The 72,089-nt window shown below is 42.5% G+C and overlaps 1 protein-coding gene across 1 annotated transcript; it reads left to right on the top strand.

Moving 5' to 3' along the window:
* The first annotated feature begins 44,497 nt into the window (after positions 1 to 44,497).
* On the top strand, positions 44,498 to 65,247 carry ADRA1A (adrenoceptor alpha 1A). The gene is made up of 3 exons (XM_071454802.1): positions 44,498 to 44,802; positions 45,969 to 47,604; positions 59,162 to 65,247. The coding sequence occupies exons 2-3, from the start codon at positions 46,722 to 46,724 to the stop codon at positions 59,671 to 59,673; spliced, it is 1,395 nt and encodes a 464-aa protein (XP_071310903.1). The 5' UTR covers positions 44,498 to 44,802; positions 45,969 to 46,721; the 3' UTR covers positions 59,674 to 65,247.
* The last annotated feature ends 6,842 nt before the right edge of the window (positions 65,248 to 72,089 follow it).

Genomic DNA, 72,089 nt, shown 5'->3' with positions numbered 1-72,089 from the left:
ATGATGGATCTTTTATGGCATTCATCTGCCTTTTGAAAAATATCAAAAGCTACTTGGGAGAGTTTATCTAACTCCAGTCTTCCGTGATCAGGGATGCCAAGGGGATTAAGGAGTGAATTTGATGCAGTCAGCAGTGTTACATTTTGGGAAGATAAACTAGACATCAAACCCAGTGGTTTAAAGTCATTAGAGAGAATGAGGGCAACCTTAAAGCAAGAAGCAAAAGCAATGGCTTCTTCCAGGGTCAGAGCACACAGAGAAGTTTGGGGTAGATAAGAAAAATCTCCTTGGCTGAGGTGACAGCTGAGGATTCCCCTGAACCTCCTCCAGACACACTGTTTGTCCCTGCATGATGCAGTACGATGGAACCTCCATCCTGTTTGTAAAAGATCATTTATCAAAACTTCTTATTGTATGTGCTTTCAAATGTGCCTCTGAAACTGTGACGATTCCCACTTAAAGACATAAAGTTTTGTCTGTCCAGGCTGTCTGCCCTGTTTGCCCCTTGTGGATATTCTCAGTTCAGTCAAAGAAAGAACAGAGACAATTTCTCCCAGGCTGAGCCTAGGAATCTTAGAGGAAAAAAATTAAAACAATTATTATCCCTCTTTCTGTAACCATTGTTTATAGTTATTGTTCTCTGCAGTGTGCTATTCATAATATGCCAATAGTGTGAGATGTTTCTACTTTGAGACCAATCAAGTATCTCCTTAGCGAGTCACATTATAAGAAGACCACCTACTTTCATTAAAGGGAGCCTTCTGATCCACCTGAAGACTGGAGTCTTTCTTTCTGTCCCTGACTCAACAACATCAGCCCCTCAATCACCTCCTCATGTCCTCCTCACTTGTACCGCCTTCAATTCCCCAAATATGATGTACAAATCTGATGCCTTTCAGTAATGTCTATAATTACAACACACCTCAACTCCAAAAGAAACAGTGATTCCCTCCAACTACTCATCAAGCCAAGGGGATTCAAAAAATGCCAGAGAAAACCGTGTGCTGGTTTGATGTGGGTTTTTACAACAAAAGCAAATAGTCAAAAGTCTTCAATTTTAATCTCCTTATAGGTAGGGGACACAATACAACCAGCACTCAACCTGTGAATATTTCCACATTTGAATATTTGCAACTCCAGTATTTCCTGGGCATGGACTTGTCAGCATGAATTGGGGAATAATATTGAATTTTGGGGTATAATATTGATTTGGGAACAGAAATTCCCTGAAGCTGCAAAGCCACAGGGGAAAACCCTCACATTGTCCAACTCGGGCACCAGAGAGCAGGAAGGGAAAACAAACAGAAACCAGGAAGAGGAATTAATGATGCATTTAATGAAGACAAGTCAAAACTCATTTGTTGTTTTGGGAGGAGAAGGCCGTTTTGAGAACCGTGGCAATAGAAACTGAGCAACATCAAATTGATGTCTTGCCTGTCAGAGCGAGAGCAATAAATTATTACTCTCCGTGAGTTAATTTTCCCTTTTAAAGCAAATACTTAATTCTGCTCAGCTTTAAAGGGTGAACCACATAATTTAAAATATGTTAAAAATATCCACTTAATGAGCTATAACACAGACATTTATAGAATGCAACATGGGGCTGTGATTCAGCTTCTTTGCAAGGAGCAACATTTGTTACTAGGAGGTGTTTTCCTGAGCAATTAGGCACAGGAGCCTAATTAAAATTAACTCAGTGCTCAAATAAGCATAAGAGAATAATATCTGTAGTCTGCAGACACACAGGAACAACTGGAATGTTGTTTCTTTTACACCTTCCTTGAAGAATGATGGGAGTTTCAGGAGCACATCCCAGTGACTCCATTTCCAAGGTCATCTTTGTGCAGTCTAAATATTTAAAATGGATTGGCTGAATGTTAAATGCTGTTACAGGTGGAATTTTTCAGATTTAATAATTCTGAGTGATGATTCAGATCTCATTGTGATGAGCATAGAACTAAAATTGTTATAAAAACTGTGATTACACAATTAATTAATGCTACAGGGTGCATATTTTTCAACATGACACTGAGATTTATGACCTTTCTGGCAGGTTAATTGTGAGTCAATAAACACAGAGTTAATTACTAAAAGTGTTGTGTTTCCTTTCAGTACAATTCATTTGCATTTGGACAAATCCTCACAAGCTATCAAAAAAAAGTGCCATCAGTTATGTGATGCATTGACACAAAAGTCAATAATTCTTTGTCCTTTAGATAAAACTGGAAGAACACAAATTTTCTGAACCTTCTGTCCCAGCAGAGGAGTAACACACTTAGAACAGCATCTCATTGTCTTTTGCACAATAATATCTTTAAAATAAGATTTTTAAAGCAGTGTCAGTGAATTGTTTATGGTGACTCAACATAGCTGGTAACTTCTTGAGTGTTTTGTATTTATGAATCTCTAATGTTGGGTTTTATTGCCCCTTATTCCTCCTTCTCAACAAAATAATGACAGTTTTTAGGCTGCCTGGTCACCTGCTCTCTGCCTTTGCATCTGACATCTCCATTGTCAAGTGCCTGGAGATTGTAATTAGCTTTGAAAGAAATATTGTTCATTTATAAAACCTTGGGACAGTAAAACATCCTCCAATTAACTCAGGGAGTAGAGGGGGCCAAGTGGACTAGATATTTCCCTTATTTTTAGAGCAGAATGCCTTTTTTTGGGGGACTTTTAAAATTGGAATGGGAAGAGGAAAAACATGGAGCAAATCAGCCAATTCATAGTTTTGGGGGAAAGGGGGGAGATATCCCAGTTATGGATCTCTGGGAGTAAGTGCTGTACAATTTAATAGAGGGTGTAGTGAGTGAGTAACACAATTACAGCAGGACAGCAACATGATGGTAAACATCTCCTTCGTAGAAGACTTCTTCCATCCTATAGAGCAAAGGGATGTTTTAGAAGAAAAATCTGGCTGCTGTTTATTGACTCTTTATATAGCAGAGTGAACTTAAAGAAACAACGATAAGGTAAAAAACATGTGGGTATGTGCCGGCAGGAGGGAAATTCCGTGCTTTTATGTGGCAGAGCTCTGTTGCTGCTCCCCCAAATCTGCCCAGTTTGCAATATTTAATCCCAGTTCTAAAGTGATGGGGAATTAAACTGTTCAGACAGAGGTCTGGGAATCAGCAGGAAAAGCTGCAAAGCAGCAAAGCAGGGAGAGCCAGCAGAGGGAGCCCAGGTATCACCGACTCAGCCATCCTCATAAACGACACATTTTCTTGAAAAAGTGCCTAATTTTCCGCCAAAAAGGGGACAACCAGACAACCAGAAAGGGGACAACCAGACAACCAGAAAGGCCGAGTCTAAGTGCAACAGTAAGATTGTCTTACACCCACAGAACTCCTTGGGAGAGATTTCCATTCCTGTAAGAATTAATATAAAAGTTTTGGTTTATCAGAGATCTACTTTGGGTTTAGGTGTGTCTGTGGGTCAAAAGACAAGAAGATGATTTAGGTTTCAGTTTGGCATCAGATTTCCTTTGGTCACTTTTAGATTTTCAGTTATCCTGGGACCACCCGAATGTTTGCGTCACCAGGATTTCCTTTTAGGCTTGAGTTCGGAGAATTTTAATTTATTTTTTTTAATATTTCAATAGAAAACAATTCTTACCTCCAAAAATTGAGTCATTTCAGTGATATTATTCCTGACCCAGTCATCTGCAGTTCAAATAAGAATCCAATTGATCCCTAACCTTAATACTTTTAATTTAATCTAATTCTCTGCAGCTTGTATTTTTTGTACTTTATGGAAAAAGGGCTTTTCTAAAAATCTAATTCTTACCATTTGTGAGGTAATATGGGTAAGAAAGTCTTGAAGCACTTCAAAGTCCTCCTGAATTTTGACATTATTATAGTGAAAAACACCAGATGACTGTTTTGTTGCTGTCACTGTTGCAGCAACAGCAACAGCGTCCCCAGGCTTTGATTTATCCCCATCCAGCCCTCAGGAGAGTAATTGGTGGTGCTTTCAGAATAATTAATGGCATCTTCAAGTCAAATCAGATGAGAAGCTCCTCAGCATTACTTCAGACTTGTAACAAACAGAGTTTATGCAGTTAAGAGGAGGAATAGAAAGTCCTGGACTGATGAATGAGCAGATTTTTTCTCCACTGATGCTTCAGAGTGGGCATCTCTGCAGCTTAAGCAGGAGAAACTGAATTTTCAACCCAAGAATCTTTAAATTTCATTATTAGATATGTCTAGAAGCCCTCTTGACCATCTTGTAAGCTGGATGTGAGAGAGAGAGGGGAGAACAAAGAGAGGGAATTTGGATCAGCAATGGCTGAGGAGAAACCCAAGCTCTGAGCTGGGCAGACAGGAAAGGTTTCCCATCCTCAGCTGCACAGATTCATGAACACAAAATTAGAACCAGCCCAATTCACACTCACCCAACCACTGCCTGCAATATGTTGCTGACAAAAATCCACAGATTTTTATACAAACCATGTTTTTTAAAGCAGCTCACCAGGACCTGAGGTATTTCACAGAAATAAGATTCGTTTTTCATTTATTTTCTCTCCCAGTTACATAGTTCATTTCTTGTAACTCTTCACCTGACATGACTGCAATAAACGAGTTTTCCTCTGTTAACTTAAAGCAAATCAAACCACATCATTCTTTCAGGGAAAGCCTCTCTGATGGGGAGATCAGAATGTAATGACTGATGCCACCCCCTGGGAAGTCATTAAAGGAGCACAGGGAGGCTCCCTCCATGACAGCAGGGATTTGGGATGGATTTATCCACTATAAAGTAAACAAGAAATATCCCATACACAGTCCTCAGGAAAGGATGCTTTCATGGAAGGAATTTTTCCCCAGTTGCTTCGAGCACACTCTCCAGTTTCTTGTCTGGCTTCTACCCTGCCACTTGACAATGAAATATTGTAAAAGAAAGGGGTGGGTTTTGTGCATTAATGCAGAATATGGTCAGAATTTCTCAGAGAATCACTAAATTATGAAGTGATTGCAGGTGAAAGGGACCTTAATGCCCATCCAGTGCCATGGGCAGGGACACCTCCCATTAGACCAGGGTGCTCCAAGCCCTGTCATGGTGGTTCAAAAACTGATCAAGGCTTGGATGCTCCAAACCATATGCAACAAAAACTGGGAGCCAAGGTCACTTAATTAAAAATGAAATGGACTACAGCCAGTAAGTAACCACAGGGCACATCCTGCATTGAAATATGGTTTAAATCCAAACCTACTTTCCCCAATTATTTGATCACAAATCCTCTCACACATTCAAGTCAAAGACTCATGGACGAGCCTTAACTTTGATGAATCCAGAAATCTCAGTTTAGCCCTGTGCTTTTCCAGATCTCAAACTGTCTGATTTTACTTCCAACTGCCATAGAAGTCTCAGTTTCTTAAGCAAAACTGTAAATTATCAGCTGTCAGGAGTTGAATTATTGAGGTAACTCAGTGAAACAAACTTTCTCTAAAAATGTGACAGGACACCATGAGATATGAGATGTGTTGAAAATCAAGAACTCCTTTAACCAGAAATAAAGTTGTATTAGACCAAAATACAACTGGCAAACCTGAGCCAAATATATCTGGGAAATTGTTAGTAGCAAAAAAAGAAAAAGTAGCAAGAAAAACTGTTCAAAATATGGTATAAAATGTCTTCTCTGCATGGGAAACAAAAATAGAGGGACAAACTACAAATTCCCATATTTTGGCCAGAGTGAACTGGTATGAAGGGAGGTAGGAAGAGGTGGACATACACCAGGGCTGCATCATGCACTGAATGCTAAAATAAATTGGAAAATATCTGTGTTCCCACTTCAGTCTCTCCAGCTTGACCCTAAATTCAAGGAGTCTTGTCAGCCCTCAAGAACTTTCAAAAATAACATCAAAGCATCGAGCTTGCACAATAAATTTGCTGTGCATGTAGACAAGCACAGAGCACAGGACATCACCAAGACTCCTAAAATGAGTTTTCCATCGAATTTAAGTAGTACATAAAGCCTTGGGCTGGCTGGGGGTTGAATTCCAAGACAGAAAAAAATTATCCAGGGGAAATTCAGCTCAGCAGGGGCTACATAACCACTCTGGGACACAATGTGCTCTTTCTTTATGTGAGCCAGAGCAACATTTTTTGCTCTTGCATTAATTCTGACCATTTTTGTAGGTCACAGAGCTGTGACTTCAGTCTCTGGAGTTGCACCTTTTTGCAGCAGGACAGATCTGCTTTGCTGGGCAGAAGTTGTTTTTCTTCTGGAGAACATTCCCTGTTCAGCTTCTCAAGAATCTTTGTGGGAAAATAAGATCTCAATGCAAATGGCTTGATTTTATTAACATTGTTATTATTTATATTAAAACATGTTTAGTTAAAAAGCAGAAATTTTCACCAAAAAGTCACTGTAATACATTAAGAGAGAAATTCACATAAAAAATTCAGGGATTCTTATGAGCTGTTTAAATTTTATTCCTCTCCCTTTCCCTTGACTGGATCTAGAGCAGTGCTCGCTTTGCGCATGCACTCAAAGAAAAGAACTCAGCTCTAACTCTCAGCTTGTTCACCAATGTGGGTTTGTAACATTGCTCCAGAACTGTGCCTGTGATTTGAAAACTTCTGGTTTCTGCTTTCCCTTAGACATTAAAATAACATGGCATTAAAATCACAACAAATATTGGGTAACTTATCCAGCTCCCACCTAATGTGTGGAGAATTTTCATTGTGAAAACAGAATGATGTCAAAAAATTACTTGGAGAATCATCTTTCATTGCACCAGGTACTTGCTTCACAATAACATGGCAAAACAATGAATTTATTTTGCAGTACATTGGTGTTTGGGTTTTTAAAAAGAAGAAAAATATATCTTCCTTCTGCCATCTGTGTGCTCTTAAAAATTTTTTTTAACTCCACTTACTTGGGGGTTGTGCTTGTCTTTAGACAGGGTTCACCATTTTCAGCTTGCATTTCCCATGGTTATCAAACTTTTCCGCCATTCACAGATAAATCCTCTCTGGTGCATGCACAGAAATGTCCTCAAAGGAAGGAAAGGATACTGGGGAGGAAAAGAGCCTCATTTTATCATTTGACCTCCCATGACTTGTAGGAATGGTTGGACTCCAGGGACGAGTCTGCTGAAAGCTGCCTGGGTGACCTCAGCCCAGATCTGTGACATTTCTGCTCCTCACACCTCAGTCAGCACAAGGGACCTGATAGGGCAGTTCTCCTCCCTCCCTGTACTTGCCCTCGTAAAGTTTTTTTGGTAGTGGGAGGGTCTTTGCCATGTATTTGCTCACTAGTGGGACTCCAGTCCTGCCTGGAAGTGCCACCACACACTCAGTACAGAGATTGCTGGGGCAGAACAGCGCTGATCTCTCTAAAATGGATAAATCAATTTTATTTCTTGTCTGCAGAATCCTTACAATCTCAGAATGATTTGGGTAGGAAGGACCTTAGAGCCCATCCAGTCCCACCCTTGCCCCACCTTCCACCATCCCAGGTTGCTTCAAGCCCCATCCAACCTGGACACTTCCAGGGATGGGGCATGTCAATACTGAACTATTCTTGACGTGTCCCAAGGATCAAGCCACATAAAATGAGACCAAATGTCCCCATTTGTCCCATGTTTTCATTCCCACACTAAAGAAAGCTCAGCCTATTTCCTGGTGCACTTTTTGCTTCTTCTCAGTGTGACTGAGAATTAAAGTCTCTTCACCCCACAAGAATGTGATCTGGTTACAGTATTGGCTTATGTTTACTTTAGCAGGCAAATCACAGCCACTCTCTAATCCTTCAGTGCTTCCACCAACATTTCTCATGTCAGGGAAAAAATGAATCTACAGCCTTTTGAAATGGGTAAATATAAATATATAGTGCACAACATGTCCTGTTCCAGCTGGGTGAGAGCCCTAGAACTGATTGATAACACGGCTCCTTTCCTGCTCCACTTCTGCACTAGGAAAGCTAAATAAAGGTTTGAAGAAGTATTTCTATTTTTAGTACAGGAGTGTGTAGTCACCCTATTCTTTGTTAAAATTCTGCCTGTACCTAAGTTGGCTTTGTCTAGCAAAGTACTTGCACTTATTTTTGTCTGAGAATTTCAAATGCTTCCAGTCTACTTCACACCTGAATATTTGCCAGAACTGCAGCCCAGATGGAGAGGTCTGTGGTGATCATCAGGCTGATCAGAAGGAGACAGTTCTCCTTTTGGATTTGCAGATGACAGCTTGGGAAAGTGGGTATCTTTTCCCTACAAAAATATTGAGCATTAAGAAAAGAACCCAGGTCAAAATCAGAACAAAACGAGATGTGAATAGGGAAATACAGATAAATAGGGAGATAGAATACACATCAATCAAACAATGTTTATATTTTCAATGTATTTAACTCCATTTACAATACAACTCTAAAACAAATGCCACTCTGATATTTGTTTTTCATTTCCTAATAAAATAGTGAGGCAATCTAGGCAAATTTTTCTGTCTGACAAAGAAATGTAACAAGAGCTGCTGTCATTTGGGCAGACTTTTGTATGTGTAATACATAATTTTGTCATTCTCAGAACCTTGTTCTGAGAATTTACAGACAATGCTTTTGTTTTGCAAATACAGAGGAAGGCATTTGCTCTGAACTGATGGGAATTTCTGCCTTTTTTTTCATTTTCTCCCTGCAGTGGGGGTGTCTGCTGGGGAAGAACAAACTCCAGCATGATTTTGCTATAATGAACACTGACAATGAGAAAACAAAGAATGTTCCAGGACACTCAAGAGTCAGTGCAAGCTATAAAACAAACTGCTTCCAATAAAGTCAGTAGTTGTGCCACAAGAATCTATTTGAAATTTATCCCCCTTATTTTAAATATTTCCTTCATAAAGAATTTTTACTTCCAAACGTTCTCTTCCTTCTGTGCTTTTTGTCATTTGGAATGAGCCAAAGACACCTACAGTCCTCAAATCCTTATCTTTCCTCATAGCCATCAAATGAGATTAAACCTGGGACCAGGGGAAGAAAGTTGGCAGGAATTGTCAGTAAAAAAAATAAAACCTTTTCCATGTTGTGTTTGCAGAGGTTTCTTCATATCTGTATCCATTGAGAGAGAGCTTTATAATAAATGTATTTTTAGATTAAATTTGAAATTTGAGTTGAAATTAAATTCTAAGTTTAATTTAAAAATTAATTTTACATCACATTTTAGATTTAAATCTATCAGGCAGCCATTGGTGGCCATGGAGGGACATCACTCTAGCACCCCAGAAAAAGGTAGAAATGTCTCTCTATATTAAATTTTATATAAGCCATGGCTACAGGAGTGAGCTGGGCTAGAAGAGCTTGTGAAGTTGTGTTGATATTTGTGTGATTGGTGCTGGACCTGGGCCCATGGGAGGCCTACTGGTTGTAGTTAGAGAAATGACTAGCTTGGAGATTTTCTCATAGAACGAGTTTCCATTGGAAAATGTCAGATTCTCAGAACCCAAACTCTTTGTGGGAACAAACATAGCATATCAAAGAGAAAAGGTATTCCTGAGAGAAAGGGAAAACAGAGAAAACAAAGAAAAGAGGGGGGAAATCTTTCAGTATCCCAGAAAGAGGCATGAGTGCTTATGATGTTTACATGAGATGCTTAAGTCCTGCTCCAGTAATTATTTCAATGGAAAAAAGAATAACTGGAATGATGCTGTGGTGCATTTAGAGTATATAAAAAAATAGTATATAGCAAAACATATTTTGGATATTTACCAGAAGTCTCTAGTTCTTGATCTAAGTAGAAAAATAAGTTTTCTGTTGGTTATATTCATGTTTCTGTATTATGTTCTCCTTGCTGCACATTTATTTTACAATATATTAAATTGCTCTCTTCAATTCTTTCTCCGTAGGTTTAGTCAGGCATGAAGCTAATAGTAGAGCTGGTAAGTACTTTTCAAGCTTAATTAATGGTCAGAAGAAATGTCAAAATTCTTGACAAGATTATTTTAGTGCATGTAAATATTATAGTCTTGCTCAGAGTAGAGGTGAAGCCCTGGGGAAATTTGCTAGAGGAAAATTATGACATTGCCTATTAATAATAAAGTCATTGCAGATGTTTTACCAGATAATGTGATTGTGGAGGTGGAACATGAGACAAATGAACACTTCGGCAGTGATTTTGAAGACTAAGGAATTTAGATTTCAGAGTAGAAAACTCTCCACTCAGCCTTCCAGCTTATCCACTTTTAATAGAAATCATCTCCCCTATTTATTTAGGAGCAGGGAGAAAAATTAACATGTTAGAGACAGAGGAAGAAAAATTACTGAATAAAAGATGTTTTCACCTTCAACTTCCTTCTAACATCCTATCTTTTGAGTCTGTATATGTTTTGGTCAACTTTAAATTAAATATGACAAAACCCCACTTCGCAGTTTTCAAATAACCTCAAGCTGTGAAGTTGTTTATTTAATTCCAGGAATTAACTGGAGGTTTAAAATCCAGGCTCACAAAGGGATGTAGAAACTGCACTCATATCAAGGTGTTTAACTCCCGAAATTTGTGAGTTTGCATCTTTAAATACTTAGAATCATGGAACAGTTTGGGTTAGAAAGGGGCTGGACGATCATCTCATTCCATGGGCAGGAATATTTTCCACCATCCCAGGTTGCTCAAAGAGCCATCCAACCTGGCCTTGGACTCTTCCAGGGCTGGGACACCACATTCTGAATTATTCCTAATGTATCCCAAGGTCAGGACGGGGAAAACAAGGCCAAATATCCCCATCACGTCCAAGCTCCATCTAACCTGGCAGATTCACAGGATTTGCCTTAACTTTCTTAGTATTGATTGATCCCTACCTAAAAAATGAGAAGCCAGGCCGAGCAGTTACAGAAGGGTATTCACAAAATTGCTAGAGGTTGTGTAAGGCCCAAACCAAACTGTTCAAAGGAAGACTCATAGCTCAAAAAAAAAAAGCCCATCTGGTGGCAGAGCTCCCCAGGGGTTTAAAAATACCAGTGCCTGGCCTGCAGATATGGCTCCTCATGCATTCACATGCTGATTAACCATCCGATTTGTCCTCCATTTAACTCTGACAATTGCTTTGCAAAACCCCAGTGTGCATTAAGCCCTCATAAAAACACTTGTGGGCCATCGTTGTCAGCAGCACCCTGGATGTGCCAAGCAAAAAATTAACATAACTTGACTGCTATTATCTCCAAGTAAAAAGTATTATTAGCATGACTGGAACACCTCCAATTCTCTCCCCACTCATGTTCAGTTCCCACTGCTAATAGGATCTTGCTCATTTTAGACTCCAGGAGCAGGACATGTCACCATGACGAGCACATACGCACCAGGGCAAGTGCTGAGAGATAACTGAGCTGTAGAAATGCCAAATATCAAATCCCCACCATCGCAGCAGGATTTGTTAGGAAGTCTTCATCATTCCTGGGCAGATAGAACAGACTAAATGCAGTATCCAAGATTATCTTGATGAAGTGGTCCTTTCAATATGCATTTTTGTAAGTCTCAGAGCACTATTAGCAAGATTTAATCAATTAATCAACATCCTTTTCCTCTTGGATACTAGTGAGGATCTGATGATGCATGAAGCACTCACAAGGTTTTGCAGCTGAAGAATCAGCCTCTAAAAGCCTTTCTTTTCAAAGACAGCGAGGTCAGAGCACGGTTTATTGCAATCTTCCCCATAGAGAGGTCAAAAATTAATACTGGGAGTAATTAACACCCTTGCTTGCTTTGCACTCAGAAGTGATAAGTATCTTGTAAAGTCTGGGGCCACACCAGATTGCTCATTGCTTTCGCTGCCTTGAACTGTCACAAACTGGTAGTAAATGTTCCAGGCAGATGTATTAATGGCATAAACATTTGCAGAGGGAGCCTGAGCAAGTTATGTGTAGGAATTCAGAGGGAGAGGATCAATACCACTTTTAAGAAATAGCTTTTTTTATAGTATCACTCTGCTTCCCTTTCTCTTTTCTGCTGCCTGTCTCAGCATGTTTGTGTATAATTTGTGCTGGACAGTGAACTGTGCTGAAGCGTGAGATGAAGTTTTTATTATATGGCACAGCAACAACACCATGAGCAAGGCAAAATAAAGGCAAAATAAAGACAGAAAATTATATCAATGATGTCCACACCAATATCCTGCCTTTGTTTATAGTTCTTTACAGCTCCAAAGAGGGTCCATGATTTTCTTCATCAGCAGCCTCTAAATTTGATTTCTTATCCCCTTGTATATTGCTTTCCCCCCTGAGAGGATGTGAAATTTTGTCCTGTCACAGGGTCCTCTTCCTTCCTTTGTCATGATCCAGAGGTGAACAAGTCATAGCATCAAATTTACTTTGGAACATTCTTTAGGCAAAATATTAATTAATATTGCATTGTTCCTGAAAGTCAGTTAAAATATCAGTAAGAACATTTGTGATTATGTAAAAGGAATGCCAGGAGCATTTTGAAGCTGTTAGTCTTGGATATCTTGGGCTGTCTGATTTTTCCCTGATCTAATCCCACAATATAAAATCAGATGTCAATCACCAGACAACAGAGTTGGCAGCTCCCTGCTGGTGCAGTTACAACACACGGGGAGGGTATCAAAACATGTTCAATAAAATATAATTCAGACACAAGCATGAATATAATTCAAAAGGCAAAATTCTCCAATCTGGCTGGTATTTAAAAAGAGCCAAACTGTAGGACTATGTTCCAGTTATCCCTCAGAGCCTAGGACTATGTTCCAATTATCCCTCAGAGCCAATGAAATGGGAAGTAAATGGGGCTTCATTTGAGCAATGCAGAGCAACAGCATTATCAATCCCAAATTGCTACTACAAAAATGGGCCAGACACTGAATGGTCACAGCTTGAAGCAGGAGCCTGGCAGGGAAGGAAACCAGGATTTGGGGAAAGAGCAGGCAGAGGAAATCCTGGCCATTCCCCTCTCACTGCTACATATGTACAGGATGGTTTGGATCTCATTCTCTCAGGCAGAGTTGAGTTGAGGTGAGGCACAGAGGTGAGGTGCTCTGATTTATCCAGGATCAATGAAACAACAGCATTATGTTCATGTTAGGGAGCACAGATCACACAGTATATGCTTAACGAGCTACTCCTAAATAGACTTCCAAGCTGTGATGGGTTGAGCACTGGCCAAAAGCCAGTGCACTCGCTAAAATTATTTACTAATTTTCTGCTGTGAGATAAGGATTAGGAGAAGGACAAAAGCAAGCTCAAAACTTTAAGGGGTTTGAAGAAAATTTTATTGGCAGAACTAAAAGGAGAATAATAAGAACTAAATAAACTTTCAGAGTATTTCTCCTCCCCCCCATCTCCTCTTTCTTTTCCCACTGACAACATAAAGTGACAAAATCTGGGATTTTCAGCTAGTTTACCACCTCTAAAATGATCTCTTTTCAGTTCACTTAGGGAGAGGAGTCTCTCTTACCATGCCATGGAGACTTTTCCACAAGAAACAGTTTTCTCGTGGCTTCAATGTCACAGCGAATCAGCCATCCAGGAGATGGAAATCATCCATGTGAAAGTCCTTCCCCTTAACTAATAACTTTTCCCATAATTGTTTTGGGGGCTCAATCTTTGGCTAGTGGAGTACAAGTTTAAGGATGATCTGTTCAGAAGCAAAGATTCTCTTCATCTATCTCTGAGATTATCTTCATTTCTGGGGGCAAAGAGTCTTCATCACTCCTATCTCTCTGTGTTCAAGCTTCTCATTGGATCACAGCTACTTCAACATTTGCTTGCTTCAGCACGGGTACCTTTGTTTATGCCTACAGTTTGAACGCACCATCCTCCCATGCTTTTCAGCCCAAGGCTAAAGCATCTCCTCACTCTCCTCCCATCTAGGATTTGACTCCTTCAACTGACCTCAGTGTCTCCATGTTATTTTCTTTACGTGTCTTCACCCTTTCCTTTTCTCTTACTTGAGAGAGGATTAATGTCTGTGCACTAAGAGTTAATATCTCGCCTGGGTCTTTGGATAGTCATGTTATCTCTGCCGGGCAGCAGCCAGGCTGGCTGCATGGCTGTTTTCTGGCCCCTGCCACATTCAATTCCAGCCGCAGGGTTGCTTTTCAGGGTGTGGCTGCAGAGCCACGTCTGTTCTTAGCCACACGACTTCTCGCGGCACCAGGACAGTCCCAGCAGGATGGCTGAGCGGCCTGCGGCTGGAGCGGGGGCCAGGGGGCCTGGGCCGGCCGAAGCTCCAGCAGAGCCGGCTCGGCCCGCCAGCTGCGCTGGGGATGAATCTCAGCCAAGCTGCGCCGTGGGCCGAGCTGGCCCGGCCACAGGGGTCAGGGCCCTGCCTGGCCCTGCCAGGCCCTGCGAGCTGTGCGGTGGGCCGCTCGAGCTCCCAGTTGCCTGTTCAACAGCCAGAAGCAAGAGAGCTTTTCCCAGACTTTGTTTGTCTTTAAATGTTATTTTACAGAGGCATGTTCAGCTTTCTTAAGTGGTTTAACAGGGTGTCAGTATTCAAAACTAGCTAACTGATTGGTTCTGTTTGGTCTGGTGGAACTGTTAGCAGCTCATGTAAGAGAATCACCTCTGCGGTTGATGGATTTCTCCTTAACTAAAAAACCAAGTCATCTTAAACCACAGCACAAGCCTAGAAATCGTTTGTATTATTAAGAAGTCTTGTAATAATTTATGTTTTCCACCTGTGGTTAGTAGTGCCAGTGACTAACCCTTAGCATCCTGTTGAAAAAAAATGAACCCAAAAACTTCCTTAAAATAGCCAGAAGTTTTCCCCTCTTCCATCACTTCAATTCCATTACTCAGGTTTGTTTTCTCTTTTACTTTGTTCTTTCTCTAGGCTGCAAGTTAAAGCACTCACAGAATTTCAATCAGAATCCAAGGCAGGAGGGATTTGCAAATTCACTTCTCAAGGCCGCAGGTGCTTGTAGCTGAAGGTCGGCACAAAATGTAACAGAAGTGTTTCCTCATCAGGTACTTGCACAAAGCTGCCACAGGGCAAAAGTTCCCACCTTCACTGACTCTCCAGAGTGAAACTTCATCCTACAGAAATGGATGGAATTTTGCCATGGACTTCTGTGTAGTCACATTCTTTGTCCATGGCACTCTGGTGCTTAATCATGAGTCGTCTTCTGGATAAAGAAGGCTGTAGAGAGCTAATGGATTGCCCCCCCCCATCTACAGCCTTTTTATTTAATAGAGCAAATGCAGCCATGTATTTATGAGAAATTTGCAGTGGTAATTGCATGGACTGCTCCTCTGGGACTTTGGAGGAGTCTGCCAAAATATCATTATTGTTAATTAATCAGATCTATTCTGAGCCAGCTGCTGCTCCTACTGAAATCAATTGCATACATTTCAATAAACCCAGGTTCCTTAGAATCTGGCCTCTTTTTTTCCCTGATAAATTCTGTATTTCTTTTGTTTCCTTAAGCAAGGCTGCCTTTCCAGCAATTCTGAAAAATCCTGATTTATTTTAGCAAATTTCATGATATTCACTCAGTCTGAGACTCAGCCCAGTAAGAATCAGGTTTATGTGTCACATTCAAACGAGCTTCCACAACACACCAGACAGAAAAGGGTTTCTTTCACTCGTTTTGAACTTGAGACATGCAGACATTAAAAAGCAGGATATGTCTCACACTCAGGCCCTCACTAAAAGAATCAATAATAAAGAAAAAAGAATCCTTTCCTGTTTGCATAGCTTTGGAGTAAATACTCATGTTTGGCTCCTTGGAGGTCTCAGAGCTGTGACTGACTTGTTTGGTGAAATGCTCTCAGTGTCACCATCACAGGGTTTTATTTAAGACCTGTGAATTCCACACTGTGCCTCATCTTCAGGTACTCAGAGCCTTTGCAGCCTCCAAACTCTGCCAACATTCCCTCACACCTACTAGAACAGTACAAAGAGAAAGAGAGATATATAAGAAAATTGTGGATTTATTTATCCTAACCCCCAGTTTAGGATACTGTTTTTAAGAGGATCCTAGAAAATGTGTTTTCTGGCATGAAGTGGCACATGGGCAGTCCATGAACAAACTCTCACAGCTCTTGATGGAAAATCAGGATGTTTTCTTTCAAAACCAAGAATTTGAAGCCTCTATGATCAAAGCAGGAGATTTGAGGACTAGAAGATACCAATAAATGCAAAGGATGTTGATACAAAAAGTTACTTCATGATGATGGAAGAAATGGGCTGTGGTTTAGGGAACTGACACTGATTTATTCTTTCTCTCATTTAATTGACATGTGTATAAGTACCCTAATTGCCCTTGGAGGCAGAGGAGAGATTTCTCACTGTCAGGGCTGAACAGATTGGCTCAATCATGGTCACTGGAATTGCTCTGTTAATATAAAGATGTGAACATTTTCTACTAATGCTAAGTCAACTTAGGACCAGGAGCAGGTTACCCTCTAGTGATTCTGTTATCCTCCAGTGACTGAAATCTTTGAGATGCTGTAGAATGTCTTTATTGTAGACATAAAACCTTGTTCTTCATATTAAGAGGTTCAATATTAAATTCCTGCTACAAAAAAATCTGCTGCACAGAGACAAGGACATTTGTACACTCATTCAAGGAATCCCAGAACTCTTCCATCATAAGTAAATAGATTGGTGGTCAGGTGCCCTGTATTCACAATTGCTGGATTATGCTCTTTTCTGACCTAGAGATGGGGCAACTGAGAGGTATTTTAAAAACTTTTATTCTATTTTCAGCCTCATGAGAAGGGTGAGACAATACAGATGTTACAATTCACACCATCACAATCAGAAGCCAAATATTTCCTAATTACAATACATTATAAGTGTTTATTAGCCTATCAGCTTTTGCTGCACTATGCTGTAATTGCTTTAAAGCCAATCATATAAAATTACCCCACGTGGGTCCTACTGCAATCTATCTTTCATTTCTCTAAAGTATCTAGTCTTATTTGCAAGGTCATCTTTTGAAACTTGTTTCTAGTTCCATTTCTCTCTCAACAGTGTCTGTCCATTCCATGGCATTTCTAAGTCAGCATTTGTTATCTCAAAGTTTGCATACAGTTGCAGACTACGTAAGCCTTCCATCAGGCTTTGAGAATTCTCTACAAATCCATTTCCCACACTTCTCCCTCTCTCTTGAACGGAAAAAACTTCTTTGATGGTCTTGTTCATCGTTTGTCGTACACAGTGAAGTACACAAGGTACTATCACTAACATTGTCGCTATAGCAATCAATGCATAGAAACCTATTTTGTAAAGCCCCTTTAGTCAAGGTAAATGTCCTAGGGTGACATTATGATGCTTGTATCCCCAGTCATAAACAGAACAGTTGTTCTGTTTATGCTGGATATTATGTTCTGTGCCTTCAAGACTGGCTTTGAGCAGCGAAGTTTTGTTTTGTTTTGTTATCAGCCACTCCCCCACAGCTGGCGCGACACAGAGACAGGGCAGTACATGGGTGCTGCTTTTGCTTTTTGCTTTGCTTTTCACTTTGCTCTTGCTTCTGCTTTGCTCCTGCTATTGCTTCTGCTTCTTAGTTAGTTCAGCTAAGCAGTCTGATTTTTTCCTTGGACTATTCTCCTTTCCCTTTCTTGGAATCACTCAAACTTGCTCCAGACTGGGACCTGGGAAACACCGAGAGTTTGCACCTTGTGGCCTGCAGCAACTATTCCCAGCACCGGAGGGACTGATAACAGAGCGACCACTCCCAGGAGAGACTTTCTGAATTTTTCATCTTTTTCAGAGTGGTGAAAGAGTGGTGTCATCTGGTATTGTTCATTTTGTGTGCTGGGGGGTGCTTTGCCTGTTAAATAAACAGATTCTTTCCACTTGTCTCAAAGGAATCCTTCCCGACCCGGCTGGGGGGAGGGCTGTGTGGGTTTGCTTTCTGGAGGGGCCCCCTTTTGGAGGTTTTCTCCCAAATTTGCCCTAAACCAGGACAGTGAAAAATTCTAATCTTCAAACAAGTTGTCTAATGATGATCTATCATCTGTTTTAATTTGATTTGTTAAATCTCTCAGTTTTTGAAGTTGCTTGTGGATGGACTCTGAATGGTTAGACAAATTCTTATCTCAAAGTTTGCATACAAATGCATACTATATGAGCCTTCTGTCAAGCTTTGAGAATTGTCTACAAATCCATTTCCCACATGAATTCCCTAAGGGATTCAAGAGTCTTATTGCTCAAATTACCTGGAATTGAACAGGGAAATCTATCACAGGGAAAAAAATTATGCCTAGTGAGATGGATACCTGTTATGAATGGATGTGAGGTTTAGATAAGGCCTGCCTTTTGCCCAGGCCTCTGGCAGTAGGCAATAGCTTTTTTGAGGTGGTCAGCCCACCAAAACCCACTCTCATTCATGAGTTCTTTAATAATGCCTGATTTGGTTTATTATAGACTAAATTATTTATTTAATAGACAGGAAATTAACTGACATAAGACTTAAAACAAACTAATGCTACACAGGAAAAAGGACAAAAGAAGGTACCTGTTAATGTTATAGCACGAGGTTAAAGGTACCTGTTTATGTTACAGCTAGTGAAGAAATAATATAACTAGGATTCAATGTATCTTACCATCCAATTGTTGGTGGGGCACACATCAAGATCCTTTCCCTCAATCCGCACGGAAGTAACCATGGAATCTGCATCCAGACTCCAGGGAGAGATCTCCCACACATTCAGGGTGTGTGTGTAGAAGGCTTCTGCCTCTGTGATAACTCATGTGTCATTCATAGTTTGCAAAACAGTGTCTCTTAGTCAATAAAATTTCCTTTATCTCTTCCCACATCTGCTCTCCAGACTAAGATCTTGATTCTCAGCTGAGGCCTGAGCCCTTTTGGCACCAGAGATGAGCCCTTGCTGGACCTCTTACCCCAGAGGGTAATCTCTTTATGCATCTGGGGGGGAGGGTGGGGGAAGTAGGTTGTAGACATCCTGCCACAGCAAGGTTTAACTTGTTCTTGCTATGTTTCTGTCAGTCCTCTGCTGACAAAACAGATAAATCCTTCTGTCTTCATGTTCTTCCTTTGTCCAGCTGCATAATGTGGAAAAGGCCCTTGGAGCACTGGGTGAGCTGCTTGTAGGTCCATGCAGCTCCCTCAGCTCTTTTCAAAGGATTCAGTATGGACTTGGATTTTTAAGAATTGCACCTACTTTGAATTTCTATGTTCAGACCCCATCCTTGAATAAGTCATCCCTGGCTGTTCACAACCTATTAACTGAACTATTTATTACTATTTCTTCCTTTTAAGATTTACTGTTCCTATCCCATATTCAGCTCTGAGATCTGCCTGGGTTGTTCCTGTTACCTGGATGACCCATGTCCTCAAGGATATCAACACCATGTAGAAATACTTTCTGTATTTAACACTCTCTCTTCTTCCTCTTTGCTGTCTTCCTTGGCAAAACACTTTTCTGCAAAGATGTTTGGAAAGCAAACCAAAGCTGCTTCCAGTGCCATCCAACACATTGGCATTTTGCTCTGACAGTTGTTCCTAATGTGTTAATATTAATGGATTCATTTTCTTCAGCATTCATGGGGCACACACTACAAACCTTTTAAAAGTAGCATACAGCAAGCTGACACAGTTTGAGACACAGGTGATGGAAACACACAGGAAAAATCAGGGAGAAAAAGTAATTAAAATCACTAAAACTAATCAGGTAAATAGAGCAGGAGATATATTTGGAACCTGGGGATGAAAAAAATAGAAGAGTTAATAGAATGGTTTTGTCAGGAAAATCCACAAAGCCAGAGGTTTATGTCCAAAAAAAGAAGACAGAGGAGTCTTTCAACTTCATTTGAAAAAAGGGAGAGTCCACCGGGCACACGTCCACAGGGTTTTCTCTTTCGGGGTTTTGTGGGGCACAGCCTCCCTTTCATCCTAAACTCCTGACCGCATGTAGCCCTCTTCCTTTCCCCACTAGCTGAGGTACTGGGAAGGTGGAGCCTTTCCGAACCGCCTACCCCTTATCCCCTTTTGAACCTACTGTTTTACCCCAAAGCTGAGGCTTGTGCAGACCCTTGACTGTTTCAGGAGCCAAGCTGTCCGGGCTCTGCAATGAACCTGTTGCCCAAAGTCAGTAGAACCATTAAGACCCATTTCAAAGACGTTAACACCCATACCTTCACCCATCACATTATTTTTAAAGACATTAGAACACATCTTTACTCTCAGTTCCATACCTTATACAGGAATTTGGCACCTTTTATGCAAAGGTGCTCTTCCAAATCCCTGCTCTGTATCTTTAAGTCTTCATCTCTTTGTTGCCACTGAAGTGTCTAAACATAAACCAGACTTTAGGTATCTGGTTGTTCCCCCTGTGCTGTTTTTGCCCCTGCTTGGTATGGACATCCTGCTTCCACCTAATATCTCCTGCCTGTCATCCCTTCCCCTTGGACAGAAAATGCTTTCCCCACAGCAGGATAACTCCAGATTTGCTGCATCTACCACAAAATCAGGGAATGGTTTGGGTTGGAGGGAACTTTAAGCCCATTGAATTCCATCTCCTGGGCAGGGTCAGGTTACCTTCCCCTATCCCAGGTTGCTCCAAGTCCCATCCAACCTGGCCTTGGACATTTCCAGGGATCCAGGGGCAGCCCCAGCTGCTCTGGGAATTCTATCCCAGCCCCTCACCACCCTCACAGGGAGGAATTTCTTCCCAATATCCCCTCTAATCCTGGCCTCTCACTGTAAAAAATCATTCCCCCTTGCCCCATCATCACTCCACACCCTTGACCAAACTCTGCCATGAAGCAGATATAAATATTTCAGCCAGACCTGTTCCCAGGTCACATTTAAATCTTGGCCAAACAATCAGATGGATCAACACAACTGAAAGATGTCATGGAAATGGCAACAATTGTGAAATCAGGAATAGGATGCCTTGGTAACAGTTTATATTCCGTGTTCATTTTTTTGTTGTTTGTTTTGTGTTCGGAATGGTCACTGTCTCCCCTGGCTCCACGAGTATCATGATGGGTGAGGGACAGTCCAGGACCCTGCGAGGTTTGGAGGCCAGGAGCTGCTGCTTCCTTCCAGTGGGTGATCGAGTCAAGAGCCATGCAGAGAGGGAGTCTGCCATAAATACTGTTGTCCTGTGGATTTTGCCTGTGTCTTCCTTTTCTTTTACCATTGGCAGTGTGACTGGTGTTATAAAATTGACTCAAAACGAGTAATTTCCAATCAAAGAATTTATTAATTATTGAAGCAGTTATACTACGTAAGCAAAGGCTCAGCGCTGGGCGACAGGGGAGTCTCTGCTCCACCTACTGCCACGCCAACTAGTTTCTGATTCAGTCCTTTTATCCTCTCCATCCTTCAGGAGTCCATGTTATCTCGGAGTTCTCTGCGCCTGCGCTGGTTGTTGCTAGGGGGTCATCCTTCTGTCTCCTGGTGGTCGGTGATAAAAGGCTGCGGAGTCTTCCTCAGCTGCGTCTTCTTCACCCTATGTCCTTATTTGGTGACTTCTCCGTGGAAAATTACCAAAATCTTATGATTAACGCAATATGTGCCCTATCAAGCTTAAGCAAGCAAATGTCCTGCCTTGCAAACTGTGCCCTATCAAGCTTAAGCAAGCAAATATCCTGCCTTGCAGACTGTTTATCTGCCCCTGCCCCTTCCCCAGCTTTTCCCTGGTCGTTATCTCTGTGAGTTATCTGCTTGTACCATTTGTCAGCGGGAAAGGTTTCCCTGCTGGGTGTTAATTTGCCCCTGCCCTTTCCCCAGCCTTTCCCTGGTCGTTATTTCTGTGAGTTATGTGTTTGTACCATTTGCTGGGTGGGACTATGTGTGGGCTCCTGCAACCCCTTCCCTGGTATCCTTGTGGCTCATATCTCATGAAGTAGTACAGAAATAGTCAGCAGACAACTCTTGTAACACACTGGTCTCTTTTTCGTGACGAACAAAATGTAGTCCCTCATCTCAACTGGGGCTGGCCAGCTTGCTTCCGTGCTGCTCTGCTGCTCAGGAGCCCAGGGCTGGCACGTGCTGCACCTGGAGTGCTCCCCTCCGCGCAGGGCCTGCCCTGGGAACACCCATTGGCCATTTGGTGGGCGGTCCAAAGGAGCCATATCCCGCCCAGCCCCACTATTTTCTGCTGCTGCTTCAGAGCTTTATGTTACACTTTCACTCCACACCCCCTATCTGCCCAAGTCCCAGTGGCTCCTGTCACCACTCTGGTGAGTAGTCCTTGCTACACTTAGTTTGCTGTCCTGGGTGTGCCGGCCTGTGAAAAATGCATATTTTATGATTGGCTTTTTGCAAATATTACAATGAATATTATATCTGTTATGTTAGAAAGTTATGCTGTATTAATTTTCTTAAGTAGTGTGTTAAATATAGTTTTAGGTTATAACATAATGTTAAAATAGAAACTATGTTATGTAAAATACTTCTTTTAAGAGAGGACTCGCAGTGAGATAGCAGTCACAGGACACCTAAATCTTTCAGAAAAAGAGAATTTAATTGCTCCATTATCAGAAGAAACTAACTTCTTCTTGCCTCGCTCAGCCTTGAAGACGCCGTCAGGATTGAGAGGAAGAAGCTGACACTGACCAGACAGAATCCTGTATTTGAATGGAATTTATGCATCATGTATGAGGTGTATGAATATGCAACAGGCTGTTGTTTTTAAGGGTTAATCCTCTGTCCTTTTTCGGGCTTATTTTGCCCAGAAAAAGGTACCCCGACATCCGTAACTCTTTGTTTCTATTGTCTCATATTGTCCTAATCCAAATTGTCCAAATTATTATTACTCCAATTATATTACTCTTTTTATAACCATTTTATTACTATTAAACTTTAAATTTTAAAAACAAGTGATTGGCGTTTTTAACACTGCCTCTGCTGTTCTAGCTGCTGCTCTGACGTTCCTGCGGCAGCCCATCTCACCATCCAGAGGGGTACCGGGACCAGCTGCCAGGGTGGGTTTGTAAAGGAAGCCCCTGCTCCATCTCCCCCGCCGTCTCGCCCACCACCACCCACGCGCAGAGAGGCGGCTGCGCCACAGCGCCCCCTGCACCCGCGGGGGAATCATGGCAGCCACCATACCAGGCCGGGAGCCACCAGCGCCTCTGGCGGCTTTGCCTGGAACTGCACCAAAGGGGAAAGTGCCTGCAGCCGGGAGTGGGCTGTGCTCTGTGTGTGCTCTGTTTGGTGTTAATGAACAGAATGAACATAATGAACACAGCTGGTACTGGGTGTGTGTTCTGTTTGGTGTTAATGCTGCAGTTGTTGGCTTTTTGCCTTGTTATACATATGTGTATTAGTACAGAACACTTATTCCTTTTCCTATGTCTTTGCCTGAAAGCCCCTTAATTTCAGAGTTATAATAATTTGGAGGGAAGGAGGTCACATTTTCCATTCCAGGGAGGTTCCCACCTTCCTTGGCAGACAACTGTCTTTCAAACAAGGCACAGGAGAATCTGAAAATATATTTCCCACAGAAGGAAAAGAAACGTGCATCTAGGGCCCTCCAGCCTGAGAGGTGCCTTGCACTCATCACATGGAAATCTTTGGAAATAAATGTCCTTTTATGTTTACAAAGCATCTCTCATCCACAGAACAGAAAGTGCAAGGAATTACTATTAAATTTTATATTGCCAATGCCAAGACATTCTGAGATTGTAGCAAATAAAATTCACATTTCAATAATTTATTGGAGAAGGTAATTCTTGAGAACTTTACTGTCAGACAGTCAGGAGGGCTGCTAATTTATCTGTGGTTCCCTTGATGCCAGAACAGCCATGGGAAGGGGGATGTGACATGTGCTTTTCCTCTTGTTTTATGGTAAATAATGGAGCTCACATTGTAAGCACTTGGATCTGCCTGAGCCATGTCAGGTTCCAGAAAACAGACAAGGAAAGTCTGACTAGAAAAAAAACCAAAGCCTTGCTCCATCAGAACAAGGAGCATGAAATTGTTTAAAAAAAAAAAAAAAAAAAAACAACAACAACAAAAAAACCTAGAGATCACAGAAATAGAAATGGTGAAGTTTGCCCATAGTCTCTTGGCTCCAATGAGTGTCCCAGTATGCCAAAGACTTGTCATCAGAGCCACCAATGGAACGTGGGAAGAGCACGCCGCTCCCCTGCTCCTGCTGCTGCCCAGGCTCCCGCTGTTTGTGTCACTAACTCCTCCTGGGAATTTCTATGGATCAGAAATATCTTCTTGCTGCTGACACGGGGTTCAGGGAAGTAAAATAAAATACCTGCTGGTGACATAAAGAGTAGATTTTTTCCTCCACGAGAAATTACATGCCAGTGTGTTCTCTTTAAATCACAGCTGAACATAAATACTTCAAAATGAGTAAATATTTTTGGCTCTCTGTCATTCATGGAATCACAGGACCAGTGCCTGCAACTGCTGGAACAACTGTTAGAGAGTTTATTTTCTTTGTTCCCTTCATGCTTTGCTTTTTGTGAGAATGTTTGCACAATCCCTGGCTGAAGTGGACTTTGAAGTCAAAGTTTATTTTTTCAGTTTCATCACTGATGCCTTGACTTACTTCTTATTCTACAACAGCATCATTATCCTAACTCCACTGCAGTCCATGAATTTCCATCAGTGCAGCAGAACTGCAAGCTGGGCTGGGTTTGAAGAATCTCACGGAGCACTTACTGAAGTCAAAGGGAAAAGATTTCAACTTGGGCTTGTTTCAGGTCAGACTGCAAAAAACCAAATTAGGCTTCCCTAGAAGAGGTTGGAGGTGGGTTGGAGGCCAGAGGAGGAACACGCTGCAGGTCTAAGAGCAAAATGGGAAACTGGATCGGAATGGGTGAGTGACCTTTGTTTGGTGGAGTAGGGAGAAAAAAGAATTGTCTCATTTTTCTCCCTGTTTGAACATATTCAGTCTCTCCCTGTAGCTCTTCCACATTTTCTATACACTGGCAGCATTAAAGAATCATAAAGTGCATTTATGTTTACTTAAACCTCTTCCCGCTAAAAAGACATCAGTGTGCTGTAAAATATCTGTTGAAGAGCTCTTTCTTTGCTCTCTCAAGTGAAGTCCAGCCCATCTTTCATCTCTCCCAATCCCCACAGCAGAGCCTTGATCCACTGCATTCACAGCACCTCTACTTAGCCACTTCAGGGAAACACAGTGAGGTGGACTTTGGGAGCATTTCACCACCCAGATATATCAACAGGTTGTGCTGTGGTGGAGATTTTGAAATGAGAGATACAAAAATAGCTCCTGTAATTACCTTCTGTGATGCCTTGAAGTTATTTTGCCATAAGCACATCCCTCCTCAAACACTATTTGAAAGGATTACTGTCTGCTCTCCCTCCCCACCTCAAAAGTTTGTTTGGTTTTTTTTGGCCAGGATTTGCTTCCAGTTTTTTTCTTTGCAACTTGAAGGATTCCTCCACACTGTCCAATTTGAGTCTGCAGATAAATAATTCCATTTTCAACTTCAGTCTTCCTCCAATTAAGCCATGACTCTTAAACAATGTCAGAAATTTTTTAGCTTCATACCAAAGTGCAGAGGTAAAAGTGGAACAACAAACTAGTTTTGAATCCTTTAATGGATTTTTTTTCATATTCATCTTGTCAACAATTTGATCTAAGTAACAAGGAAAATCTCCCTGCCAATTTTCTGTATGAAGCACTGAATTTTCTGGACACTGCAGTTCTCAAAGATCCACAAGTGTAAGCTGCAAATTAATTGGTTCTATTACTGTTCTCAAAATGGGCTTCCTCCATCTCTCTGGACTAGGACAAGCTCTAAGGGGCTTCAGAGAAGATAATTAAAGCACCTTCATATGTTTACATTCAGACTTGCCAAATAATTTGTAGAAAGGGAGAAACATTGCACCATCCCTGGGAGCGATGGAAAAGTTGAATTGCATATCCTTGAGGAGCTGTACAGAGATGCACATGGAAGTAACTTAGTTAAATCAATGTTTTTTCTCACTCTAACAAATAATATGAACAAAATATAGAATAAAAGAGGGTGCAGCTCCTCCTATTGCAAAGCATCTGGAGACTGGGGTGAGAATAATACAAAATAATTATAAAAATATAGCAATAAAATAAAAATAATGTGAATCTGCATTAACATCTGGCTTCTCCTTTAGGTTTCAGTCTTGCCAGAACAAGGAGTTCTTATCACATATTGCTAAAATATCTAATGCAGAGGCAGTCCATCTCAAATAATTGTAAATTCTGAATTTCTGGCTCCCTGCAGAGTCACTCTGGGCTTCACCTTTGCAGGATGCCCAGAGGCAGGGTGAACCCTGCTTATTTCAGAACTTAGTGCTTGTGGGACCCCTGTGAAAACTACAGAATGAAGTGCTGAGCCTTGGAAGAGGCTTTGAATATTGTAAAGAGAACAGCACACACTGCAATCAGCGACAGGCAGCCTGGGCACAATATGTCCCATCTGTGTCCCACTCTACTGACAGCAGGTGTCCTTTGTCTCTGAAAAAACCCTTTTGTTGGTGCAGGGCTCTGTGAGTGACAGTGTTTGTTCTGTAGCAGCTCAGAGGACATGAATCATTTGGGCTCTGCTGGTTTATCAGGCACCAGCCCCTGCAGGTCTAGCACAGACAGCTGTTCCCAGTGTGGTGGGGGCTGATCAGCACCCAGGGACATGGGAGAGGTGTAGCCATTCAGTGCTTGGAAGCTTCTGCTGGTCCCACAGGAGCTCTGGGGAAAGCCCTTCCTATAAAGGACAAGCATTGCTCATCTCATTATTGTCAGCAGTGAAAGGAATCAACGTCTCCAGCTGGGCTCTGGCATCTTCTCATATCACCAGGAGAGGTCCCAGAGGATCCTGAGGAACAGCACACTGTGGAAATCAGAATGCGGCACTGGGGATGAAGTTTACTTTCCTTCCTGCTTTGCTGCAGAAGAATTGAGGCTGTACCTAGGTTTCTCCATCTTCAGGAAAGAACCTGTTCCACAACCCAGCCATCCAGTGAGAACTACTGGAACTAGTGGCTGCCCCATCCCTGGAAGTGTCTAAGGCTGGGTTGGATGAGGCTTGGAGCAACCTGGGACAGTGGAAGGTGTCCCTGACTTTGGCAGGGGGTGGCACTGGATGGGCTTTAAGATCCCTTCACACCCCAGCCTTTCTGGGATTCCCAGATTTCTGTTATTAAAGGCTGATAATGCCTTCTGATTCTGGCAGCTTCACAAACATCTGGCATTTTGCAGTGTTTCCTGGTCTATAGCAAGTCAGTGGTGGATGGATTACTGATGGATTATGAGGTTGTAAGAGGATTTAATTGCAGGATCAAGTCATCCATAGTTCTAAATAAGATTAAGATGTCATGTTTAGATCAACCTTTTCCAACCAAGGAAATCAAAGAGTTATCTTAATTTACATTATGCATTAATAGGTTTGCCTATGGCTTGCCATTAAGTAAATTATCAATAGAAGAAGAGGGTTTTTTACATTTACAATTGATAATAACCACTAAAACAGAATTGGTTATAGTTGCCTCACTGATATGCTTTAACCTCAAAGGACAAGTCTCCACACACACACACACACACACACACACACACACACAGGAGGACAATTATTCAACTGCCATCATCAGGACTAAGAATTAACCAAAAGTTCATCTGTGTGCAAGTAGCAATTAAATAGAAGAGAATAGAATTGAAGAACTTTTTTGAAAGGTTAATTCATTGTCTAAAGACCTCTTATCTGAGGTGGACACTACCAATGGGACGTCATTACCCAGGCTTTGTCTTGTGCCATGGTCCTGTGACAAACCTGAGAAATGTGATCTGAAGCAGAGGGTTGCACTACAAACCACCAGTGGTCCTTTCCAACCTCATCCATTCGGGATGGATGGGAAAACATGGAAGTACCTGCCAGTTGTGTCTTCAGCTGGAATGTGGCTGCAGGAATTGCATCCCCTGCTGCCTCAAAGAATATTGAGGTCTGAAAAGGCATAGAAAAACCCCACTGGCTCTTTCCGGCAGCACCTCTGGTTTTCCTGCTAAAGAATCACAACCAATTGAATGTCAGTTGTTAACGAGTTCTAAACTTTTTTATCTGATGCTTTAGGCAAGACCATGATACCTAAGTAATTAGCTGAAAGAAAATGAGGCCAACAAACATTCTGAAGAAGCTGCAAAGCAGATTCACTGAGTTAGCAAAACAAAGCCAGATCCAGCTTTCTTTTCCAATCATCCTGGTGTTACTGGAAGCTTTTTGCTGGCAGAGTAAACAGGGAGAGTGGGGGTTTTTTTCTGCCTCAGATAATGGGTACAAATTCAAAAAATCATTTCACGCTGGATGAACAGCCAGCTTGTTTGTGGCTGGGCTATCATCAAGACATTGTAAACTGGGAGCTGAAATGGGGAGAGGAACCAATGAAAGTCTGGGCATCTTCTGCTCCTGCGGTTGTTGCTGCTTCCACACCTTCTGCAGGAATTTGCGAGCCTCCTGGGCAGGTTACTGTTGCAGGGGCCAATAAATATTTACCTCAATAAATGGCAGAGTGAATGCTCTGTGTTTCAGGTTGCATTCTGACAGGTTTAACCTTTCAGGGGTGTAGTTCTGCCAGCACAGCTCTCCATCCATCTGTTTTGAAAACCCACTGAGAGTAATTTTGCTAGGAGTGAGATTCAAAAATACCCTGCCCCTAGGTACAGCTATTCTACAGATATAATTCTAATTAAAGCTCACCCTACAGTGGAATCAAATAGGAAATTCTGGCTCGTGCATCCCTTGACCTCTTCTTTTACAACAAAGTTTTATCCACAAATATGAGAATTAGGCACTCAAATCCTGCTTGCAAGAAACTCTGAGTCAGCTGTTGGCTTCTTATTGCTGCCAAGGGGGACATATAAATCAGCATTAGATCTCATGGGTTTGAAACCACCTGGTCTTAGCACTGCTGCTCCTCCTCTTTGATTTTCTCTGAATGACTGTGGCTGCAACTCTGCATCATTAACTTAAAATGGGTGTTGTTTTGGAGAAACACACAATCAAACCCACTGGGGCATTAGTGGGATTGTCTTCCAAAGAGTTCCTTGCTGAAACAGATTAAAGAACACCATAAGAAAGGGTTAAACCAGCCACTGATAGACTTTTCAGGGCCAGAATGGATCACTTGCAATAGATACGTTTTCCTGGTTATAACACAAGAAACCCCATCATCCTTTGTCATGTCTGATCATCACTGGTGCCTCACCAATAAATATCAGCTCTGATCATCACTGCTGCCTCCCTGCTAAATAAAGTACTGCCTTCTGCCTTTTTGTTGAATCCTAAAAGAGATTTTTTTTTCCTTTCTACAGAAAGATACTGGAGCAGTGCTCCCCTCCTCTGCAGCTGACTCATCTGCAGTGAGATTTATCTGGAATACCAGCTCTCGACCCATGTGGTGGGGAGTTTTCTGGTAAAAACAAGAGAGAAAGCTGACACTTTTCAAACACTCCCAGTTTTTTGAGGCAGAGAGAGAATTCCAATTACCACAAGAACACAGCAGAAAATCTGCAGCCTCGTAACAAACTCAGTGAGATTTATAGGCGCTACTCAGAATGCTTAAATTAAATAGAATTTTTTCAGCCCTGAGATTTTCTTTTAACTGACTGTCCAATATGTAAAGTAGGCCAGGAGTATCTAAGAGTGTGTCTGGCATTTAATACACCATTTTCCACTGCTTTCATAAGGTTACTGCTCCTCATTTAATTTCCTTTTTTTACATTATGGGGCTTTAGTATTCATGATGATGATAAAATATCTAACCCAAGACACTGCCAAGGGAAATTTTAATCAAAGGCCTTTCACAGCTGAAAGGCTGGCTTGGTTAAGTGATCAATATCTACTGATGGAAAGAGTTTGGAAGAAACATAGTTCTCTTTGCTTAAAGAAAGGAAGTTGCTCTTAGAAATTATTAGAAATTATTATTGCTCTTAGAAACTTTGGCCAATTTTTAAGGGGGATCCCACCTTAAACAGGTTGGTAGAAATCATCATGCAGCCATTTTAAAAGCTGAGCTGTGCTATTCATTGGAACATGAATATGAACAGTTTGTAGATGGCTGACAGTTTGGGAAAGAAAAACCTACAGCAAATGAAATCTGTGCACGATAGGACTTGTTCTCTGTCTCAGAGCTGCCCTTTTTACTTCACTACACATTGGGCTGAAAGTATCGGTGGAAATCTACCAGGAACATGAGGTAGGAGGGTGAGGAGCACTAATTAATGTAATTGGTTGACAGCATAACAATTAAGATGTAAAGATTTGCCCCAGCAGCAAATGAGGATCTGGGATCAAATCCCACCAAGATGGGACAGAGAGGGATGGGCTGTAGAGGATCTTAGTGCAGGTTGATTTGGAAGGAACAGCCCTTCAGTCCTGACAAAAGGGATTTTTTACAGCTTAATTACATGGGAGCAGGTTCCTAATCCTGGCCCTCTCAAGGTTGCCCATTCCAGAAATCCTATTACTAAGCAAAATACAAAACGACTGGGTTTAGTTTTCAATTGTTGTCAGTTCAAGTCTTTTTCTGAATCAGGGCGTGGTGGATCAATCGATACATTTCAGAGCCTGTGTCAGAAATCAGTGACACAGAAATTTAATGGGTGGTGTTGTTCTCTCCTCTGCTCCTCCAAGCCCAGTCTATTTTTGAGTGGATCAGGGAAGTTCCAAGAGCAGTATTCCTATGAGTTTCAAGAATGTGCAGTTTCTCCTTCACCTGATTTCTGGTGTCACGTGCACATTTGCATTCATTACATATACAATTAAACACTTCCACAGAATTCACAGAATTCACAGAATGACTAGGTTGGAAGCGACCTAGCAACCTCAACGATCATCAAGTCCGACCCATGCCCTTTCTCCCTTTTTCCACATATTTTTATAATTTCTTCCTCAAAATAGATAATTCTTTCCCATCCTCCTCTTAAAAATACTGTCAATTCACGTTAACACAGTGTGGTTTAATCTTTTTCAGGCTTTGTCCATGTCACTGACTGTTACTGTCCATGTCATTTCCCTCATCTGGAGCTCAAGAAGATTTTCCCTGGGAAAAACTGTGTGAAAAGGTTTTGTTGCAGTAAAAACTCCCCTGGACTGGGGTCTACAACCAAAAGCACATCACTATTCACAGTAATACAATTCCCTGGCTGGCACCAGCACATGGAGCAACCAGGGAAAAACCAAGTCAGCCCCAGAAAGATTTAAAGATCTGAGGTTTGACCAAGCCAGACCTTCACTCGAGAGCTCAGATACTGCTCAGGTTTGGAGCTGGTTGTCAGACCCAACTCTAAAAGCATGGTCCAGCATCCTTTTATTTCAAATATTTTGAGGGATGACAGGAACACTTACAGTCAAAGGTTGATCTACCAGCCAAGTTATTTTACTGAGAAGTCCAAGGTTGCTGAAGCTGCATTTGCTTTGCCAACAAATTATCTGAAGGCAGAAACCCTGGATATACTGTATCCTCTGGATAAATTTGCTGCAGGCAAAAAGCTTTAGGCTTTCACAGCTGCTTTTCCCTTTGCAGCAGCTCTTAAACCTATGGTTTGAACAAGAGAAATAATCAGTGTTGCTGTAGAAATCCATAGTTATTTTCTGCAGATAGCTCCTTTCTTTGCAATGGAGCCTGATCCTCTCCCCAGGATTTTCAAGGCTGTCTGGATTTCCAGATTCTCTCCCAGAACAAGGCTCTGCTCCTTGTCTTGGTGCAGCCTGGACGGTCTGGCTGAGGCAGAGCTGGGCAGCAGTCACTGGTACTTGTGGAAGACTGGGATTTGGAAGCATTGCTGCTGCATGGCAACAAGCTCTGCCTTTGAAGATTACTCAGAAAATGTGAATTCATCTGGGGTTAAACCACAGTCCTTTCAAAACTCCTCAAGTTGCCAACTCAACAGTCCCTGCTGCCCCCTGAGCCCTGTTATCCCTTCCTACTGTTTCACTTTAATAAAAACTGAGCCATTCCATGTTCCACCCAAGGGGAGAGTCCTTGGGGTGAGAGAAAGTCAAGTCAGGGATGGATCTCTCAGTTAACTTTGGAACCAGATTTTTTCCTCAGGTCTGAAGATCCATAACTGCAGTGCTTTGCCCATCCCCTCTCCCTTGGCCAGTCAGCAGAACCCACTTTGACTCCACAAGGTGTGAGCCAGGCCTGAGCAGGTAGAAATTATTCTGATTTCATGAGATCTTACTGTTTTATTTAAGGGGTTCCTGGCCAAATCCAGCTCAGGCAGGAGGTCTCAACAAGCATCTTCATCATGTGCTTTCCTGACCTTAATGTTTGGAGTCCCAGACATGTTCCCAGTCTGATGAGTTGGTGTGGGGAAATATCTATGAATGCAGAACAAAAAATTGAGATAATCATGAAAGTCTGCCTCCCTGGTAAGCCAGGCTGATCTGAGTTCACTGCTGTGCCTGGCTGCTATCCAGAAAAGCCATAATTCCCCACCACACCAGCACCCTGAGAGCATCTTTAACTAGTAATAAATCCATGAAAATGTAAAATGTGCACATTACTTTTCTCTCCTGTGTGCCTTGTGGATATCTTTTTACCTGTTTCCTGCAGCAAAACTTGCATTACAAAATCAGAGCAATTTGGGGTAAATGAATGGATCCAGTCCCTGCTTGACTGCAGACAGGGAAAAATTTTGCTTGGACTGTTTTTCAGCTACAGAGATATTTACTGTAATATCCAAATGCTGCTTCCAGACCTCCTGCAGATGAAATGCAATCTTCTGGAGCACCAGGAAAGGAGGCAGCCTTCCTGAGCTGGAGATTTGTTGTCAGATGTGCTCCCTTGGTGTGCAGGCTGCATTCCCAGGAAGTTGGGAATATTCCTAGCTGGGAATAAAGAGAAATGTCTTATTTCACATGGGAGTCGTTGAACTCTTGCCTCTTGCAATGCTTCATAAGCATCAGCAAAATCAAGATTAAGCCAAAGGGAATGCTGCAAGCAGAGCTGGGAGACCTTCTCCATCTGGGGTTTTTATGAACAAAACAGCAGCTGTCCTGTTTTTGATAATGCACCCATCAGGATTATGCTTTGGACAAAAAAAAACCTGATTTTATTATGCTGCTACTGCTTTCTATGGGCTTTGGAAGGCTTGCAGGCATTGGGGAACACCTGAGGAATCAGAGCTCATTGTTTCCCACAGCCAGGGATTGCAGTCACACCAGCACAAGGGAATTCAGGGATCACCAGGACCTCTAATGAATTTGTTAAAGACAGGCTTCTCACTTGCAATTAATAAAGTTAATCTGAAACCTGGAAGAGATTGCACTGATATTCCACTCCCCTTCACACACCCTCCTTTAACACATTAGAAGGGTTTTAATTATTTCTCATTCTGTGCTTTTTTCTTTTCCTAATGGAGTTACAGTGCAATTTATGGTGACCACAATTGAGCAGCTGGTTTTAAAGACTTGGAATGGAGCTAAATGCAAGGCAGCAACTTTGTTTAAAACAAAGACATTCCCAATATACCACTACATGGAATAAATCAAAATCCTCAGCCTGAGTGAACACTCACAGGAACTGTGCCTTCCTCTCCTGGAGCACCTAAAGGAGTTCCAGAAGATCTGGAGAGAGACTGGGGACAAGAGAATTAGAGAACAAGGAGCTTTCCACTGCCAGAGGGCAGAGATTGATGGGATATTGGGAAGAAATTCCTCCCTGTGAGGATGGTGAGGGACTGGGATGGAATTCCCAGAGAAGCTGGGGCTGCCCCTGTATCCCTGGAGGTGTCCAAGGCCAGGTTTGATGGGACTTGGAGCAACCTGGGATAGGGGAAGGTGTCCCTGCCCATGACATGGGGGTAGGAATAGATCATCCTGAAGGTTGTTTCCTACCCAAACCACTCCATGATTCATTTTATGATTCATCCTTTTCTTCCCATACTCCTGCACTATTTTTACCTTAATCTCAAATAAATGTCATATTTGTGAAATATGCTGTAGCATATGGAGAGAAAAAAATACAGGAACATATCCAAGGAGTAATTCCAGTGGCAAGTGTCCCTTGTACCTTGCCAGGAGTCACCAGCACTGAATTTAAAGGCACCACGTTTGTCTGTGACAGGGTCATTATTCTGGGCAGATCAGCTCTGAGTCTTGATGAGAACCCAAAGCAGTGGAAGTTTTACAGCTGGCTCAGATATGCGGCACCACCAAGAACAGAAAAGCCAAGAGGGCAGAGCAGGAGGTTATTTGCACCAATAAGTCTGGGGTCAATTTGGTTCTCATGGAAGACATTATTAAATCTCTGCATCTCAGGTTTCCCCCACTCCCCAGTCAAATTTTATTTCATAGGAGCTGTTTATCTTAATATTGAGGAGTCTCTGATATTCCAAAGCAGGAGCTGCCCCCACTGTTTTATGACATTTGTTATTTTGCTGCAAGGCACAAGAGAGATGAGTGATGGGTGTGATTTTTCAAAATATAAGCTAAAAATTATATTAATATTATTAATATATTAATTATAATTAATAGTAATATTATTATTAATAAGGAAACTTATATAAGGCAAAATTTTGCTTATATAAGCAAAATTAAGTGCATTTCAGCATCAGTTCCCTGGATCTTTAACCCCCAAAACTGGACCTCTGCTTAAAAGCAGAGGCTTCCAAGAGTTATTCCAGAAACTCTGCAACTCCTGCAAAGAAGAACAATGAATCAAGAGTATTTGAGCATAAACAAGTGAGCAGTGAAAGCCCAGCAGGTTTGGGATGATTTGCACTCCTATCCTGGTGCTGGGGCACAAATGGAAAATTCCAGCCCAAAGAGCAGGGTACGTTTTCTAGGCTAAAGGAGTGGGTTTCTGTGCTTATACCACACTCAGAAAATTAAAGTAATTCAAACCATGACACAGCAGAGGTGTCCTCAATACAGACATCTCAAGAAGGGAGAAGGAGTGGCATCAAGGATGCAATGCTTTGGCAGCAGCTGTACCCCCTTCTGCCCTCAATGCAGGGAGCAGTAGGAGGTGTTTCTTCTTCCTCAGTGTGTGGAACTTGCACATCACAAACCCCATAGCCAGGTGACCAAAAAACCCCCAAATTCAAAGAGTTTTAAGGAATCAGTCATAGACAAAAATTAGCTGTACAAGCTGAAACATTTCCTCTAATTGTACTAGAAGTTTTCTTTTTATTTCAGTCATGTTAACTTCTCTGCAGCCCAAGCAGTTTGAAATAACCTTGTTCTTCTCTGCTTTGAAACTTCTCCACATTGATTTTGCTGGCATTATTGCTTTAATATGTCCAACTTGGCAATTTCCCTAGAAAACCTGCTTTCCAACACAAATGTTTGGATCCACTCTGCTGTCTGTGCTTTGACTTCTCAGCTCAGTGCAGTAGGAACTTCCAGACTTGTCTGTCCTTAAGAGCTCAATCCTACAGAAAGCAGTGAGTGCCAGGAAACCTTTTTTCAGCATGGAAATAGGAATCCACTGTTTGCTCAATGAGAGACAGCAGAAAAGCTTGGGAACCAGTTGAACACTGACCTAAAGTTAAGGCTGTGCTGTTGCTTGAAAGCATCAATTTAGTTTACAGGGGCCAAAAAAGAGATGCCCCAGCAGAAATGCTTTGGTGGTTTGCCTTGTATAGAAGTGAAAGGAGGATGTTTTCCAGTGTGGCTGGCTTTCTTGCTGGCACTGAAATGGAGGAGCTGGCAGTAAAAAAAAAAAAAAAAAGGGGAACTGAAATCAGGTCCATCTGCTTAGAATTAGTCCTGAGTTCATGCAGGGCACTGTGTGGCAGTGATGCTCCAAAGGGGAATGGAAGTAGGGAGTGAATTACAGCTCTCAGAACATTTTCAGCTCAATGAAATATGGAAAGTGAATTCCTATGCAGTGATATGCTTGTTTGAACAGTTTTTATCAAGCAGAAGTTTTTGTCCAGAGCTTTTTGGGTTTGTATTTCTGGACCTGGAGTTAAGGCAAGGCTCGGCCTGCATGGGAACATTGGTGCAATCCCAAAGTCAGAGGACTGATGTGTTTCTCTTTTGGAGAGAACTTTTCCTCCTGCTCTTATGTGGGGTGAAGATGAAATCTGGGAGTTCAGTGGCTATAGAAAAGGGGATTTATCCTCCCTCAGTAGGAAAAGATTCTTGGAAAGGGCTGCCCAGGGAGGTTTGGAATCCTCATCCCTGGAGGTGTCCAAGGAAGGCCTAGATGTGGCACCCCGTACTCTGGGCTGGCAACAAGGTGGGATTTGGACACAGGTTTAACTCAATGGTCCCAGAGGTCTTTTCAACCCTCAGTGATTCTGTGATTTTGATAAGAATATTTTTCCAGAGGTCAGGAAGGATACACAGCCCAATTTGAGGTCTCTAAAGAGAGAATTCTGGCTTCTCTGGCTATTCCTTAGCAATGGCTGGGTGCCAACGCAAAGCTTTCAATAATCCATTAAACATTCCTTTAGGACAAAAGAAGGTACTGGAAGGCAGCACAAGTAGTGGGTAGCTTCCCTCCTATGAGCGATGGCACTGCACTAATGGAAACAGGGGTTTCTCTGGCCCTGACTCACTGAGGTGTAAACTCACTCCAGTGAGACCTTTCCTAGCTGAATTTCCCTGGAGGGAACATAAGAATGCTGCCCATCTTTCCAGTTCAATAACTGATTCCTTTCTTAAGGGCTTCCTGCTTCTCTTCCTTGTCTCTAAAGTGTCTTACATTACCCTTCATGCAGGCTTGGAATTGCAAAAAAAATTGTATTTGCTTCCTGATGTTCCTTTCTTTGTTTTTTAAAAAAATTTTTTCCTCCAGACCATGCATCATTGCAGATACCCCATTTCTGAGAGGATTGCTGCACGTCTGGCCAGGTTTGATGACTTGGGACTTTTCTATCCTGACATGCTCAGCGGGAAGGAAAAATGCACTGAACAACAATTTCTGATTCCTCCATCACCAAAATGTCTAAAACTCACTTCACTGAGACAGTCTCCATCACCATACTGAACAAAAGGAGAAAAATACTGTTATACAGCTCTTTTCATTTGAAATCAGATTATTTAACATTAGTAGTATTCCCAGGGCAATACTACTTGGTCGGTGCTCACAATGGGAAATCAGCATGGCCTCTTTATTATCCTGAGTATTGGTTTTGTAAGGAAGTTCAGATGCAGAAAAGCACATATAGAGATATCACAGGTTCTTTATCTGATTAATTAAATGAATGAACAGGCTTATCAATTAACTAGTTCATTCATTCATTCATTCATTTGTTTATTTAACTGCTTCTACTTTCTCCCCTGTATCTCTTTGCTAAAATAAGTCAGTGTTCGAGCCCCAGATTTTGGAGATAAGGTTTAGAAAAGGTCAGTCCCTAGATATTTGGAACTTTATTGTTGTAGTAGTAGTAGTAGTAGTAGTAGTAGTAGTAGTAGTAGTAGTAGTCATCGTAGTAGCAGCAGTGGTAGTATTAATCCTAATCAAACCAGGCTCAAACATTAGGCAAGAGGGATATTTTTCATCTCCTCAGCCTGATCAACCAACAGTCAAATAAGCAGCAAAAGGAGCAACACTTCCTAGACAGGCTCAGAATATCCACACAGACACTCTGAAAACTCAAACCTCTGCTGGATCACTGTCCTTGGCAAGAGATTTTTTGCTTATTAGACAAGAACTTAAATAAGCCAGCAGTTAGTCCTTTCCTCCAGGTACTTAGTATTGTGCCTAGAATGAAGCATTAAAAATAATAGATGTGACCACTTCCTTCCCTTCCTTGAGTTGCACTGACTTTAGGACAAGATTTATTTTCAAAAGCCAGCACTTGAGATGGGTTTCTTTCAAGTTGAGTCACAGGAATTCTGTGTATTGTTTGTCTGAATAATTTTTGGAGAGTATATCTTTGGTTTGGGTCCATTCTTTGGTATATAAAGACCAAAACACTGACCCCCGCCAGACTGGGAGCATTGGTGGGGACAGTTTCAAGCTACAGAACAACCTGAGAAATCCATATTTCCACATGTGTGGGTTTTGAAACCCCAGGGAAGGAGAATTTTCTGACACAAGGATATGATTGGGACTCATCTGCCTTTGAAGTGGCCCTCTCTAGTGTCCAGCATAAACCAGGGAAAAGGCTTCAACCCAACTTTGACTTTGACAAAGACTCTTGGTATTTTAGTCATCTTTCCAAGAGTGACGAAGAGCATCTAACTCAAAGTCCAGTCCTGTGTGAACATCAACAACCATGTGTCAGCTTACAAAGGACCATGGAACATTTTTACAAATCACTTTGCCACAGGTCCAAATGAGTTCCTCACTGCACTCAGAGACCACTTTATTAAAAAAAAAACCAAACCAACAAAAACCAAACCAAACCAAAACTAAAAACCCCACAAAAACAAAAACAAAAAACAAAATCCCACACATTTAAGGGCTGTGAAAAATACCATAGGCCATGGGGAGAGAGTAAAAGGTATCAAGGGAATTACTGACATCTTACAACTCTAAAATAAGGAGGCATTTACTGAACAATGATAACAATAAAATGCTAAGAAAAAGTGTTTTCATTAGCAATAAATTCTATCTTAAAACACAGGCAACATAAATGTCAGCTGGGGAACTGGGAGCAGAACCCAGGAGACAAATCCTGAGGCTGACTCTCCATTGCCAGGAAATCAGAACCTGAACACTACTGGTGCAGCCATGAAACCCTCTGTTCCTCTTGACAGAAACCCGTCCATACACATGGAACCGTCTGTGGTGCCTTTCCCACTTTCAATTAGTATTTATATCTATCATTACAGAGAATAATTCCTTCCCGATATCCCATCCATCCCTGCTCTCTGGCAGTGGGAAGCCATTCCCTGTGTCCTGTCCCTCCATCCCTTGTCTCCAGTCCTTCTGCAGCTCTCCTGGAGCCCCTTTAGGCCTTGAAAGGGGCTCTGAGCTCTCCTTGGATCCTTCTCCAGGTGAGCATTCCCAGCTCTCCCAGCCTGGAAGCATCTCTGTGTCCTCTTCTGGACTCTCTCTCTCTCTCCTCCACACCCTCCTGATGTTGGATGTCAGATCTGGAGGCAGCTCTGCAGGTGACATCTTACCTGAGCGGGGCAGAGCAGGAGACTCCCTGGTGGTGTTCAATTAAATTCTTTAACATGTAAACCATTTTGCTTTGCAAATCTCATTACCACCCTTGCATGTTTGGTGTTTTCAGTAGAGTTTTAAACAGAGTCCCAAGCAGCTGGGAAGGTTTGTTTGGGTTTTTTGAGCTTTTTGTTTTCTCTTCATTTTTCATGAGATGCTAATTTGTGGTAATTGCATTCTACAGCCGTGAGAGCCTGGCTCAGAGGAAGGGAATTATTGGTGTGTGTATTTTAGTAATAACCATCAGAGAGTCAGGAAAGGGAAAAAAAAAAAAAAAAAAAAAAAAAAAAAAAAAAAAAAAAAAAGAGATAGAAGAGAACATATCATTAAAATGCTCATGTCCTCTGGAAGAAAGCTCCAGCTTGTTCTCTTAAGGGAATAAAAATCTGTCTGGTGTCTCTCCAGCACCTATGTCTGCTGGCATCCCACCCACTATACAAACTGTGTACATTTCTACAGACAGCCCTAATTTAGGTCAGTTGGTGCAAATTAAGGAAGAAATGGACAAAGGTTTTGGTTAAAGTACAAGGTGCATGGAAGCTGCTGACTCCTTTCATCATTTGAGGTTCTTGAGGAAAGGACCCATCAGACGAGAAAGAATAAAGCCCAGTTCTTTGTTGGTGTTATGGCAATACCTTAATATCTTAATTAGGAACAAAGAGTGCTCTGTTCTGTTCAGGGCTGAGCTAAAAGGGATTATGCTTACGACAGAACAGAGCAGATGGGTGAAGGAGCAGAGGGTGCAGCAGGAGCCAGGAATGACGTGGCTCGTCCTCTGTCTGGCCAAACTGGTCAGCTGAGGAGGCTCTCAGGGGGACAGGTTGGCCTGGGAAAAGTTAAAGCAGCAGCTCCAGAGGTCTTGCACAGGTACAGTATTGATTGTCTGGTCTTCTGTAGATTTGTGGGCTTGTTCTACAAATGTGTCTTGGTCTGGAACATCCTGTGCTTCCCGCTGTGTGACAGGCTCCTAAATTATCCTGATTTCTCCTGGCATGGCAGTGTCTATCCATGAGAAAGACAGGGCACAGTGAGCTCAGCAGACACATTTCTGGAGCTCCAGCTGCTGACTCTGACTTTGGGGGGCTTTGGATCTCTTCCCTGCCCACGCCAGTGCTGCTCCCTGGGACACACAGCCAAAAGGACTCTGCTGCCACATTCCTTTCCAAGCTGCTGACTTCTGCTGTCATCAGCTTGGGCCCCTTTCCTTCCAAGGGGATCTCAGACAAGATATGGTGATAAGCAAATAATGGGTAAATATGTGCCTATGGAAAGACTGATACACCACTAAAAGCACGTTCTTTCCCATCCTTTCCCTAAATAATTTTTTTTCTAACAGTTGCTGCCCAGGGATGGCAGTGGGTGACATGAGCTCTGCATTTATAGTCCCCAAGTACCACAGCTCCTTGGAGATGAGAGGCTCCATCTATCAAACATCTATCTAGCATGACTATGGGCTGAGCTGCCTCGAGGGTTTTTTAAACACATGCTGCAGTTGGAGCATGGGAGGAAGTTGGACACTCAGCAGAGATGACAGAATTAGCCACAAAATCATATGGCAAGAGAGCCTGGACAATCAGCTGAAACAGGGCACAACACGCTCACAGTGGCTTCCAGCCCCTCTGGAATAAGAATAAAGATGGAATTTCTTCCCTGGGATTTTTCAGAGCCATGTTTCCCTAAGAGATTTACTGCACTGTGTGCCCTGGGTGGCAAGGAAATCTTACAGGCCTGTGGTGAGTGCTGAGGCACAGGACCAGACCTCAATCTAGCTCAGATCCAGAAAAGATAAAGGAGAACTCTGGGTTTATTTCTGTTATATGGATTGTGAACTCCACTGACCAAAGAGCTGGATGTGCCACACAGGACACACAGTCAGAGCTCTGGCCCTAAGAGGGACTCAGCCTTGCCAAAAGTTGCAATCGGAAAGGGAGATGAAGAGAGATGCTTTGGTGATGAAATCAAGTCAGCGGGATGAAGGAGTGCATTGGATCTTGTGGCTTCTCTCAGGTGGGGAGGCAGCAGATAAAAGAGTGAAGGAAGGATTTAAATGAGTCCAAGAAAGCATGATTTAGACACATCTTAAATTTCCCCCAACTATTTTACATATTAAAGATGAATGTTGAGCTAAAGCTCAGAAAAGTGGTGTGAACTCTCACCCGAGGGAAGCAGCAGTGCCAGGATGGGAAAGGATGCAGCAAGACATAGGAGGGGTAAAAATTGAGGCAAGCACTCAACCTCTCTGGGTAGATTTATTTCAGCACTAGGTAAAATCAGTCCTTCTGAGGCTACAAAAGAGCCCTGTCCTCCATATGTGGTCAGATTTTATCAGATCATCCAGGTAATAAATCAAATCAGGAAATTTGTTGTGAGTTACATAGAAATAAACATTTAATAGCTCCTCTCAGACCTGCAGCTGAAATCAGGTCTGAATCACACAAAATCCAGTGGCCCAAATCTTCATCTGTGTAGAATTAAGAAGGTACCCTGAGGTTTTAATGGGGCTGCCTTGATTTATGCAAAAGCATGGATCTTGTTTAGCCAGCCTGTGCTTAAGTGATTTAGGAACATGGTGAAAAGTCCCTATGAATCCCAAGACGAAGAAACCTCTTGTACTTGGACATCTTATAATTAAGTATGACATCACAGACAGATCTACCTGGTTTGAAAATTTCAGCCTTTTTTTATTTCCAAAACTTTTTTTAATCCACATTTTGAATGTTCACTCAGAATCCCTATGCTAGGTTGGTTTCTTCCCTTTCTGAACACTCAGAATTTTCCAGTTTATCTTCAACTCAATCATGCTAAAAGCTTCAGGCTGTCCTAGTCCTAAAATACAGTGGAATGAGTCCAGCTTCAAGTTTAATAGACAACATTTAACATCTCTTGCCTTTGGGTGGGTCTTCTGTCTTATCCAAGCAGAAGTCAAACCCTCGCTAAAATCTGAGGGATGATTCATCAAAACAACCTTTTCACTTCTTTCTGGGGAAGTAAATAGTCATTTCAAGGCCTGGAGCACCTAAGAGAAGTTCCTCCACTCCTTGTCCAGCTGCCTACATGGTCTGGCACTGAGCTGAGCAGATTACCAATGACACTTCATCAAATGCCTTCAGACACAGAAACAATGGGATTCGGGCCTTTTGATGAGATATTTGTAATGGAAACACAATTGCTGCCCAAAATTCAGGGTTTAAGGCTCTGATTTTAACATTTTTTAGCTCAGAAATAGCTGAGCAGCTGTGGATTGCTGGGACCTCTCTCTAGGGACCCTCTCATACTAATGAGTATAATTAACAACAGGATCTGGTTTGTGGATGCTAACTGGGCAGAGTCAGGTACAAACGTTACTCAGAAGGATTGAAATCCAAATGAATAAAAGAAAGAGGACAAAAGCATTATTTCCTCTGCATCACAGATAAAGATACACCCAGAAATGGACCTGCCAAAGATCAAAGATGGAATGAGGAGCTCATCCAGGACTGTGTTCCTTCCTTACATGACTCAGAGACCTGCCGCTGTCTGGAAAATCATTTTGGGTGGCACAAAACTTTGGGTTGGAATTAGATGGTTTTAAATGTCCCTTCCAACCCAAACCATTCAGTGACACTGTGAACACCAGGGGACAGTTCATCCTTTCTCAATAGAGGACAAAAGGAGAGTAAAACCCCGTATGGATCCTTGCCTAATATGTTCTTACAAAATTCCAGTGGTGGATACTCAGAATCCCATGGACAAGCTTTCATCTGTCTTTAGAGGTGCAAAGTTTGAGATTAAATAGCTCCTCCTTTTGTTTTCTAGACTTGCATCCCTCTCACTGCTTTCTCCCAAACTTTGATTAATCCAGAACTTTTACACTGGACACAGATAATTCCAGCACATCTGGCCAGAGCCAAGCACAAAGATTGCTTCACCAAGGTTGATGTGACACTAACCTGACCTGTCTGTCCCTGCCTGGGGACACTCTGCACCGCGTTTAATGACCCTCCTGACCCCAGGCTCTTGGTGGTCTCCAGGTGTACAAGCTCTTCACTGCCATAAATTCATTCTTCTCTGAAGATTTTAGGACAAAATCTGCTGTCACTTCCTTCTGCTTCCCTCCATTCTGGAGAGAGGTCCCTTAACAAGGGTATTGCTCACAGGTGAGCTGTTATATTGAGTATATTAATGACTAAAGTAATGAATATATATGTATTTATTTCCATGGTGCATTTAAGAGCCTGGAATAAGCTACAAGTATGGCAAGGTCTATGTACCAGTAGAAAAAAAAAAACAGAGTGAGGTTCAGCTCCTTTCCCTCCCCTCAGTCTTTTAGACTCATTTCCCAATGAATCGATGGAAACAGAGTTGCCTCATCTGAAGATAGGCATCTAAAATAAACCTGCTGAATCACAGCCTTTAAGCATCTCTAGTTACTCAGGATTCCCTTCATCCATTTACGATTTGCTCTCTTCCAGCACTCTTTGTTACCCAGGGAAGGATGAGACCTCCAAGCAGCCTCCAAAAATCATCTACCTTCTGTAGATGTACAACAGAACAGGCACCGCATGTGGCAAGAAAACTGTGGAGAAACAGCAGCTGAGCATTTAGAAAGCACCTCATTTTTGCAGTTTGCAAGTTCCTCAAAATCAACTTGAATTCTTTTCTTTTTTATTCTTTTTTATGCCCCCTCACTTTGCCATTTCTTCTCTTGGGGTTTTTTACTCTCTAAGAGACAGCAAATGGTGTAGCTGGAGATGCCACAAGGGTGACTACACTGTCCCAAACTCTTTGCCCAACCTGCACAAATTGCACATTCCTGGGAGCCTGCTTTTTAAATTTTTCCTCCAGTAGCAATGGCTATTGCAGAAGCAAGCAGGTACTCTGAATTTGTTGGACCAGTGATCAGGGCTGCTGACAAGCATAGATCTGCTTTCAGTACTCTCCTGGGGGAATCTGAGCATCACTCAAATTTACCTGTCTGTGAAACTCCTGAACCCAAAACCCCAAACTTTCCCTCTCAAAGTTACTGCCCAGGAGGAGGAGGTGGAGAGTCTGTCATGCAAGAATAGGCACATGGTTCATCTTCTTCATTGTGGATACAGGGTTTGCTAGCCTTTGGCTATGAAATCCCACTCTGTGTCCCCTTCACTTCAGGACATCACTTTTGTATCTGTTCTTCATTGGGGACTTTGGACACTTTTTTTTTTTAAACTGCAATTAGAAGCCATGTGAAAAATCAATCTCCCTTCAACAGCACATTCTGCTGAAGGAATTTCCTCCTTAAACCCCCATCTCCAGTCAGCTGTGCTTTGTCCCATCATGTAGAATCCCCAGGCAGTGTGTCCTGCCTTTATCTCCTTGTTCCATTTGCCCTGCAGGAAATTCTCTTTTTAGATCTCAAAAATTTTGTGTTAACTCATGAACAGGAGTTTGTTATCTGCCTTCCACTCTCTGGTCTTTGCAGGAGTTTGAGTGGAAAAAAAAAATAATAAAAGATTTAAAAACACATTGCCCAGAAAGAAAGAGTGCTCTTTCTTTCTGGGCAATACGGGAGTGGCAGTAAATTACGGTAATGGTAAGACTAATGCTCTGCTACATAGCAGAGCAGCAAAGTTCCTCCTGCTCCTTGGCAGTGTGGAGCTGAGCTCTGAATAGGGCACGGATCCTCCAGGGAGCCTGGAGCCAGCCCCTCACAGCCGCGGGATACAGGGAATCAGCCCCACTGCCAGCTGCTGAAATACCAGTGGGGCAATAAAGGGAGCAAAGCCGAGGATTTCCAGGCACGGAGCCCCATCCCCGCATGAAAGAGGAGCCTGCTGTGCTGAGAATCTCCTTCCCAGATGCTCACAGGAGCTGTGCTGCCTTCTGAAGACTGAAGAGGTGGGTGTGGGGCAGACACAGCAGCTTGGGGTCTGCTCTTCCCAGCATCAGCTATCTCCACAGGCTGGGCATTATTTGGTAATGATCACAATTATAATGCTCAGAGATGCTTGATGCAACACTCACTTTTCATGTATATGCTTAGATAATCTGTCCTTTTCTTCCTTGGGATTATTCCTCAACTTGTTCTATCTGGTAGGAAAGAAAATAAGATCCAATTCCATTTTAGTGTACTGAAGTAAAATACCCACAGTGTGATACCTACCCATCTCTCCCTTCCCCCCTCCTCCCTGCCTGTGAACTGGGAATTTTGGGGCTTCAGAGTTTGAAATGCTTTTGCCTACAGGAAAGTTCAACATGAAGGTTGGGAAATAGGACAGTTGTTACTGCTGAAAGTGTGATCTGGGGGACTCATCCCAAAGGACACTTAGAGAGTCCTTCCTCATCTGGGGTTTTACAGCCACAGTCTTAGTGGTGGTTTTTCACCTCTGATTAATAATTGGGACGGAAATTCTATATCCACATGGAGATACTGGGAAAGGTTTTGCAGCTCCCACTTGCAGCTCTCCTCTCCGTGCTCCCCAGGTCTCGGTTCCCAGGCTAATCCTCACTTTTCCATCTGAGGTACCTTTTCTCCATATTTAGTCAGCAAAGGCTGAGCTTGGCTTCCAGATACCCTGAAATGTTGTGTCACTCACTAGGAGGCTTGCTCCTTGCAACATCTTCTGCTTGGCTTTGGAGTTGCTTTTCCTTATAGATTTTCAAAATTGGCAGCTCAGCTGGACTAACACTTTAGTGGGGAAAAGTCTCGCTTAATAAAGAAACTTGAGATTGAATTCTGGGCTTCTAAATCTGCTGCACAGTTTGTATAGTCCTGAATTGTGTCCTGCAGGCTTCTGTCTTTCCTAGAACTGGTCTCTGAAGGTGAGCTAAAAATAAGGATTGATGCCTAGCCCCATAAAGAAGGGAAAATTCAGGCAGGAAAACCCACATGGATCTCTCAGTTGCTGTTAAACAGTGCTGGGCTGGAAATGGTTGGTTCCACTGGCTGGAGCCAGCCTGAGGAAAGCACCCTAAAATAGCCTCCTGCTCTATTCATATATGGGAACCCTAGCAGCGAGTGTGGCTTCTGGGAATCACATTGTTCCTGTTTTTGTCTTCTCCAGGGGGGTGAGGATCTGCAGAGAGCACGAGAGCATGGCCCTGTGCACACGGCAAACTCCACTCTTCCCCTCAGAGCAAGCCAGGAGCTGATGTATATGAGCTTTAATTTGCAGCCCAGGACCTCAACTGATGAGTGCTCCACGTACGGAAAGCTCTGACTGACAGCCTAAACCCTGGATGGGGAGTGATGGATATCTCAAACAAAACTGCTGAGCAGACATAGCAGCAATCTCCACCCAGTCAGGTTTCTAAGCCAATTTTAAGGCAGAATCAGGACTAACACCAGGCAATTAAAAGCATCAGTGATTTCCTCTCAGGAGCAGCTAAATTGGAGACCCTTTGGAATATTTACTTTCCTTAAGCACAGAACCTTCCCCAAAAGACAGAAATTATTTGAACCTGCAGCTCCAGTATTTCTTATCACATAGCCTTGGAAAGTGGGACAAACAGTCTCAGGTTTTTGTAGCCCCACTTGTGCACCCCAAGGAAAATGCAGAAGGAGTTAAATTTGACTTGGAACTGGTGAGTATCAACCATGTTATTCTGGTGAAAGCCTAGGAGCAAGGGTAGGTTTTCTAATATGTTTCTGGATCTTTCTCATTGCTTCTGGTGCTGCAGTCCTAAAACATTCTTCAAAACTCTTTTCCCCAGCAAGGCTAAGCAAATGTTGCCTATAGGACCTTCCTGATCTTGTCACACTGTTCCTGCCTGGAAAGGGGGTGAAGTTCAGCAGCCTCACAGGGACATTACCAGCCATGCCCTTCCTTCCTGGAAACTCCTCTGAGTGCTCCAACTGCACCCACTCTGTGGAGCCCGTGAACATTTCCAAGGCCATCTTACTGGGTGTTATTCTAGGGGGGCTGATTGTTTTTGGGGTTTTGGGTAATATCCTGGTTATCCTGTCCGTAGCCTGCCACAGACACCTCCAGAGTGTCACCCACTATTACATCATCAACCTGGCTGTAGCTGACCTCCTCCTGACTTCTACCGTCCTGCCCTTCTCAGCCACCATGGAGATTTTGGGCTACTGGGTCTTTGGGAGGATCTTCTGCAACATCTGGGCAGCTGTTGACGTGCTTTGCTGTACTGCTTCCATCATGAGCCTCTGCATCATCTCCATCGATCGATACATTGGGGTGAGCTACCCACTGAGGTACCCCAGCATAGTGACAGAGAGGAGGGGCCTCCTGGCCCTGCTGTGTGTCTGGGCACTGTCCCTGGTCATCTCTATTGGGCCCCTTTTCGGCTGGAAGGAGCCAGCCCCGGAGGATGAGACTATCTGCCAGATCACCGAGGAGCCTGGCTACGTCTTGTTCTCAGCACTGGGCTCCTTCTACCTCCCCCTGATCATCATCCTGGTGATGTACTGCCGGGTCTACGTGGTGGCCAAAAGGGAAAACAAAGGGCTGACCTCTGGGCTGAAGACAGAGAAATCCCATTCCGAGGAGGTGACCCTCCGCATCCACCGCAAAAACATACCTGGTGCAAGCAGCTCTGCAGCCAACTCCAAGAGCAAGCACCACTTCTCTGTGCGCCTGCTCAAGTTCTCCAGGGAAAAGAAGGCTGCCAAGACCCTGGGAATAGTTGTGGGATGCTTCGTTCTCTGCTGGCTCCCATTTTTTGTAGTAATGCCTCTTGGTAAGTAGAGCTAACTCCTGTGTGTCTTCCAGCACCTTCTGGGCAGGGAGGACTGTGCTTGTGGCTGGGTGTGGTAACACTGATCAGAAAAGCTCTGAGGGAACAATTTTGTACTGCAAAGCTGTCAAAAAACCAAATCACTCAGCACCACAAAGCAGGGACCATGAAAAAAAACGCGAGTGTTAAATTAGACCAGATCTGGTCTCTGGTGATGAAAACCAGGGAAGCAATCTTGTACTTCTTCCATATAGAAAATTCTCTTTTGTGAAGTAGAGCAGATATTTGTGACCATCTCTGCTATAGGAACAGGATCTTTAGGGGTTTGTGTGTTTATGTTTGCAGCCAGGCGACTTAAACATGTAAAAGGTCATAATATAAATACATTCAGGGTTGAAGTAGCTGTTCACAGATCTCCTGGAGTGCTCAGCATTGATGATTCCCACTCTAAGGAAGAAAATATCTGCTTCCTATTAGGAAATTCATCCTGTGAGATACCATAACTCCAAACAAAGTTAATCTTTTAATCCAGTTTTTCATATGACCAGTCAGGAGACAGCAGTGAGGGTCCTTCCAACTAATTTTATACTGCTCTGGATTGCAGCTTTTCTGGGAACTCATTGAGCCCACTGACCAAACACTGGCTCAGCCACCATGCTGGAGGTGAATATTTATTCTCCAGTTGTCATTCCAAAGTGGAGAAAAGATAAGGATTTGTTCTGCTTTGCTGGAATATAAAGAAGTAATTGGAATTTTAATTAAACCTTGCTCAGTTACCTCTGATGCAGTTGAGGATGGAAAAGCAGAATACTAATTCCATACCTCTAGCTGAGGGTGAAGGACATAGCTCATCACACTGGGTTGGGCTCTGCCATTAAATATTAGGTTTTTCAAACATGGAAACTAAAATCTGTGACTTGCTCAATTTCAGGGCTTTTCTTATGGAAAGGGCTTATGCTGTACAGGAAAAATAAAGTAAGATTTTATGGAAGCTTCATGTAGTAAGACAACAATATGGACAATTCAGAAAAGGTAAAACAGCCTTACCTAAACATGAAAAGAAAGATTTGGGGATTTTATTTTCCTTTTTTTTTTTTTAATTCTGTTTTTTCAAACTTTAATAAGTAACTGGTTTTTTTTTCAACTAACCCCTACTGGCTTTACCAAGATTTGTCAAGACACAAAAAAACCTGTTGCTAATGTGAAAAAACACAAAAATTCAGAATTTTTTCCTCTTGGTCAATACTGGGAAGTGCTGGATTGGAACTGTTTCCTAAGGAGAAGCCCTCAAGGGCCTGGCATGTGCTGGCCACGATGTCAGCACAGTGAAATGCTGCTTGCCAAGATGACTGAAACATACTCAAAAAGGGTTTGAGAGAATGCATTAAATACACTTTTCATCTGCAAATGTGATTGCCCACAGAGAGCTGGTGTTAATTAATTTGCTTTGGATTTAAGAAATCTTCTGGGCTCCAGAATGACTTTGTATCCTCCTTGGATCCCATGTAAGGAAACTCTGGAGGTTTTTTTCCTCTTTTTTGCGGGAGGTTACTGGGTCTTTTTAAAGCATATATTATAGGGCTTTCAAAACCTATTTGCTGCTTTTGTCTAAGGACAAAAAAAAACGGATTAAACAAATGAGTGGCACTAAAAAAGTCCTTAAAAAAGCCAAGGACTCATCTTGATGCAGGGCACTTTCCAAAAGATTAAAACCACTTTCAAGTCTGTCCTGTACCCAGGCCCAATTGGGATAGGGAAGGGAAGTGGTCCTGCCAGGGTCTTGGGGTCCTGCCAGGGTCTGACTTTCCAGATGTATAAAATCCTCCTTTCCAGATGTATAAAATCCTTTGTTGAAACCCTGGTGGAGGCTCATAGCATACATGGCTGGGAAACCAGAACTTGACCAGCTCTGCAGCTTTGTGGCCATGGGACAGACCAAAACATGGTCCTATCAACCAATTCTGGAGGGATTTGACTGATGTGGAGGGGCCATGCAGGGACATCATTTATAAGTGGACTTGGACGGCTGGACTCAATAATCCAAGAGATCTTTTCCAACGTAAATGCCTATAATTCCATGATTCCATCAGCCAGACCACTCCCAATGCCGATTGCCCACAAGACAGACACTCTTAAACTGCTACAGAAACCTCTTCAGACAACTGTGCTCATCATTCCATGCAGCACAACTTCCCCAAACCTAGATTAATTTCACTGTAATCTACAGCACCTTCAAGATTTCCACATCCGTTAACATCCACTCTACCAGCCAAGAACTGCTTCCAAGCAAGAAACATTAGGTTTACGGAAGTGCATCATAAAGCAGGGTGGAAGCCTTTGAGGTGTAGGTATGGGAAGACCAAGAGGGATGGAAAGATATCGAGAAAGGCACAATATCCAAGTTGGCTGATGCTGCTGAAAATAATTGGAGAAACAACTGAAGTATCCCTGCCATGATAAATTATTTTTATTGAAACTGGAGTGTAAATGTACCAGTTGCAGTCTGTGTAAGGAACGTTTTTTCTCTTAGTATCTCAGATTAAGTTTCATTCCAAAGGTTCTGTGCAAAATCCTTCAACCCAATAATCCAACACACCTTCTTCTCATTTGGCTTGAAGTTTGTGGAAAAAACCAGGAAATTATAATCCTGTTGCAGGAAAATAAGTGAGGCCAATATTTGCTTTTCAAAACTTCTGTAAAACACAAGGTTGTCAGAGCTTTGGTTTCCACTGGTAGAAGTCAGGTTTTCATTCCTGTGAGCAGAACCAAGCAGAACTGACATCACTGACAGCTTCAACTGACAGTTCAGTGACCACCAGACAAACACAAAATAAAAAAACAGAGAAAGGAAAAAGCAGCTTTGAGCCTGTCTGCATCTCTCAGAGAGGGTTATGGAGAAGAGCCTGAGCTTATCTGCAGCTCCTGGGCCAAGGGGCAGGGGATTTGTGGGGAGAGGCTCAGATGCAGCTTCATCTGGGCAATCAGGGCTTGTTGGGCTCTGGCATGCCCAATCACAACCTGCATTTTTGGCTTTTTGTTCTCCTCTTGCAATTTTTAGAAAGGGATATAGGACATATGTAGATAGATGGACAGATGTAGAAAGACTCAGAGCTGGAAGAGCCCAGAACTCAGTGAAAGCCCCCAGTGATGGAAGGTTTTCATGTCACAAGTGATAGAACAGACCTTGTCCTGGAACTGGAAGACATTTATATGTTGTTGTGGGAATTCTTCAAAAGGTTTCCTTTCAGCAAGATAAATGACAGTGCTTGGAGGTTGTTTTGAGGTGAAACATGCACAGAACTGATGTAAAAAAGGGTTGGGGGTGTTGCAAAAATGGTCCTGGCCTGGGACTAATGATTTATCTTAACAAACTCTCAGAAGAGAAGAAGTTCCCAGAGCTTTGCTCGTGGTCTATTTTCTGTGGATCAACTTGCAGGTGTTGCTTTCCAAAGCTGGAAGAAATTAAAAGGGAAAGTCTGAGCTAGGAGGCCACAGGGGAAAAAATCCTAAACTGTGCAAGGGAGAGGAAGGGTTTTAGCATTTGTCAATAATTCTCATGATTAACAAAGCAAAAAAGAGGATCTGCTAGAGGGTGTCTGTGTTTGTGGTCTAGGAGTAAATTAGTCTTGTGAACTGACACAAACACTGTCAAGGGAATCCTCTAATCCTGTCTGCAGATGGTTTCTATTTACTATTTTGTGGCATTTTTTTTTAACAGAGTCAAAGAGGACCACTCTAATTTCATTAGACATAAACCAGAAAAATAAAGTGCATTTTTCCGTCTCTGCATGACCTCTCAGAGGGTCACAAGGCTCAGAGTAGCAACACACATCAACACAGACTCCCCACATTAATATTTCAGCGTTCTCTTAGTGAGAGAGAAAAAAAAGAAAACCCTCAGAATAAAGCCCCAGCTCTTTCTCTGGATCCCAGCTGAGGGAGAGGAAGAATGCTTGCCCTCCTTGAGTCACAGAGCACAAGTGTGTGTGCGAGTTAAACCATTGAATGGAGAGAATTTCAGCCATGAAGATAAACAGACAAGATATTTCAATGGCAAGGGTTTTTTTAGGCTTTTTGCTGATCACAAGGGGCATTTTTCATAATCACAGACTGAAAAGGCACTGTTGGTCTGGGCTGATAATTCAGCTAATGACAAAGATCCCATGGACATCCCTGGGCTAACATTTCTCCACCATTCCCAAATGTGATCCTGAAATGTGTCCCAGTGACTGAAAACACAGCAAAGGAGGGGAGGAATCAATATTAAAACCCATTTATACTAAAAACAAAGGAGGGAAGGTCGATTAGCTGTGCTGTGCTTCGAGAGCCACTCCTGTAGCTCTCCTGTGTCACCTGCCACAGGAGCCTCATCCTTGTCTCAGAATATCCCTCCTCATTCAGCCACCACCTTCAAGTTCCCAGAGTAAAGGAAACAGGAGTGTCATTTTTCACTCACTCTCAAATGCACAATTCAGGGTTGGGGAGTGATGGAAAGGCCGTGGTGAGTGATTCTCCCACCCCACTGAGCAAATGTCAGGATTTTTCTGCAATTTGGATAATGGGAGAGGTACTTGGCTCTTGCTGAAGGAGATAATTTCTTGTTTCTGACTTCAAGGATTCCAAAATCATGACAGAAAACAAACTCATGAGGCAGCCTGAGACTGACTCAGATTCTCAAACTATTCTCTGGTTGTTTTTATTTTTTTAATTTTTAAAGGAAAATTACTATTTTATTTTAAGTGAATGACTTCAAGAGTGATGGCTTCAGGGCAAATATCAAGTACCTCCAAAATGTCAGCAATGGGATCCAGACCCATTCCACTACAGTAAGAGCTTGGGAACTGGAACTGGAGTGACAATTACATTGATTTGTGAAACAATGTGATTGTTTGGGTTCACACGGGTAACAAAACCTCAGTTTACCTTCCCATGGTTTTTTATCAGCTTTCTAAATCTGCAGCTGCCCACAGCAAATCTGGAAATAGTTGCTTGCTGAGATATTTCCCAAAAATATCATCCATCCTGAGTGGGTACAATATGAAACAGAGCATAAATTAGGTCTGAAATAATCCAAATCATCAGAGCAGTGTTCCCAGACTGACCCATTCCTGCTGCCTGACCTTTCACCTCTCACCTGTGCCCAGACACCCTCATGGTGCCACAGAGAGCTGAATTCAGGGATTTGGGAGGGAAAACCAACTCACTCCTCCTTCTATGTCTGTTTATTATATATCAGCAATAGCCAAACACAAAGTCCCTCTCATTTTCCCTCGGGAATAGCCAAGGCATTCCAGACCCTGGGGAGGCACAGCTGGAAAGTGCAAGACTTCCTCACATCACTGCTTTTTTTCTGTACTGGTTGTGTTAATTGGATTGTGCAGAGTCCAGGATCATTTCCTACTGTCCAACGGTTCCTTGATACCATTTTTTATTCCATAAAAAATACTTCCCATAAGGGAACAATGAGAGCATAGAGGAGAGGTCATGTGTGTACAGGGGGCAGCTTTCAATGTCTGCAGCAACATATATATCTCTCTGTGTGTGTATGTATGTATATCTTATATATACTTATATATACTTATTTTTATAAATACACTTTCCAGAGGGTGGATTGAATCATGACCTGAGATGCAGCATAGAACACTTAGGGAATAAAGTTTAGAGCTAACACGGGGCTTGGGAACACAAAATGTAGCATATTTATCAATGTTTGTAGAGCCATGAGAGATTAGGGAGGCCATGGTACACAGTTAATTCCCTTTGGAATATCATTGCTCCTCTGTGCTTCATCCTCTGGGTCTTTATGGCTCTGGAAGACGTGATGCCCTCTGGACTGACTGCTTCAAGACAGATCCCAGGACCTGAGTTCTGAGCTTTGCTTCCCTGTAACCAGAGCACTCTTCCTGTTCCCAGCCTGAAGGGGCTTCAAGAGCTGGAGAGGGACCTGGGACAAGGGAATTACAAAACAAGCGGAAATAGCTTCCCAATGCCAGAGGGTAGGCTTAGATGGGATATTGGATGGTTCCCTGGGAGGTGGGGAGGGTCTGGGAGGGAATTTCCAGAGAAGCTGTGCTGCCCCAGATCCCAAGGCCAGGTTGGACAGTGCTTGGAGCACCCTGGGATAGTGGAAGGTGTCCCTGCCCATGGCACGGAGTGGCACAGGATAGGATTTAAGGTCCTTTCCAACCCAAACCATTCTGGGATTCTCTATGGACACAGCCCCAATCTCCCCCATACACTGAAGCAGCATCACCCCCACCTGACCTCGGTGCTCTGTCTCAGTCACCATATTTAAGCTACACAAAATAAAAAGAGGGGGAAAAAGCAGCAAACCTAAACAGAGCTGCAAGATTCAGTAGCAGAGATGGATTTGTAATAGAGATGGATTTATAGCTGTGATGGATTTGTAGCAGAGATGGGTTTGTAGCTGAGATGGTTTTTAACACCACAAAGGGTTCATGGGTCACACAAATATACGGGATCTGATTCCTATGGTGCTGGCAGCAATGATGCAGAGTAAAGAACACATGTTTTTACAGTCTGGCAGATTCCAAAACCCTCTCTGCTGTCCATCAGTGAAATGACGCATGGCATCAGGCCTGGTTTTTAAACAACCCATAATCAGGCAGCTCTTGTGACAAATGACAAAGTCAAATAACAGTTGTGAGAATGAATTAGCACTTACTCACCAGGAGGGATGTAGCAAATTTACCTCTCAGAGCTGAAGAAACTTCCAGCTGAAAAACTGGAAAATAAAAGATGTGGGAACAAAATGCAATCCTGACATTTCCAGGGATGAGTGATGAAATACTTAATGGCAAAAGATCTCAGGAGGCTCATAGTACATTTTATTTTATTTACTTTAACAAGAAGCAATTGTATTGTGCTACTGACACTTGAGTCTCCTCAACATTTTGAAAACAAAGCAGGAATTGCAGTGTCATTTGCTCAATCCATGATTCAAAATGCATTAAAAGACCCCTTGAAGCTTTCTTTACTGTTCCTCCAGCACAGACTGCAGGGGGACAGCGTAAGGTGAAGCCTTTAAACTTTAATCAGGTTTGCTGCTACTTACGACTTAATTCCTGACAGTGTGCAAAGGACGATATTAAGGCCAGTGAATAGCACAGAGAATTAATTTAAAGCGTGAAAACTTAATATATTAGCTGCTGTTAACCCTCCAGCTCTCCTAGAGGATACTTGGATGGCACCTGTGATTCCACCTGGTCTGGAGGGAGAGAACTGGAAAAATTTGCTCTGAGAATTAGGTGCAAAAATTCTGCTTTCTCAGCCCTGGGTGATGGTGTCCAGGTGTGCAAACTTTACTGACATGAACTGGCAGTCACCAAATGGTCAAGGATTGAATGGAAATGCTCATCCCAGCTCCACCTGCTTTCCCTGTGCTCACTGCTCTGTAGGGAACATGTACCATACACCCTAAAAAAGACATAATTCACCACACTTGTTTAATCTCATGATTAATTATGGTCATTGTTTCTAAAAAATCCCATAAAATCTTTGTTTTATTTCTCCTTTGAGTTCATCTGATCTGAGCTGTCCAATCTGAGAGCTCAGCATTGAACAAACTACTTTGTCACCAGGTTTGAAAATGCCTCCTGCTCATTAACAGATCCATCAGCCACTGAGATTGATCACAACAACATCAGTGAATATTAAAGGTTTGCAAGAAAGGGACATGTTTTTAGGATTCTGTGGGGAGGAACACCATTCCTCAAGGATTTGGAAAATAAGATATTTTTCCCCTTTTCCTAGATACTCAGGTAGCCAACAGGAAACGTTGGGGAATATTTCTGAGCTACAGAGGTAACTGTGGGGCTGCAATAGAAGGACAGAGATTTCGGTGGCCCCTGAGTGTCAAACACACCCTACAGGGAAGCTGGAGGGAGAGTTTTTACCAGGGCATGCACTGATAACACAGGGGAGAATGGTTTTGGGGTGAAGAAGGGTACACTTGGATCAGATATTGGGAAGAAATCCCTCCCTGCGAGGGTGGTGAGGGACTGGGATGGATTTCCCACAGAAGCTGTGGCTGTTGCATCCCTGGAAGTGTCCACGGGCAGGTTGGAGCACCCTGGAATAGTGGAAGATGTCCCTGCCCGTGGCAAAGGGCTGGAGTTAGATGATCTTTCATTTCCCTTCCAATCCAAGCCATTCCATGATTATCTGAAAGCCAGTGTGTAGTGGAATCTGTAAATAGCAAAGTCTCTGTGCTGTTAAAGCTCCTTCATTTTCTTTCACTGTGTATTATTCCAAGGCAACAACGAGTGTCTCCACTGATGAACCAAAAAAGGCTACATTAATAAATTAACATGCAGATCCCACCCCCAAAAAAGAGCAAGGGACAGACTCTGACACTGGCTGTTTTCTATTTTTATCAGACTTTGGCACAGCCCTTGCATTCCATCTGGAGGGAGCGAGGAGTTGCAGCAAACAGGAATTGTTATTGTTTACCCATTTTTACACTTGGCCTCACACTGCTGAATCCATAAACTGGGATTTGGTTCACCTTTTCTCGCACCACAAAATGGGAAAGCAGCAGATACATAGCATTTAAATGAGGAAACAGACAAAAAAATGAGCATAATTTGGGCATTTAGAAGCCTTTCGTTATTTTTCATCTGCCAATGACTTCAGCCAGAAAGTTCTTTGAGAATGTTATTTAGTTGTTTTTCACTAAAGGAGAGAAGCATTAATTTGCTGAGAAAAAATTTAGGTTGTGGATACGTGTGCTTACTTGTGCTTCATTGCAAAAGAGCATTTGTTTTCTTTAGCAAAATCTTTTTGGTCTTAAAATCTGGTTGATATTGAAAGTAATAATGAAACTGCTGTACCTGAGCCAGTTTCGAGCAACCAGAAGCTACCGCAGAGGCAGTGAGACCCATGCTTGGTGCCCAGGTCATATCTGAGTTTGCAATCAGAGGTTCAGCTGCCCCAGTACAGAAACAGAGCTCCTGTGGCATGTTCTGCACTGCCTGGGGAAGACACAGCTTTGGGAAAGGCTTAGTGCCCCTAAAGAGGCTCCAAGAGAGCTGGAGAGGGACTTGGGACAAGGCCAAGAGGGACAGGGCAAGGGGGAATGGCTTCAAACTGACAGAGGGCAGGGAAGGAGGGGATATTGGGAAGGAATATCTCTCTGTGAGGGTGGAGAGGGGCTGAGATAGAATTCCTAGAGCAGCTGTGGCTGCCCCTGGATGGCTGGAAGTGTTCAAGGCCAGGCTAGATGGGGCTTGGAGCACCCTGGGATAGTGGACAGTGTCCATACCCATGGCAGGGGGTGGCACTGGATGGGTTTTAAGGTCCCTCCCAACCCAAACCATCCTGTGATGATTGTGATTTGGTGGTACTTCACTGCTGCTGTAGTACACACAGACACTCTGAAATTAATTGGGCAAGAGATCTTTCTCCCTTTTAATACCTTCATTAAAAATCAGCTTGGGTGGGAAGATCCCATGGGTCATGCCCATGCCATTACCAATTCCAAGAGTGGCATGAAATAGAAGGAAAAGTACAGCTTTGTCCATGGGTCTGCAGACAGAGCTCGGGCTACTATCCTTACGATAGCATCAGAAAATTCACCAATTATGTGATTTGACGTTTGAGATCCTGTTTCCAGCTGACATCTTTGAGGTTAGGGTGAGGGGTAAAAAGGGTCTTAGCGGATACTGGATTCTGTTCCTCACACCTAGACATCACTTCGATCCCTCAATTCTGTGTTGGTTCCTTGTTTTTAGGGGTTTTTTTCTAGGTTTGGTGAGGGGCTTCTTCATTTGCATGCCAACCCCGATGTCCCCTCCTCTTCACCGTCCCGGGTGCCATCCTCCAGGAAGCAGCAGGGTGCCACTCGACAAAAAAGGGGAATTCCCAACCATCAACAACAGGTAGTTAACAAAAAACTATTAACTACAGGTGATTACCACAACAAACAGTTAGAACTCCACCCTGGAAGCAACTGGCTCAACCTGTGAACTCTGCAACTTTTAAAAAAATGGGCAGCTTTTCTACTCATAACACACACAACCTGGTCCGAGATCAGAGACCCCTGCAAGGCTTCTCACCCTGCCCCCTGTCCTGTCCCCTTCCTGGGCCATGTGCTTTGCTCAGGGGGCAGAAGCTGCTGCCACCACAAGATCGCTCCACATTTCCCCGCAGATCCCGTGTTCAGCAAGATGAGCAGGTTATTAATCACCCTGCACCAGTAGTGTCTCTGGCCTAGGCAAGATTTTGATGCATTCCCACACAGGCAAAACCACCCTAAGAATTGCTGTGGCCACTCGAGAGCATTTGCTGTAAGTGCTGCAGCTTTGTTTGACAAAGACTGAGGAAAAAGGGCGGAGCAGTTGAGCAGCTCTCAGATTTCAATCAGAACATCCTCAGAGGGCCTTAACAGCTTTTCCTCGGCCACGGCCACGAGAGGTCCAGATCAGTCCCTGTAAAGCTTAGGAGCTGCTCCCAGACATGGTTAAACTGCAGAGGATGATGGATGCATTGATGTCTGAACCTTCCAGAGGATTTCTTCCACATGTTTATAGTTTTTCCAGAGGAAGCATGAAGACAAGCATTTGCCAGTGCTAAAAGTCCTGTTTATTATAAATTTGAGTATAAATTCCAAAACAAGCCAATTTTGTTTCCCTGAGGGCCTTTTTTTTTTTGGTTTGTTGTTTTGTTTTGGGGTTTGTTTTTTTTAATAAAACCTAAGGTTTGCATCAGGAAAAACATTTTCAAGATTTTAAATCAGCAGATAACTCATCATTCTATAGAAAAAGAAATGCCAATGCCAAAGTACTTTCTTTACGAAGGAAGCAGTAAAGAAAGTTCTTGCTCTTTGAATCATCTTTGGAAGGTGGCATTGCAAGTATATATCAGAATATGTGTGTATATAAATAAATAAAAATATTAAAATTAAAATTAAAAATATATACACACACATCTCATGGCTGCCTATGAGACCCTCCCCAGTGTTCCTCGATATGAGAAGGAAACTTTCTTTTAATTTCTCTGAATTTTAGATGCATTCCATGAGGCAGGGTGTGGATAGTTAGATTTTCTGAAGGTTTCAGGGAATATCAGTACCAATACTTCATAATTTCAAGGACTTTTATCTGTAACACAGTCAACTCTAATCCCTTTTTTCTCTAACCCTTCTGAAATTGTGGGATTTTCTTGCCATCTGAAGCCCCTTGTGATGACCTCCAAGATATTGCTGTCATATGGGTAATTAATCTTGAATTAGGAGTCCCTGCAGAAGGAATTTTCCTCTATCCCTGGAATCAGCCCTCTGGCTGCCTCTCTAGCTGTAAATGGGAATATAATTGTCATAATTATAAAATAGCTCTCTTGACTTGGTTTCTGATGGAACATCCATGTAATTGTATGACACCACAGATTCTGAAACACTTGTTCCTGCAGGAATTGTGTTTCCAATCATAATTTTTCAAGACAGAACAGAATCCTATTTATTTTTTCCAGTGTTTTAGTTTCTTTGGTTACCTGCGATTCCTCACTGCCTCTGCCCTAACACTCTGTGTATTTTCCATTTTAGGCTCTTTCTTTCCTGCAATCAAACCCCCGGACACACTTTTTAAAATAACATTTTGGCTGGGATATTTAAACAGCTGCATCAACCCCATCATCTATCCATGCTCAAGTCAAGAGTTCAAGAAAGCATTCCATAACGTCCTGAGAGCTCAGTGCCTCCTGAGGAAGCAGCCAACAATGAAGCAAACAGCCAGCTTCAACCTCAACCATCCTGCAGGCCAGAGCATGGAGAGTGGCAAAGGGGTGGTCCGGATCCCTGTGGGATCAGGAGAAACCTTCTACAAGATCTCCAAGTCAGATGGGGTTTGTGAGTGGAAGATCTTCTCTGCCGTGCAGGGTGTGCCCACCAAAAATGCTGTTTCCAAAGACTGCACAGCTGCCAAAGCCAAGAGCAAAGGGTTCCTGCAAGAATGCTGCTGTGCAGGCACTTCAGGGAGTCTTGTCCATGAGAACTGCAAAGTGCCAACCATTAAAATCCACTCAATCTCCCTGAGTGAGAGTGGGGAGGATGTATAACCAGCTGGGTGCACCAGGCTGGCAGCTTGGGGACCTCATGGGATGTCACTGTTTTTAGGGGGAAGTAGGAATAGGCATGATAGTTGAAAGGATCCAGGTGTGAACAGGTGAAACAGGGCCAAATCTTCAGAGGAAGGATGTCTGTGAGTGCTAGGAGCATGAATGGAGCCCCTCAAAGATAGTGCATGGCTTCAGTGGATGTTATTCTGAGAGTCCAGCATCTGCCAGGTGTTTCCTTGGCATTTAAAAGCTTTATCTCTTTATTCTCCTCCTTTGAAGTTCCCACTGCTCTCATTTAGGCAATGGAGGAGAAAGCAAGAACCACAAAGACCCTGTGCTGATTTCAGCCTTGACACTCTCTGGCAGCTCCACCTTCAAAGCCACTTTGTGATTCCACCCCTCCCTATAAAGCCAAACCTCACCTTTGCATTTCATCAACTCCATTGCCAAGGAAAACTCGATCCAAGTGACTGCACTCCACCAAGTTTCAGAGACCAAGGAGAACTTTTCCTTTTTGTACCATCAGCCTCCCTTATCTCCACATCATACCAAATGAAAATTTGCATGTGTACCTAGTTTGTTCAGACCATCCATGTGCCTTGATGCAGGTCTAGTAAAACTCAAAACTAGGTAAGTCCTTTTCAAACAAGGCTCAAAACTCACTTGCATTTATCCTTTTGTTTTTCATCTTCTGAGTCCATCAGGAACCTGCTGAAAGGCTCAGTAATTCTTTGCTCAGTACTTGATAGCCAGATCAGTGCCACAGTCACTGGAAAAACTACAGATCTTTCCTGTCTCCCTGCCCAGTGTTTTGCTACTTTCCTTTTCCCGACTCCTTCAAGTTGGGAAGTGACCAAGTGCTCAAAGCTTTCTGTGAGATCCTGGTACTCTAGAGTCAGGAATTTTCTCCTTGTTTTAACCAGGGGGAGTTAAACATGTTAAAAGGCTTAAGGATGTCCATCCCCACGAGAAAGGGGAATTCCCATTCCCTTGGGAATTTAGGAGAAAAGCATTTGGAAGCATGTTATATTTTAATACAGCTAATCCAAATAAATAAATAAATGAGATGGCCAGCATCTGGAAGAAATAGTGGGAGGAATTCTCTGTACAATATTAGAAATAAGCCACTCTTGACATAACTCCTCCTGAGCCTGCCAAATAAGAATTCAGCTCCTTGAAACAGCACATGAGCCCCTACTCTTGTCTGTGTCAGCTGCTGTGCTGAAGATCCACTGCCTTGAAAAGGGAAACAGCTCAAGATAAGGTTCAGTATCACAGGACAGGGTCTTGAAACAACACCTTGGTGGTGTTGATGAGAAATCATTGTTTATTTATCTCTCACTCAGTATTAAGTCCCCAACGTAAAGAGGATTTGTCTCCTGTGTCTTTTGTTTATGAACTCACAGAACACAAATCTGTCGCACGATCCTGGTTTTAGCCTAAATAAGAAATCCACCTCACACTTAAGGTTCTTCAGGCCTAGAATTTGAAGCTAAAAGTGTGGAAATACCATATAAGAAAATATTCTCATGGTACTTCAAGCCAAGAGCAGAAGGAGAAAAGCTGGAAATCTCATAAGAAAGTCACGTGAGACTCATGGCCAAGGTTTCCAGTCTCACAGGGTTCAGATATGTGGGATGTGTATTTGGACAAAACCTGAATTTTGAAACATTTTGAAAAAAACCCTCCTTAATTTGAGCAAGACAGGCAAGATTTAAAGTCTTCAGTGCACACTCTTGGTGCCCAACCCTGTCTTATTCTACAATCAGGACTTGTTTTATGACCAGTAAGACCCTTTTTGCCATATCTTCTTTGGAGTTGGGAGATTTACATAGGGTTGCTGCAGTAACTTTAGATTTATTGAGGTTTCACGGTGTCAGGCAAGGAGTTGTTGTGGAGCTACACATGGAGGCTTCCACAATTGGATTCATTTAACTCCAGAGCAATTCTGATGCAGCAATATAATCTGACCCTGTAAGATGAAGATAAATAAGTCAACCTGCTGCTGGCAGTGTCAGGATGGACATGGATGTAGCACAGTTCTCCTGCGTGGCAGAGACAGAGGCTGGAATAATGAAGTCTTGGTCTCATTCTTCATCCTTTTTTTTTGTGACCAAACAGATTCTAAAGAATGTCTCTGTGTCCAGTGACTCTGAAAAGCTTCTAGTCCTCAGCATCAGGTGAGCCTGGTCCCAGCCACACCTCTGCTGCTGCCAGGTTTGCCAGTAATAACAAACACATAATTTGTTTGGCTCCCTCAGAGAATTTCTGCAGGAAAACTGCCCTGCCCTTGTTTCAAGAAGGGTCATTGGCACTTGTCATTTCAGTGGATATTTGGACTGAGAAATCTCAAAAACCATAGAAGGAGCTCTAGGAAACAGAAAAAAAAAAAAAGGAGTGCAGATTTAAGCAGCCCATTTTTTCCTATTATTTAAAGTGAACTTGGCACTGGTGAAAGAGCTGCAGTCACAGAGGCTGAATGTATCTGTTTGTCTTAAAGCATGAACAGGACAAGAGGTTTTCCCAGAGGCTGGACATCAATCATCACTTGTAAAACCTTCCCAGCATAAGGATTCTGTCATGTGAAACCTTGCAGGAGCACAGAGCAGAGATCAGAGAGTGGCCAGATGGGAAGTGGGAATATTGGAGTGCCAGGAGTTCCCCTCAAAGCCACATCCAGGATCCACACCTGACCTGGCAGTGGATGTGTCCTGCCTGAAACCTCTGAGGGATGGCTGACATCTCACCATCCTCTTGGGTCAGGGTTTTCTGTTGGGAGTGACAGCCAAGATTTCCATGTTGGGTGGAGCAGTCTCTGCTGCAAAGGGTTGAGAGCTGGAGCATCACAGAGATGACTCCTAACTTGCACAGCCTGAGGTGAAGGGGATCACCAATCCCTCTTCATCCCAGGGCAGGGAAAGTCCAGTTTCCATAGTCAATTCAGATATACTATCTGATGGTTTTGAGGCTTCGTGTACTTTTCAAGATTTTTCAAATCCAAAATACTTAAATTCTGCCCACTATCCAAATAAATGTCTTCTCATTTTTATATTCTTTATTTTCTCTCTGCCAGCTCCAAGGATAAATTGTGCATTGTGTAAAAGAATATTCTCCTTTGCCAGGCCTTAATGTACTGGAAGTCCATAGCACTGAAAAGAAAAAAGATTCAGGCAGGAATATTTCTTGCTTCTCTACTTGGAATAAGCAAAAATGCATTTCACAAAGCTTCTTTACAAAATTTCCCTGCCTGACTTTTTCAATTTTCTGAAAGGCAACACTGGCAGGCTGCAACATCTTGTACAGATTGAAGTCAGTTAAAAAAGTTCTTACTGCTTTGCTGAAGTGGAAATGCTCAGTTCTATGTGTGCCTGTGGGCCTTGAGCTACTGTTGCTCATGGCTCAGTGGGGTTTTATTAGGGACTGCATTTTAAAATAAAGCTACTGAGGCACAGACCAACTCAGTGATTCATCCAGCAAGGTTTCAGCTGTCCCAGGCTGAATCCATACTGGGTAATTAACTCCACATCCTACTCAGAGATACCTTGATCCTCTTTCCTGTCTTAATATGGTTTGGATAAGCAAGACAATGTTGAAAACAAACTCAAGGGGACAGGCTGTTGACACCAATTTTTCCTGGATGATCTCTTCTGACAGCAGAGCCAACCACAAGACACTACAGAGGTAGCCTGTGGTGTTTTAAAATACAGATCTTCCCCCCAGCTTGACAGATGTAATTGAATCTCTGATTTCCCAGGAGGAGATGGAGCATTTGTCTCAAGGATTTGAGTGAAATGTCATTCCTTCTCTGCAGAGCACACTGCATATTTCTCATGCTGACAGAGAAGGAGAAAATAGCAAATGTGAGCTAAGGGGAAATGAATTGCTGAGGAGGAGAGCTATGGATGGCAACCATCACGTGAGAAATAACACATCTGTCAGTCCCACAACAGGCTCAAAGCTCCACTTAATGAACATTTCTCTCTCAGTGCAACACTGGGCTCAAACCCAGGATGAGTAAGAGCCTCTCCTTTATCATCATGGTAACATCAACGTCTTTTTCAGAGTCAAAAACCTCCACATGTTAATAGGGAAAATAAACATGATTTTACAGTGCTCAACATCTCATCCAAAGAATGAGACATTCTTGCATTAATCCAAATTTATCAGGTGCCAAAATTCACCCCTAGTAAACTGTTTTCTGAAGTAGGAAAACACAAACCTGCCTAGCATTTCAGCATATTTCCACTTTCAAAGCAAGTCCACTCAGCCAATGATGGAAAACCTCTCTGAATTTCACTGAATACTCAATTCTTCCTGACAGTACGACTGTGGGAATTGTATACAAGCTGATTTGGGTTGGGGGTTTTTTGTTTGTTTGGTTTTGGTTTTTTGCTTTGCCAATCTTTGGTTGCAAAAAAATGGTTTTGGGGTTTTTTTTCTCTTCTGCCTGCAGCAGCTTTTTGCCTGCATGTTGTACAAGTTTGGCTGGTTTTAAAAGATTTCTCCTGAAACAGGCACTGCATTTCCTGAATGTGGTATTCCTGTGTCATTGAATTTTCTACGTTCTGTTTTCCAGATTTATCATGTTTGAACAGTTCATGCTGGTCATTTCCCTGAACAAAATACTGAATGTATACAAAATCTTGCTAAGGTGAACAAATAAATTATTGGGGGGAATGTGTACTTTGGGGTTTTTTTGTTTTTCCTCCAAATTATTCATACAGATTTGTCTTCTCCTTTTCAACAAACATTTCAGCCAGAGGATCAGGTAGAGATTCTTCCCAATACTTCTGATCTTAGTTGGGTTTAGTAGGAGCAAGGTGCAAAGCAAATAAAGGAATTCTATTTCCACTGTAAAAAGGTGAAGTTCTTAAAAAAAACTTCAAACAATTTCATTTGGGCCCCAGGTCCTTACTCTGCTCTTTCAGTTTGCTTACAGTAAAACATCAGGTCCCAGATGAAATCCAGCTCATTTTGCTGTATTTCTTATAAACAAACACCAGCAGAACAATCCTCATCCACCCAAGAATGTAAATGGGAAAGACAAGTGCTGAGTTATTATTTCCTGATTTATAAAGGGAGAACTGAGACACGGGGAAGGAAAAAACAGATTTCAAAAACAGCTGATGCATCAGGAACCTCAAAAGCCCTGTCTGTGGTTGCCTCTAGTGAAACCCTGGGAAATTTCATCCAGGGAAACTCTGGAGAAGACTTTAAATAAAAAAAAAAAAAACCAAACCAAAATCAAACCTCAGTTGCCCTCCTGCTTCTTCCACAGGTCTGTTCTCTTTCTGGATTAAAATGTGCATTTATCCAGAATAATTTTGTGCTGCAGTAGAGTCTGGGAGCTTCAGCAAAGGCCTATGATTTGGTCTTTAATAAACACAGACCTTGCTCTAAAAAATTCCCTCCTGAACTTACAGTTGGCCACAAAACCTGTGGCAACTCTAAGGAATAACTTGGAGTGTCAGAATGCCCTTGTGACCACCACATTTGCTGTCAGATAAAAGAAAAATTTTTAAATAAAGATATGCATTTTTGCTTGTCTTTGTAATTTAAATCCAGTTCAGCTAAGATTACATATCATCATCATCATCATCATCATCAGTCTTGGTAAGGTGGCTGTAGGTCCTTCCTTGTATTAAAGACACCCTCTCTTGCTGGATCCTGCCAGGTGAGGAGAGGAAGGAGTCACATTTTCTGGCATTTTGGATAAGGATTCTGTTTTCCTAACAGGGTAGTGAATGTTTGACCTTACGCAAGTCACCACGTTTTCAGTGTCCAAACTTCCCTTCTGTGCAATGGGTGCAATTTATCCCAGCTGGCCCAGGAATGCTAAGTCTCATAAAACACCATCAATGATTTTGAAAAACTGACATATGTCAGGGAGAAAAATAAAACATCTTGGTGTACTTGTTTAATTTCACTACAAGGTCATGAATTAATCCGATTCTGCTTGTGCATTTTGCCATTGATTTACCTCTTTCTGGCTCCTCAGATTTCTTTGATACTTTTCCCACCCATAAGCAGCTGGTGATGATGGCACTGCATTTCCATGAAGCAGATTCTGCTCTCAGGTCTACTGGATTTTTAAGGGTTTCTTCATCAAGATTCAGACCTCAAGAGAAATTCTGTGACAGTTATAATCATGATCCCTGCACGATAAAAAATCTTATCTTTTGTTTTGCTAATCGAGCTGCAGGCAAAGGTCAAAGCAGTCAGGAGTTTTATCGAGATTCAATGCATCAACACAAGTGACTCCGTGTGGCAATTACAGGAGAAGTAAACAACCAGTTTTTCATTCAGCTGCTTATTGGCCTAATGCTGTTGAGGTTTTTGCTGTAAATTTCTGTTGAAACTGGATTTGTTTAAACCCACTGGTTCATATAATGAATTAGCAGCCAGTTACCAGACCCTGATTTTTATCAGAAGCTGTAGAAATGTCAGAGTAGCTGTGGAAAAATGTTGGGTTATTTTCTCCCTGATATCAACATTGACACCAAGATTCCCCAGTTTTGGCCTGGGAATGTAGCTGATCTTTTGTATGAAACAAATGGATTTGGAGCAGCTTCATGGACGGGCCACCAGTGATGTGGCATGGCTAGTTTGGTTTCTCGCTATAATGATCAGCTTCATCAGGGACAGATTCCAGATACAATTAGAAATGCTCCTTTAATATGATAATCCATCTCCCAAAGCAAGGAGAACCTGCATAATTTGCATCAGGGAGATGGGTAAGAAATTCTGCATAAACATTTCCAAGTATTTAACTGAAATTGTGAAAGGAGAGGTAGAAAAATAAGGAGTGGGATTTAATTTCAGCTGAGGACCATTCCCACGTACACTTCCACACCACATCTTTTAGCTTTTACAGTTTGTTATAACTGAAGTGCTCTGTTATGTTTTCAAAAGAACACAGTATATGATGGATAGAAGCTTTCTGGGTATGTTTTCTTCTTCTTTGGCATTTTCTTCCAGACAAAATAGAGAAAGGGAAAAAAAAACAGGAAAAAAATTAATGCCTCCCATAACAAAAAGAATGAAGGGCTAATTCTGTTTCCCCTCAACTCAATTAAAAATATGTATTGAAACAGATCCAGCATTCCTTATCCATATTGAGCAGTCAGTCACAGGACAGTTTGCTGCGGAATTACCTCTGGCTCCTCAACATGAAGCTGGAGAATTCCGCATTAGCAAACACAATCTCAAAAAAACAATTACCAGCAATTAGGAAACCATTTCAGTGGTAAAGAAGAAAGAGTGAAGCCAACTCAGCATCACATTATCCTTTGTGTGCACACCCAGAGCCCATCTAAGCTTAGCCCAGAGTCCCTGTTCAGTGTCTGAAGGTATTTGCTGGGACTAGAAAAACTGGGGGCAAAAATATGGCCTGCGAGGAGTAGGAATCGCTCAGTTGATCCAAGGGTTATTTTAGAAAAGGGAGTTCTGTATGAGATTTATTTTCACACAGAAAAACCTACCCTGAACTTGTTGACTAAACGCATACACCTGATCCTGCGCATTCCTAACATGTTCTTTCACTCCTTCAAAGCAAAGGGAATATAATGTTGGAGGCCTTCATTAAATATCTCATTTGTTGATGGTTTTCTCCCCATGGACAACCCTAATCTCACATTTGCCCATGGCTCTGCAGTTTTCCTTCCTTCCCAACAACAAAGCCTGATTTTCCTCTCCTTTCCTGGTGGAGCTGGATGAGGTTGTGGAAAGGGGGGGGTTTCTGCAGCTGCATCCCTTGTGAGTGACAAGTTCTCCATTTCTCCATTGGGTGACACCCAGGAGACAGCACTTTCACATCTCAGAATTCTTCCTCAGGCTTAAGCTCACAGAAAACTGTGTTTCCCCAGGAAAGCAACCCGGGCTAGACAGGCTTAATTCTACATAATACTGATAATATTAGTCCTGAGCTGTAGGAGGAAAGGGGAGCAGACAGTCAGTCAGTAACAACCCACTGCTGAGCCCACCTCCTGCCCAATTTTCCTGTTAAACCATTGCAGGAGCAATAATTTAGAGGAGTGAAGTATATTTGGGCACAATTACAGATTCTCTGGCTAGTGCAGTATTTCCCTCCCATCAAATACCCCTAAAATACTCCTGAGTTTTTCATGAGCTACTCAGTAGTGAAAACTGGTGCAATTCCACTTGTACTCAATGATACCCACAACAGTATTTCAGCCCATTTAGGGCTGTGTTATATTAAAAGGTTTTGTTTTGCTGGTTGAGAGCTTTGTATCACTAAAAAGCCTTTTTTTATCAACATCCACAATTGCACTGTGATGTTTGGTGTTGACACAAAGCTGAAGAGCTGCTACCTGCTCCTTCCCTGGCCTTTTTTCCCCGCATTCCACCTGCAGAGATGGAGGCAGATGGCAGCAAGCAAAGCCTTCTTGACAAGTGAGTTCTTTGCCACCACTGCCTCCCTCCAGTTGTGATGCTTCTTTATCATCAACTCACTGCTGGAAATCACTCTGAGCTACTTCGAGGTGAGACATTTAGTATTTTAGTATTTATTAATGACTCAAGGAAGAGTATTGGTGTATATTGACCCCCTGCCACTTAAACCAAGTATCCCCTCTGTTGGCAGCTCCCATGACTTATCCTTGAAAGAGGCTGAACTCCAGCTCAGGGACTCCAAAATGCTACTTCTGTTTCAGGAATGTTCTGAGTTTCCCCTGAGAGCCATAAAAATCTCAAACTAATGGTGCTATATCCGGAGCTGTGGTGCAGGAGGGGGCATGAGGGAGGAGCACTGCCAGGGTTTAAAAGAATTTCTTTCCTTGAGCACTTGGAAAATGGAGGACAAACTTAATTATTGTTAAAGCCCAGGATCACTAATTAAACCCCCAAAAGCAAAAGACACCAAACCCCTGCTAATATTTTTTAAATTTAGTTTTAATTCTAAAAATTAGAGAAAATCAGTTATTTTGGAAAAGAGAACTTATTGCACTGGCTTTTTATAGTTTGAGGATGCCCTGTCCAGCAGTATCCCATCCCTGAGCTCCAATGGGATTGTGTAAAAGGGATCTCAGGGGGAGCTGTTCCCCTTAGGAGAACAGGTATTTCTGAAAGAGATGTCCTGGTGTGCAGGGAGAGCACAGCCAGCTCTGCAATGAGCAGCCTATCCCTAAAATACTTACAAACCCCCAAGATTTTGTTTCTATTCAATCTTTGACGTTCTCACACTCATTGTGGACTTTTTAACATGTGGTGGATTTTTTATAAAAACCTGTCTTTTTCTCACATATTTAATTATCCAGTGTGTCAGCTGACCTGCAAGAAACATGGTTTTCTCAAAAATCCTGAAAGAGATCCATTTCAGAGATGAATGGGGTCTAGTTGGGGATTATTATTAATATTACAATTACTGTTACTATTATTATTACTATTGTAACACCACTAGTGACCCCTCACAACATTAACCATTCTGTGATTCTGTGATCATTATCATTATTATTGCTATTATTCTTCTTCCTATTCCCTTGGCCTTACATTTCTCTACACTCCTAGAAAACTGACTCTTTTCTGCTTTCAGTGTTACTCTGTCAGACCCCCATCACAGAATAATCACAGAGAAAAAGAACTTTTCATTCTGTTTTTTTTTTAGTACTTAGTTCAGGCACTGCTGCCTAGTGGCCTGCACTGAGGCTGCTGAATTTAGCCACCAAATTCAAAGTATTTCTGCTGTTTTGCTGTTTTTCTTACTTTTTTCTCCACTCCAGACTTATCTACTTCAGTTACTCCATTACTGTTTATGTACTTCAAAAAGACCTTTTGCTGCTACCAGATATCACAAAATATGAAGGCGAGAAGCTAAAATTTTTGTTTGCTGCTGTTTCCTTTATGGAAAACAATATTTCAAGCCCGTTCAGTAAAACAAGCAGCTTGTCTGGGCTCAGGCTGGTGAAGCAGAAGTGGATTTGGAGTACTCAGCGCAGGAAGAATTTCCTCACAAGGTACACACAGAGAACTCGTGCCAGTTCAAACAGGATAAATTCACATCCCCAAAAAGTCTGTGCATTCCCATCAACTGCCTGAGGAGTTGTATGAGAATTTATAGTGTGTATGAGAAATTACAGAGAATCTGAACAGCCAAACCCCTGCCAATGCAGAGGGAAAGGAACATGTACTTATTTATGAGCACTGAGCCCAGACCCATAAATTGCCTCCTATTTTTGCCAAAAGCACAGGTTCCATGGGGTTGTTAGCAAGCTATTTTCAGGCACTTCTATGCCTTACAGTCTATTGGTATATCCAAGGAACATTTGATTGGGAATTCAGCTGCCTGATTCTGAATGCATGACACATTCCCCAAAGAGAGGCAGTGAAATTAAATTACAAGGCTTGGTTGGGATGTTGTTTCATTTGTGACATGCCTGCTTTTTCTACACAGGAAATATCTGAATATAAATCTCATCCCAAGCTATATTTCTATATGGATCTGGACATATTGCAAGGCTTCTGATGATTCCTGAGAATGATATACCCCTAGTGCTGCCAAGAGATGATGTCTAAACACCCCACAATCCCTGTTCACCTCCCTGGGGATATTTGTTTTGCTGAAAGCCAGGTATAAAAATACAATTCGGGGTCTATGGAGACAGGTGGCAAACAGCAAATGGGCCAGTCCACATATACTGTATCCCCTGGAATGTCCTGGGCAGTTTTGCCATCTCATGGTGGTTTGGAAGCAAAGCTGGGGCAAGAGGATCTGGGAGGAGAATGTGGTGCTACAGGAACTCAGGAAAAGGGGGAAGAAGTCAGAGAAGGCAGGGAATTTCTCTCACCAGTTTACCCTCCCATTTTCCCTGATTCCATTTTACACCAGGATGTTGCTCCATGTACTGCACAACCAATTTATGCCTGAGAGTGAACTTTGAGGATTTTATTTCTGATCCCACTGCTGCTGAGCAATGGCTACACCCAGGGAGGAAAATTCCCCTTCCTGCAAGGGATGTGCAGGCTGGTCCAGGCATCCATGAGCTCATCCCAAACAGGAACATGGAGTGTTGGCTCTGCAAAGAGGTCACAGCAGCTTGGGTGATGCCAGAGCAGCAGCAGGGAGGGAGCAGGTTTGGAGAGCTTCAGTCTCGGAAACATCAGCAGAAAATGCTTGAAATTAACTGAAGAGACCAAGGAAATTTTGAGACTGACACAGAAAACGAGCCCTTCCCATGAAACTCTGATTACTGCAGTGAGTTAATAGTGTATCTTCTCACATTTTTATACAGCCGAGGTTCTGCAATTGTTTTGGGATTAATTTTGTTTATTCAAACAGAGGAAATTCTTTTGAGGGAGAGGAAGATTATCTTTGGACAGACTTTTCAGTGGGGTCCAAACTCAGTTGCTGTGAAGGGATAACATGTGCATGTGGAAATCAGGAAAGCAAAACGAAGCTGGGGTTGTTTTCCTGCTCTCCCTTCTAATTATTCTTAACCTAAGGGATATTAGCACTTCTTATGAAAGGGAAAAACAGCCTGGTCTAAATTTAGAAGAGAGAACTCCTGGGTAAATGGGAGGGCTGGAATGGTGCAAAGACAAAGGAATCATGCCACAGGGGGAAAAAATCATTTGAAAAACCCCCAGAAATAATTTTTTTTAAGATGATCAAAGTAAAAGAATCTGCCTCTTTGGGATCTGTATTGGTGACATGACTCATCACCTTCCAGCAAGTTGAGACCAGCTCAGGACAAGCAGCAAACCACAGCAATGGGATGTCTATTCTCTTTGCGACCACTCAGATGTCTTTAAAAAAACAGAATATTTTTAACTTTTTGCTTCATTTTTTTAAAAGTCCATGTTTGAAAGGAAAATTAGAAATGAGAGGTATTTGGTTATTGGGGAGAGCAAAACAGACTGCCAAGAGCCATGACAAATTCTTCATCTTGTCATTGTTTCACACTGGCCAAATGCTAGGCACCCATGAAAGTCATTTGCTTACCTTCGTTTGTCATAGTTGGGCAGAGGAGAGGGAAAAAAATTGACAAAGGGCTCACGAGTTGAGATAAGGACTTCGACTCTAAGGACAAAACAGGTCCAAATTTAAAGCTATAAGGTAAATTTATTATTAACAGAGTCAGAGGAGGATAATCCTATTGATCCCATTGTTCCCATTGTTCCCATTGATACCCATTGATCCCATCCCATCCCATTGATGACATTGATGCCATCCCATACCATCCACCCCATCCCATTGATCCCAATGTAAAATGAGCCTTTAAAACACTTCCCCTCCGCCCCTCCCAGCCCCTCCCTCTTTCCCATGGACAGTGCAGGGAAACAGGGTGTGGGAGTTTTGGTCAGTTCATCACTCAGGATCTTCTTTTGTTTGCTCAGAGAGAGGAGTCTTGTCTCTGCTGTGCCATGGGATCTCTCTAATGGGCAAACAGTCTTCCCAAAAC

This window comes from Agelaius tricolor, unplaced genomic scaffold, assembly GCF_023055355.1.
Source record: "Agelaius tricolor isolate 1412-34295 unplaced genomic scaffold, bAgeTri1.0.p SCAF_41, whole genome shotgun sequence".
Lineage (NCBI taxonomy): Eukaryota > Metazoa > Chordata > Aves > Passeriformes > Icteridae > Agelaius > Agelaius tricolor.
Note: the sequence above shows the minus strand (reverse complement) of the source record. Positions and strands in the feature narration are given on the sequence as shown.

Excerpts from the sequence above, each read along its gene's own strand:
- ADRA1A (XM_071454802.1), top strand. The coding sequence starts at position 46,722 with ATGCCCTTCCTTCCTGGAAACTCCTCTGAGTGCTCCAACTGCACCCAC. Across the intron at positions 47,605-59,161 it reads TTTTGTAGTAATGCCTCTTG|GCTCTTTCTTTCCTGCAATC; the intron begins GTAAGTAGAGCT and ends TTTCCATTTTAG.